The sequence below is a fragment of the Trachurus trachurus genome (genome assembly GCF_905171665.1).
Source record: "Trachurus trachurus genome assembly, chromosome: 13".
NCBI lineage: Eukaryota > Metazoa > Chordata > Actinopteri > Carangiformes > Carangidae > Trachurus > Trachurus trachurus.
Genome location: NC_139892.1, coordinates 3,333,818 through 3,405,906, shown reverse-complemented (window position 1 = coordinate 3,405,906; position 72,089 = coordinate 3,333,818). Strand labels below are relative to the sequence as shown.

General features: G+C 42.9%; 1 protein-coding gene across 1 annotated transcript; it reads right to left on the bottom strand.

Moving 5' to 3' along the window:
* Nucleotides 1–20,049: 20,049 nt before the first annotated feature.
* Nucleotides 20,050–23,896, bottom strand: LOC310995865 (uncharacterized protein). The gene is made up of 5 exons (XM_083985035.1): nucleotides 23,766–23,896; nucleotides 23,530–23,623; nucleotides 22,840–22,921; nucleotides 21,385–21,552; nucleotides 20,050–20,136 (listed from the first exon to the last, which is right to left on the bottom strand). The coding sequence occupies exons 1-4, from the start codon at nucleotides 23,791–23,793 to the stop codon at nucleotides 21,394–21,396; spliced, it is 363 nt and encodes a 120-aa protein (XP_083841161.1). The 5' UTR covers nucleotides 23,794–23,896; the 3' UTR covers nucleotides 20,050–20,136; nucleotides 21,385–21,393.
* Between the last annotated feature and the right edge of the window lie 48,193 nt (nucleotides 23,897–72,089).

Below are 72,089 nucleotides of genomic sequence, written 5' to 3'. Positions count from 1 at the left end.
TCCGCGGGGAGAAGCTGTGACACGGCACGGTGCGTCTGTGTTATTGTTGTTTAGTGGCGCCCCCCCCCCGCCCCCGATGGTGGTTTTGTGAATAGAACAACAATTGTTGTATATATTTATCTTATACGAGCCCTTTGATCCAGAAATGCGAGTGTGAGAAGAGCGACAGACACAAACAGCGCACCTTTCATAAAAGACGCTCTATCTCCTTTTCTAGAAAAAAAGGAGGGATTTTGGTGAAACCCAGCCATGTTTAGCTTGACTTTTCTCAGGAACGGAGGCACGTAGAAACAAACGGTTTGTGGCCACTTGAAGCATTAAGTTAAACCTTTCAATTGAGCCACAGTATGTGTTGGTGGCAATAATATAGAATACACTGTGGCTCTACAAAAATCGTCAAAAATGGTCTAAATTGCCGGTACACTTGACTAAAACTTTGGAAAGGAGCGCGGCACTCAATGAGTTAAGATGTTTGCAGTTGCAGGTATTCAGTGCATGCCTTCGACCAGGGAATTAGCATTATCATTGCTCAATCTTTTGTTTGCCCTAATGGGCCACCTATTGGTCACCCATTGTCACACAAATCGCACAGAGCCTGCAATGGAGCTGGCTGTTCAACTTTGAAGGAGGACCGGGGGAGGTTATGTTGGAAGGCTAGCTGGACCAGACTCTCTCCTGAGCAACAACACACTCCAAACCCCTGAACATTCACACCTGCTCCAGAGCATTACCATCTCCAAGCATCCCCCACTGCTTTGACTATGAATTGATTAGAAAATGAGCAGGTATTTCCTTAGAAGGTCCTGCTTTAAACATTTTCACAACTTCACAAAGTTGAAGACACCTGCTGCACCTAGTCTAATCTTATTCTGCATAAGACCCTGACTAATACTCATAGTAATGCTGCATTAGCATCAAAACAAAGAAGGCTAAATAAAAAACGATCATACATATGTAGTCTAAGAAAAAAAGTGGAAAAGTCAGGGTCAGCCCACTTTAGTATTCTTTCAGGGGCCCCTGATTATCTGACTAACTTGCTTATTTCAAGTGGACCGGCGGATCAGCTGGTGTGCAGTGCGCGCTGTATAGCCTTCTCTCTCTCTCTCTCTCTCTCTCTCTCTCCATCGCGCTGTACGTCTTCACAAGACACAGGTCGACGTGTGTGGGGTGAGATGGAAATAAGAGCAGAGCGCACCTTCGCTCTCATGTTGAGTTCCATATTAAGACAGGTGCGTCAGTGCCAGTAGATCATCGCGGAATCGCGCGTCAGGCATTTGGCTCTCCTAATGGGAATGGCTGGTTTGACGTGACTTTTGACGTGACTTAAAGTAAAAAAAAAAAAAAAAAAAGAGAGAGAGAGAGAGAGCTGTCAACCACTCTAGACGCGTCAGGTCAGCATAGCGCAGGGGGAGGGATATTAGTATTCTGTGGTGAAAAATAGACTCATTCATGACATTTTCTTGAGAATTTTACAGAGGTGCACAGCGCATGTTGACGGTGTCCGGCGACTCTGACCGCGGGGTCATTCCTATGTTCCCACAGCCCCATGTTCCCTCAGCCCTATGTTCCCTCATTTCTAACTTTTGTTGTCACTGAAAATTAGGCCCTATGTTCCCTCAGCCCTTTGGTCCCACCATTGGTTGGGTTTAGGCAATGAAGAAAGGAGTTGGTTAAGTTTAGTAAAACGACCAGGTAGAGGCTAGACAGGCCAGATAGATAGAGTCCAGATAGGTAGAGAGAGGCCCAATTCCGATTCAATTTTTTCATCCCTACCCCTACCCCTAGCCCTTAACCCTTGCCCTTGAAACGGAGCTACAAGGAGTACGGTTGAAAGTCAACCCCTACGAATTGGGACACCACTTCAACAATCACATACGTCATCAGTAGTCTCTGCTGGCTTTCACATAAGCAGACGTGACGAGCTTTTGCCACAAATCCTCTATTCAGAACCACGTTAACTTAATAAAATAAAATAAAATTTAATGAAGAATGATCGGTTCATTGTAAAACATTTATTTATTGATGTAAATGTGGTGATTTCTGTATAGGCTACAGAGCCCCCAGGCATTTCTGCTCCTGTGTCCAAAACACATGAAGCTTCACTTTTAATTCAAACAAATTAATGCGACAATTGTTACATTTCATCAATGAGACCAGCATTTATCTCCTTAATAGAATGCAACTACGCGGCGGTAAACCTTTAAAACCCTGCGGGTAAGTTAATTAGCGTCCGTCTTTTCTACCGGGACGAGGTCGGGAGGTTGGCCGGCTGACAAGCTCTCCGGACGGGGTGGTGTCTCCGTGACGAGCCGTTGATCTGCTCCACAGGTGGAGGCTCCAACGTGGAGCTTCACTTCTCCGAAAAACATCGGAGCAAACGTCTAAACAGCCTCATGTGGATAAACCGACCGCACATTGGGGATCTAAACAGCTACTTTCTCGCATGAAAAAATATTAAAACTTAACAAAATGACGTAATAACAGCGCTACAGTGAGAAATAAAACAGCTGCCGGTTGCCGCAAGATGCATTCTGGGAAACTTGCCATAGCCCTCGGTCCGTAGTGTGCCCCTGAAAAATCTCCGTTTGGAGGGCGAGATAGCCCTACCACTTCCCCCAAACCCTCGTCTGAACCAGAATTGGGACACCCCTACCACTTCACGTGAACGCGCAAAACGAAGGGTTAGGGCCAAGGGGTAGGGCTAAGGGGAGAATCGGAATTCGAGTCCAGAGGGAACATAGGGCTGAGGGAACATAGGCACGCTCCCCTGACCGCTACACCGCAGCAGCCAGCAACAGACTTTTACAAAATAAAAGCATGTGAGCAACATGCATTAATGCGCAGTAAAATAAATGTCGGCGTTAATAGTTTAATGAGTTGCCATAACGCAACTTGCACAGCCCTAATAAATACACAAATGTAGCCCGTGTTTCTGAGACGTGACGCGCTGTGGTCACTAGAAATTTATTTATTTATTTGCGGATCGGGAGTGAATGAGCAAGCAAGAGATGCACAGCAGATTTCATGGTTGCCGACTGGCAAAAACTGAAAGAGGGGCTTGTAAATAACTGTTTACATTACAGGTTTCACACAAACAAACAAAAAACATCCAGTAGCCTATGTTAAGTCTCAGCTGTGCCATGGCGAGGGCGCACGACGCACATGTGGTTTTAATTTATGAACCTCATAATTATTTCTCTTTCCTCTTGTTTGAATATAAGGGCGGTCACTTAGGACCACACTTTCATTTTACACATACAGTCTCATGCGTGTATATTCACGGACACGTTGGCATGTTGATTATTTATTGGTTAGGGTTTATTTGCGCACCGTAGGCTATGCTTCAGTGTTAACATTAAAACCACCACAAGGCAAACATTTACTAGAATGCAAAATCTGTAGACAGGTAAACTGCGAGTGACATACATTTTTATTTGTGCTCTGTCAGTGTTTATTTATCTTTGAAGCTACTTATAGATCGCCTGTTTTGGAGGCAATTATAGCAATTCATCTGAGGGAAAAAAGAAAGGAGGAGGAAAAGTGACAGATTAACTCGGGTCAGAATCACTGCTCCTCCCCGTGGACAAATGAGACACTGTAGCTGATTTTCACACGGGCTGCAGAGGGGCGTTAACAGTCGTGGCTGCGTTCACTACTGTGGTGGCAAAAAATGTTGTTCCTTCACCAAAATATTAAAAAAGGATGAGTGGACACGTCAGCTGTCTTTCTTGAGTTTTAATAAAAGGCATTCATGAATGGAGTCACACACAAACAACCGAACAGGAGTACAGTCAGTGAGTGAGTGAGCTGAAGAGGTTTAGAGACACGTTATCTTATAGTAAAACAAAGCTTTGAACAGACAAAATATATGGCGCCCTGACAGCCATGCCTGGCTTTACCACCTGATAGTGAGAGTGGTTAATCCACACAGAACAGGCACTGTGTCAAAGAGTTTCTTCAGGTCCTGACCTCGGGCCTGCTAAGTGTGGATATTGCTTCCCCTGATAAGGCCACATAAATTGTCAGCACAGGAATGTTCACTCGAATAACATGTTTGTGCTCTAGTCTTAAAGAATACCCTGGGTTATATCAAAATTTGCCATTACATTCCACCCTTTTTAGCATTCTTATGCTAAACCATAATAATAGGAAATTTTGTAATTATCTACCCCATGTTCTCTGTTTCCCTGCCCCGCACCAGCTAAACACTAGCGCACCCAGTCTCCAACTTGGGAGTTTACCGACCCCGGGCAGAGAAACACAGTCCACAGGAACAGATGAGCCAAAATCCCCCCCCTCACTTGACAAGAGGGGGGCAAAAAGACTCATCTGTCTATCTGCACTCAATCTAAGAAAAGGGGAAAAACCTCGAATATGATGAGGAAAAAATCCCATAATCAATACTAAACTAATCTACTTCAAATAATATGCAGAAGACCCAGAATAACACAAAACAAATCAAATCAAACTGTGACACTAAAAACGTAAGGAAAAAGATTACAATCATAACACGGTGTAAGCTGATAAATCAAACATCTCCAAAAACCATGATCGTTGTTCAACTATAAGTAGAAATCACTAACATTGATTACACGAGTGTAATTAGACTAATAATAAAAGAAAGCAAAATGTAACAGTTCTTTTCACATGTCCTGGCACACACTTCTCCATGAGTTAACCCTTCGTGACAAGGCTAATGCTTGATTCCCTCTCATACATCAACAGGACATGACAGCTCCAATACAGTTCAGAACAACACGCATAAAAACATAAGTTGCACATCAGTGAGGAATGATTAAGGCAAAATACAAAGTTAAAGCAACTCATCGTCCTCCCCAGAAGGGGGGAAACCCACTCGTCATTCCAGTCCATCACTGATTTCACCAATGGTACGAATAACCAAAAACATGAAACAATCAGAGATATCAAAACTGTGTTTGTGAAATTCAGACTTTCAGTAAACACCGTCATGTCCAGCAGTAGAAACAAAATCACAAGCAATGATAAAATACTACTGTTAAAGATAAGCAAAAACATCAAACTCACACATATAGCAATGCATGAAAACCAAACATGGTGCTTTGTGATTATCTTAAACTGAAAACATAAAAAAAAACAACTTTATTGGTTACATCACTCAATGTGAAAAATTATCAACACTGAATATGGAAACTTAAAGGAGCTCATCCTGCAACTCTGTAGTTCTTGTGAGAGTGAGAGTGATCCTAAAGTCAATGTTTATGAGAATTGAAACCTGCGACCATATCAGGTCACATCTGAAGATGTCCAAGTTGTCGTCCCACATTACCTGTCGCCACCACAGGTTGTCCACGTGCTGATGTACCCAGAGACTGCTCTCTGGGTGTAACACGATCCCGAGTGAACAAACTGCGCTTCTCTGAGTAGTAGGATTTGTGGTCCTTTGGGAAAAGTGGAGTTGTTTTCAAAACAACTGTGGAAACATTCCAGGAACAAACCTTCAGCCCCTCGTAACTCACAACAGTTGCGTTGAATCCTCAGCCGTTCCTCTGTCGGGTTGTGAACTACGAGTGCAGGGCCATGTCATTCTGGGTAAAAGCAATCATTGCCCCCAGAATTTTAGGAAGAGGTGTTCAACGGCACAGAGTTACCTTTGTCATGTGACAGGGCAGCGCAAGCACGGCAGCTTGCGTTGGTCAGCACCCTTGCAGCTCTCATCACTGCCCTGCATCCGACGTTGTCCTCCAGCTCGATGTTGTGTTACTCACAGTAACAGCAGATGTCTTCACCAGAATGCAAAGCGTGTGGTGTAGATTTGTGGCCTGGGTGAGGTGAAACTGTCATGACGTTGTTGCTCGTCCTGCGGTTGTAGATGTCCTTCAGTAACAGCACCGACAGCCACGCGGTGATGGAGATAACCAGCAGGAAACTGGTCGCCACCCTTAGGCCGCACCCGAGCTGCTTACAGGGATGTCATGGTCGTTCACCACGATGTAGTCACCTGACCTGCGGTCACACAGCTCTGTGTCTGCTGGCCCTGTAGGGCAACCTCCACCTGTTGGTAAAATTTATACGAAAAACAAACAGCAGGAAAAAACAAACAGACAACAACGAGAATGCACAATACCACATCATTCATCCACACACTGGCCAGTGATTTCATACATACTTCAATCATTCATCCTTCCCCCTTTTTGACACATGGTTCAACCCATGTGTCAACTTCACACACTGTGGAGAAAACATAAACAAGGGAAACAGCAGAGACTGCTGTTCTCTGGTTTTCCACACGGCCCTCTCTTGCCAGAGAGGCTCATATCAACAAGTTGGCTATCTCAGCGGTAGCCACAACTGTGGGGATGGAACGGGGGTGTTAGAGAAAAACAACGGACACATACTTCGTGAGCCAAAAGTAGCCTTGAAGCTGCGACTGCAGCTGCATCTGTCCTGGTATCACCTAGAGAGAAAATGTCAATGTTGTTTACGTGAACTTTCGCACAGCAATTTGTTATGTCGGTACCAGCAGTTCAACCAAAAAGAAATATCAATTAATGCTGATCATTTAGGTTTTCCTGTTGAAGTCGTCTCCATTCACCCAAATATGTCCAACCTCCTGAAAATTAACACTCTTCAAAAAAAAATACTGAGTAGAGTATCCTTTAACTCTGGCCTGTGGGAGAAAAACATACATTATGATGGCCACATGGTCATGTGGCTTTCCGTCCTCAGCTGTTGGAAGGAGAGTAACAGGGTTAAAACAGTACATGACAGAAGTCAGAATCCCTCCTTCTCGTCAACAGTCCTGGTCAAAGGTCATGAGCAGTCAGTCAGTCCAAGTACTGGAGGTGCTTTGTAAAACTACTTTAAAGTCACTACAACACTTTGTCAGCCTCCACAGTCGTCAGTGTCAAACCTAAGTGACAGGGTCTGAGCTTTAGGCCTTGTCCATAAGCAATTGCTGCGAATGGTGCCTAAATTACTGCACAACGAGCGACCCATTGTCTGCTAGCTTCTCATGGCCAAAAATTATATCACTTTAATGAATTTACAGAATTGAAATTTATTTATTTTTTCTTATGAGGGGGATCCTCCCTCTGTTAAGATCATGTGACCCAAGATGTGACCTCTGTGGCAACAAACTACATGTTGGACAGGCTGGCCTAGTGCCCCTGTTCACCCAGATGGGTCAAAAGAGCCAGAGCAGCTTTAACGCATCTCTCTCTGGTCTCACTTGCAATCAAGATACCATCACCATTCTGCAACAAAGCACGTTTCTCTGGCAACACCAGAGGCTCCAGGCTGTCCCCCAGAGTAAAGCAATAAATCGTTGAAGATTTACACCAACCCTGACACAACCGAGCAAAACGCATACACCTTCCCACCAAACCAAAAGGCAAAACCAAAATTGACTGTCAAACTTACATGAAAGCGTTTAAAAAGATCAACAACAACAAAAAAACATTTACTATTTGTTGGAATTCTAAACAAAATCGTGTACGGATTCTGTACCATCGGCGCCCTGGCCTGCACAGCAACTTTTACAGCCTGCAGGTCTTGCACAAATCTCCACTCCGCAGGCTCGCCCTCAGGTCGAATCTTATGCACCAGAAAAAAATGGGGGTTCTCACTGGAGAACCAGCACATGGCACAATCACACCAGCTTTCAACAAAGCATCATACACAGGCCTAATGCCTTCACTTGCATCATGTCTGAGAGGATAGTAGTCACAACAGGGATAAAACAGTGTGATTTAGGCTAATCGTTATAACAACAGGCTCATAATTGTTTTTAATCAGAAACGTCATGCTTACTTTTAGCCCAGAGATGACTGAGAATATCTTTTAATTCCGAGATCTCTTCAACAGATTTAAACAGTTTCTTGTCTATGTGAAAATTGGGATAGTCAAAGAAAAATATGATCTCATCCTCAACTTCAACATCATTATTCAACAATTTGCAATTTGCCCTCAGGACTTCTTTAAAGTGCACCTGAGGATCAGCTGTAGCCTCCTAGTTTGAGGAAGCATTTAGCTTCTCTACCCAATTTTCCAAGTTTGTACATGCAGGATTTACCAATGAGATGTGTGGTTCAGATTGTTGAGGCAATACATTTAACATTACCTCAAAATAACCTATTTGCATTCAAACAATCCCCGCCTAGCATTATTTAATCAGTGATACTCCTACTGTCATAATAGGAGTGTATGTGTGCACTGCAGCACAGGCATGTGACGTCAATGTGTGTGTGTGTGCTCAGAGCTGCAGCACAACAGAGCAGGGGGAGAGTACTTTCCCCCAGCATGATTTGTGTGTCGGGGTGGTGGAAAAGCATTGATAGTTTTCTACCCTTATTTCACTCAACCCCGTCTAGTGTACAAATCAAAGATAAACCTAACAAACAAATAAATCATTTTTCATCAATTTAAAACTGGACTTCTGTCATGAGCAATGAATGTTTGAAATGTTTCCCAAATTAGGATCAAATGCATTTTAGTGGAGCTAAAAAACTTCCCTCCCACACCAACTGTCTACTGATACGTGGTGCTGAGTTTAAGCTATTTATTATCAAATTCACAGCTGCTTAACTAGAATCAGTGGCCCCGGATTCGACCCGATCCAGATATTTCAACATGTCTATCATCATTGTGTACCTAGGTTCTAGCTGCATGTGTTGTAGTTCTGCTTCGAGGCTCTGAACTGTTTCTAGCATGAGCTCAGTGTCAGTATCAGTGTTACGGCGTGCAGCATGTGTCTGTGTATCAGTGTGTGTATAGGTGTTCTCACGTGTTTCCAATGCGCTCCCAGCTGCCGGCCCAGTGTCTCCACCAGACTCGTCCCGGCTCCCATCTCCACCAGATAGTCTGTCCCAATTCACCCTCTCTCTCCTCTCATTGGGGCAGTACCGTGCCCAGTGTCCTATCTTGCCACACCGAAAGCATCGGCCCCCCCTTTCGTTGCCGCGACCTGCTGCTCCGCGTCCGCAGCCGGCATGGTCCCGGCCTCGGTTCTGAGACCTGCGTCGCGGGTGGAGTTGGCGGTCGCGGCCACAGCTGCCCCCTCTGTCACCACTGTCCATGTTCTTTATCAGTTCTGCAGTCAAGACTGACATGCGTCTGGCTCGTTCTTCCTTCTCCATCTTTTCCTTTTGGATGGTGCGTTCAATGGCATAAGCCTTGACTTCGTCCAGGCTTACACAGTATACCAGTGGCGACTGTGCACAGACAGCATGTTTATCAGCCACTGTCCATGGCATGGACACGGGCTGCTCACATTGTTCTTTTTCCCCGGGCTTGGGGAGCGCCAGGCAGGGTGGGAGCTGCTGCTGATGATGATGATGATGAGGAGAAACACCCTGAAGTGACGATGAAGGTGGGGGTGGAGGTGGATGGCACGGTGCAGTCGAGTCCAGGTCTGGATCCCGCTTCAGACACTGGGGCACGGTCCTGTTGGAGCCCTGCCTACACTCTGCTTCACACATCCACATGTCAAAAGCTTTCCAATTTATCCTAATTCCCTTCTTGCTTTTATTATTCCGACGCAGCAGTCTCGCATTTAAAGCCTCCAACTCTTCAACGCTCAGGCTGCCCATTTTTGGAAATTTAAATTCTCTGACCCACAGATCTAATTGGGCTATGGCTTCCTCTCCATAGTTATCTGTCATGTACTTTATATTTGGGGCTTCGTAATCTGGTCCCTCGGATAGATTACATCCAGAGGGTTTGCTTTGTTTCGTTCCCATGATTGTATTCTCTCAGACGTTTGCAAGTTTAATTTTCACAAAAGAAAAAAACAGTAGGCCACTCAGATTTAGATTATTTTACTTACTCACCGTTCAAATTTGAATCTTTAAAATCTTTAAGCACAGTAAATTTAGATTTAATTTTAGAATAACCGCAATTTAGACTATTTTCTGTTTTAAGGAAAAAAGAAGAGTAGCACTGCTAAATTTTAATTTTAAATTTACTCTTTAACTTTAACCGGATTCCGACTTTAATTATTTTCTCAAAATTAAATTGTAGTTCTCCAGACAGTCAAAATTGTTTCTTCTCCTTACTCCACCTGTCTTAGTGTTGTAGCCCCTAAGTGCTCTCAGACCCCGGGTCTGGCTTACTGCAGGTTCCTAGAACCTGAAGCCCCAAGTCCTCGACTTGAGGGAAGTCTACCGCTCCCTGACACTTGGCCTCCCCCGAATAGGAAGCCGAGTTGTCCGGCACGTCTGCCGCCACTACTGCGAACTCAGTAGGTAGAGACGGGACTTTGGCCCTTTCTTTTCTCAAAACTCACCAGAAAAAGACAGCGAGGTGTTTTCTGTAGCCACCGAGTTCGTTGGACCCCGAACGGTGAGGGGACTCTCAGTCCTCTGGACGTCAGGCCCTCTTCTCAACCTTCCTTGACGGGGGAGTCCGAGGTGTGCGCTTTAATCACCTTCGGTCCAGAAACGAAAAATCCGCTCACAGATGGGGTCCCTTCGTGGTCGCCAAATTGTGGTGGCAAAAAATGTTGTTCCTTCACCAAAATATTAAAAAAGGATGAGTGGACACGTCAGCTGTCTTTCTTGAGTTTTAATAAAAGGCATTCATGAATGGAGTCACACACAAACAACCGAACAGGAGTACAGTCAGTGAGTGAGTGAGCTGAAGAGGTTTAGAGACACGTTATCTTATAGTAAAACAAAGCTTTGAACAGACAAAATATATGGCGCCCTGACAGCCATGCCTGGCTTTACCACCTGATAGTGAGAGTGGTTAATCCACACAGAACAGGCACTGTGTCAAAGAGTTTCTTCAGGTCCTGACCTCGGGCCTGCTAAGTGTGGATATTGCTTCCCCTGATAAGGCCACATAAATTGTCAGCACAGGAATGTTCACTCGAATAACATGTTTGTGCTCTAGTCTTAAAGAATACCCTGGGTTATATCAAAATTTGCCATTACACTACGTCATCGCGGGGGATTAAATTATCGCCACGGGCCAAGCGGGAGCCCGTCACGGACCCGCCACGGACCCATCACGGTCCCGCAGAGGTCCCGACAGGGACCAGGGGGAACTTCTAGGTGGCTACATCTGTATGACTTTTCTCTTTTCAACTATTCATACTTTTTGCAATATTCAACTATTTCTGATTTTTTTTTGGCCCATAGAGAATGCATTGGAACAGTCTTGAAACTCTTCAAATCTTCTTACTTCTTTCTGCCTTTAAAGCGTCCACATACTTTCAGCTAGAGACTTCATTCAAATTCTAAGCTGTAGACAAACTTTTTAAGTATTCCTCTATGACTCAGTTTATTGATATCTTCAACAGTTTCTGATATTTGGCCGCTTTAAAATCATTAAGTTTTTACAAAATCCAGCTTTATAATGGGTGTGTGTTGCGTCTAACGAGCAGGGCTTAGAGTGAGTGAGAGAGAGAGAGTTCCGGAATTCTGTGAGTAAGAGGAAAAAGATATGAGCTCCTGAAATTTTTCACTTTTTATCGCGTTTTCACTTTGAAATATCTGATCTACAAAGCAAATTTACAAACATAAAGTGGTTGGAAGGCACACTCAACCACTTGAAGAAGAAAACCAGACTTTTCTACGATTTTTACATAGTTTTTTTTTCTACCAAAAGAAGTTGCTACCTGGCTAGCTGGAGGAAAAGAACTCTGTTGCTGTGCATCTGACAGTTGGCTAGCAACAACAACAACAACAAAGGTCTGAAGAAAATCTACATCGAGGAAAACCTCAAAAGAAAGAAGATTTTCCTATCACAACTGGACTGGCAACGTTTTGAGAACATCACCAGGACCAGGTCTGGGAAATAAGGTATCTCTGTCAAGATAACTGCTGAGAAAACAGTGAACCAACTGTCAGTTGAAACCCTCCATGATAATGGAACACTGTGAAGAAACAGCTGAGCAACAGCAACTGATGAACTTATCTACAGACACATCTACTGTAGCAACACAGAGACAACCGGGACAGATCACTGGCGGTGAAATACAATACCCCGCAAAAGTCACTACAGCACAGCAGAAGAAAGACTTCAAAATGAATATGCTACGTGCCAATCCAGAAACACTGGTAGCAGACTTCAGCAAGAAGAACAACCACAAGGTAAAATGCAACCTATTGTTCTTCACTCACCATCCTGAAAATTGGCACACAGCAATATGTGAGCAGTTTACTCACATCAAGAAGAATGGGATAAGTAAAGGCAGACAGATTACTGCCTACGAAGATGCAGACCGCTCAAGTCCCATCTTAACTGTGAACATATACCACAATGGAACAGTTATGATCCAGGGATCTGAGAACAGTTTAGACAACTTTGAGAACAGCTTCCCAACACTGAAAACTGTGGCAACATCAAAAATCTCTCCCCCTCCTCCACAAGAGCTTCAGACCAGGTCGCCCATCTTCAGCAGACATCCACCTACACCATACTCTGAATCACCCAAACTCTCCAGCAATCTCAGAGTCCTGAAGGAAGGTATCTCAATACTTGAGAGAGAGTTCATAGAATTCAGAGAGAAGACACTGAGCGATCTTCAGAGGTCTGATGACAGCCATTTAGGAGTGAAGGAGATGTACTCCACAGTTCAACAACAGAGACACCAGATAGATGAACTCCAGCAAGCTGTTCGAGAACTGGAAGAAGACAACCGTTCACTGAGAGAAACACTCAAAAGAGTGATAGAGGAGCTAGCATCGACCCACCACTCCAGTGCAACACGGTTGGATCAGGAGATCCAGCAGCCCCTGCAACAGGAGACCCGGCAGCCCCTGGATCAGGAGATCCAGCAGCCCCTGGATCAGGAGATCCGGCAGCCCCTGGATCAGGAGATCCGGCAGCCCCTGCAACAGGAGACCCGGCAGCCCCTGGATCAGGAGATCCAGCAGCCCCTGCAACAGGAGACCCGGCAGCCCCTGGATCAGGAGATCCAGCAGCCCCTGGATCAGGAGACCCGGCAGCCCCTGGATCAGGAGATCCAGCAGCCCCTACACCAGGAGACTGGGTCTGCCACCCAGACATCTTCAGCCTCTAGCCCCCAAATGCCCCCTCCCCTCTTCCCTCTGGGCACCACAGACCAGGGGTCCCAGAGAAGGAGACCAGAACCTGCTTCACAAAACCACACAGAAATAATATTTCTGTGTGATTCCAATGGAAAGTACATCAATATGAAACGTCTCTTCCCAGGCAGAAGATCCAAGATGATTTGGAGTCCCACCACCTCAGAGGCTATGAAGAAGCTGGCTACTACAGACCTCCAGGGTGTGAAACACATTCTGGCCGTTTCTCAATACCAAGAATGCAAAGAACGGACTTGTGTTCTTGAGGAGAATGTTCTTGCTAGTCGTTCTCCGAAGAATGAACTCCGGAGATCACAAGAATACAGAATGCTCGTTTTCAGTTTTGAGACGATGCGTTCTTGTGGTGCCACAGGCAGCCTGCACTGATTAAACAGCTGATCAAACAGCTGATCAAACAGCTGGGCGTTAACATCCAAAACAAATGCTCTCTCTCTCTCTCGTGTGTACGTGACATGTAAATAAATAAATAAATATAGGCTACCTATCTCGTGTGTATGTGACATGTAGGCTAAATAAATAAATAAATATACCTATCTCGTGTGTACGTGACATGTAAATAAATAAATAAATATACACGTAAATAAAGCAGCAACAACAACCCTCATTCTCTTTCAATGGTCTTTTTATTGATGACAAAGTATGTATGAGACAATCATTGTACAGGTAAAAAACGTTTTAAAAGTTTTTACAACATCCATGTACAACATCCACCCACACAACACAACCCCCTGTCCAAACATTCGAACATGGACACACGTATACAGCCACTGACATACAGTAAACTTGAAAAAAGATGTAATAGAAATAAAAAATGACGACCATGCTTAGAAAGAAATAAAATAAATATATTATAGAAAAGTAAAATATATATATATATATATATACAAAAAATTAAATTAAATTAAATTTAAAAAAAATAAAATAAAAAGGGGGGGGGGGGGGGGGGGCTACTCAGAAATTATTGTTGAAGGTTCCTCATAGAATACCAAAAAGGGGCGCCATATCTTGTAGAATTTGTTCTCTGATCCCCGAATAGTGTATCTAATCTTCTCTAGATTCATGCAGGATATCATGTCTCTGAGCCAGTGTGAATAGGAAGGAGGAGCTGGGTCCTTCCACTTGAGTGAAATAGATCGTCGGGCTAGTAAAGAGGCAAAAGCCAGAAAGTTGAGCATAACTTTAGGTAAATTCAAATCTGGGGCAATGCCAAAAATGCCAGTCAAGGGATTGGGTTCAATTCGATGAGGAAGGATTTCTGATAAAGCATGGAAGATCGATGTCCAAAAGTTATCTAAAGAAGGACACGTCCAGTACATGTGGTAGAGTGAGGCAGGTGCGCCTTTACATTTATCACATGTAGGGTCAACATCAGGATACATACGCGCTAATTTTGTCTTTGATATGTGAATGCGATGCACTACTTTAAATTGCAAAAGTGCATGTCGGGAACACATGGAAGAGGAGTGTATCCGATCAAGCACAGAGTCCCATATGTCCTCTGTAAAGGTATAATTAAGGTCCTGTTCCCAAGCAGTTCTTATAGCTGCCATTGAAGAGCAGTGCAATTTGGAAATAAGGTTATATAGATTGGACATGATACCTTTAGAAGTGGGGTCAACAGAGAGAAATGTATCAACAGGGTTGGCTAGGGGTTTATAAGGAAATTGGGCCGTTAAGCGCTGTACAAAATTCCTGATTTGCAAAAATCTAAAAAAGTGGGATTTGGCAATACCAAAAATTTCTGTTAATTGAGAAAAGCTAGCAAAACAATTACCAATATATAGATCTTCAAAGCACCTCAAACCTTTTCTGTGCCAAATCTTAAAAGCGCCATCAGCCATTGAAGGAGCAAATAAATGGTTAGCAGCAATTGGGCTTTTAAGTGAAAAATGCTGTAGACCAAAACTTTTCCTAAATTGGCCCCAGATTAGCAAGGAATGCTTAACTACTGGGTTGCTCTTGGGAATATCCGACGCAAGTGGAAGTGCGGTGCCTAAGAGGGCAGGTAAGGAAACAGGTTTGCTATCGAAGACCTCCATTTTCACCCAAGCCGGAGACGAGAGTTCGAGATGGAAATGTCTCCAAAATAAGAAACACCTAATGTTTGCTGCCCAGTAGTAATATTGGAAATTAGGCAAAGCCATTCCACCTGCCTGCTTGGGTCTTTGGAGAAATGCTTTCCGCAGGCGAGGGTGTTTACCGTTCCAAATATAAGATGATATTAACGAGTCAAGGGCTTTAAAAAAAGATTTGGGGATGAGAATAGGAAGACACTGAAATAAGTAGAGGAACTTTGGAAGCAATGTCATTTTAATTGAGTTTATTCTTCCAATAAGGGTCAGAGACAAGGGAGACCACTTTGATAAAATCTGTTTTGCCTGATCAAATAAAGTGAGAAAATTTGATTTAAATAAGTTTTTGAAATCTCTAGTGACACAAATTCCGAGATAATTAAAGTGATCTTTCACCACCTTTAATGGGAGATCGTTATAGTTAAGTTTAAGAGCTTCTTTATTAATTGGGAATAGTTCACTTTTATTTAAGTTGAGTTTATATCCAGAAAATTGACTGAAATGGTCTAAGATAGTGAGGGCTTCCGGTAGGGAAGTGGTTGGTTTTGAAACAAACAGAAGTAAATCGTCGGCATACAACGAGACTTTATGTTCGACTCCTCCCCTCCATATTCCCTGTACCCGCCCGTTGCTACGCAAGGCAACTGCAAGAGGCTCAATGGCCATTGCAAAAAGGAGAGGGCTTAGTGGGCAACCCTGCCGGGTCCCACGGTGTAAATCAAAGAATTCTGAGTAATGACTATTGGTGAGAACAGAAGCAGAAGGACATTTATACAATGTTTTGATCCAAGATAGAAAGACAGGACCGAAACCAAATTTTTCGAGTGTAAAAAAGAGATAGTTCCACTCTACTCTATCAAATGCCTTCTCAGCATCCATAGAGGCAAGACACTCTGAATCCACATGTTTGGGGAAGTATAGGATGTTAAATAACCGACGAATATTGTAAAACGAATGACGTCTTTTAATAAATCCAGTTTGATCTGGCGATATTACAGAAGGAAGGATATCCTCTAGTCTGTGGGCTAAAACTTTGGCGAGAATCTTTACATCCGTGTTTAGTAATGAAATCGGTCTGTATGAAGCACAATCGAGTGGGTCTTTGCCTTTTTTCAGCAACAGGGAGATACAGGCTTGATTAAACGAGGGAGGGAGTGCACCATCATTTAAGGAATCAGAGAACACTAAGCACAATACAGGGGTTAGATCAGCAGAGAACTTTTTAAAAAAATCTGATGGAAGCCCATCAGGACCAGGGGATTTACCTGATTGCATAGATGATATAGCTGCTGAAATTTCCTCCTGGGTGATGGGCGCATCAAGGTTATTTCTCAGGTCTTGAGAAAGGGACGGTAAATCAAGATTATTAAAGAAGTTTTCCATAATATTTAGGTCTGCTGTACAATCTGAAGAGTATAAATTGGAATAGAAGGTTTTAAACTTGTCATTAATCTCTTTCTGGTCAGACGTTACACACCCATTATCAGTCCGTACTCCAGCAATAAGTTGTTTAGCTCTCAACCCACGCAGCTGAGTGGCCAGGAGTTTGCCAGTTTTTCCACCGTGCTCATAATAGTTACTTTTACTCCGAAGTAAATTACTTTCAACTTCATGAGAGGAAAGGAGGTTAAATTCAGCCTGAAGTTTCAAGCGCTCTTTGTACAGTTCAGGTGAAGGTGAATTTGCATACTGTTTATCTATGTTTAAAATCTGATTAGCAATGTCAGTCTGTTTCTGCTTTGAGCACTTATTTTTATATGCTGCGAATGATATAATTTCTCCTCTTAAGTACGCTTTCATAGCTTCCCAAATCGTTTTATTAGACATATCAGGTGTCCTATTGATGCTTAAAAAAGTTTTAATATGTGTAGAAATGTGTGAGAGAAAGCTCTCATCAGAGAGTAACAATGGATCTAGTCTCCAGTGTCTCCTTGTATAGTCAGCATCTGGGAAAGCTAGTACCAGAACCAGGGGGGCGTGATCAGAAATAATAATACCTTCGTATTTACATGACTTAAGGTTTGAAATGAATTTATTGTCTATAAAAAAATAATCAATTCGAGTAAAAGTGTGGTGGACATGGGAGAAGAAGGAATATTCTCTTCCTGTAGGATACAAGAACCTCCAGGGATCAGAAAGGCTAAAATCGTCAAGAAATGCTTTAATGTAACTGGCGGACTTGCTGAGAGTGGTAGGTTTAGGGGAGGAGCGGTCTAATACTGCATCTAAATAACAATTGAAATCACCCCCGAGAATTAAAGAATGAGAATTAAGATCAGGAAGTTCAGAGAAAAATCTATTGAAAAACTGCACGTCATCGACATTAGGCGCATACACATTGGCCAAGACCACTGACTTATTGTAAAGTTTGCCTGAAACAATGATAAAACGTCCAAATTTATCTGCTGTAATGTTGGAGGGCTCAAAAAGAATGTTTCTGTCGACCAGGATAGCCGCACCCCTGGCTTTCCCTTTAAAATTAGAATGAAAAAACTGTCCTGCCCAACATTTACCTAAACGCCAATGGTCAGAATCGTGCAAGTGGGTTTCCTGGAGAAAGGCTACCCCAGCCCTGAGCTTTTTTAGGTGTGAAAAAACTTTGTTTCTTTTCACTGGGTGATTTAACCCCTTAACATTCCAGCTAATGAAGTTAAGATTGCCCTTCATCTAGAACGCTGGCTGGCAGAAAGAATAAAGTGAGTAGCTCCAAAGGAAGAAGAAAAAAAAAAAAAGAGAGAGAGAGAAAAAAAAAAAAAAAAAAAAACACACGACCAACCCTGAACCCCAAACTCACACAGTGCTCTGCTGAGCAAACTTAGAAAGGCCTCCTCAGGCCTCGTTCTATACATCCCTAGAATATACTTCCTACTTTACTAGCTCCAACATAGGTTTTTAACAGTTAACCCTATGACAAAAGCTTACAAATTTGAACGACTAACACTAAATACACCGTAAGGCTTAAGCAACTATGAGCAATATCAGAGAATCACAGGTTATCATGCATCTTCCCCCTGCACGCTGCACAATTGTAGTAATCTCCCCAAGCCAGAACTACTACAGGTGAGAAAAAAAAAATATATATATATATATAGTATTGAAAAGACACGGATGAAATGGCCAACATAAATGTCAGAAAGCTGTTCATGAATTTGCTTTAGCTCGTAATACTCACGAATAAAATGAAATATATGTAATGATCAACAAAATTGTCATATAGCTGTTCATGGATTTGTCTTAGCTTATGATACTCAGAAAAAAAGGGGGGGCGTAAACCTAAAGGCAAGCCCAGCTGGATAACTCAGCAAAGAAAACGTAAATCAAATCAAAGAACCAGGGGGAAAAGCCTTTAACTAGTCCACAGTTATTTACTCACAGTCATATCAGATTGTAGCTACATTACGGCAGATCCATCCCACGAAGTCATCGTCGAGTATCAGGGCGAAGCGGGCGCATTCTCTCCCAGGTTATGGATGAATTTAGTGGCTTCTGTAACAGAAGTCAGCCACTTCTTCTCGCCGCTCTGGAGAGTGATGCGCAGCTTCGCCGGGAAAAGTAGAGATGGTCGGAGTCCTCTTTTATAAAGTTCAGCCATAACTTCTTTGTATTCAGCTCGCTGCTTCAGAACATCCGCGCTGTAATCTTCGTAGAATCGGATCTTGTGGCCCCGGTAGTCCAGCTCACCTTGTTTACGTGCCTCTCGCATCACCAAGTCCTTCATCTGGTACCGGTGGAAGCGTATGATGACGGGACGCGGTCGGTCTCGTGGGCCAGGTTTGGGCGCAAGGCTGCGGTGGGCTCTGTCCAGCTCCGGGGGGGAAGGGAGTATTTGCTGACCCAGGACATCAACGAGGAGCTGAGAAAAAAAAGCAGTCGGGCGTGGGCCCTCCACGGACTCAGGCAGACCCACAATGCGAATATTCTGTCTTCTGCTGCGCCCCTCTAAATCAGAGAGTTTGGATTTCAGCCACTTGTTGTCTTCCTGCAACGCGGAGCATGTAGCATCAAGCTGCTGCAAATGTTGGCTAACCTCCTCCGCATTAGACTCAAGATCAGATATGCGCCGTCCTTGCCCCGCGACCACAACTTGAACCTTGTCCAGTTTGGATTCCAGACTCGCGAACGATGACTTGAAGTCAGCGGCTAATGAAGCCCGGTGTTTCTCGAGCAGATCCGAGATGTTTTCCACGGCTATGCTAGCAGCACTGCTAGCATAAACTGCGGAGTCCTCTGCTGCAGTGTCTTTCTTAGTTTGTTTCCCAGATCTTGACATAATAACTGCCGTATTATCGATGTTAATCTTAATTGGACTGAGTCGCTCGACGTTATGACGAGAAAAGTAGGGTTCAAAATGGCAAACGAAAAAGTTAGCAGCGGGAGCCAGAGAGCCGCACGCCTACTCCATGCTCAGCAAACCGGAAGTCCAACAACCCTCATTCTCAAGTGCTTCTGAAGCTCACGAGCCATGAATCTGCCTACGTGACGAGACAACAGCGGGAAAAACAAACCCCGCGAAAAGGCTGTTGTGTGTAGAGGATCGCCATTGTGGGTTTGCGTTCGTAGATTGTGAGTAGTAGTAGTTTAGTATCATCAGAGACGTTCGGTATTACCACCGTCAATATGTACCGGCAAGTGTTGCTCGCTGTCGCGGTCGGTATTCTTTACCGGGAGGCAGAGGAGGAAGCTGCCGAGCTGAGGGGGCGTCTTCAGCGGAGGAGAGCCAGGATGAGGAGGAGGAGTCTGGAGAGACGTCGCGCTATCCTAGCCTTTGCTGGATTTGTAAGTTATCTTTTCTTCACGATCACTTGGTTTTTCATTCATATTAAAGTTAACAAAACAACTATGGTACGGTTTAGAAATATTAACACCGGTGTATTATAAATATTAATGTATGAAACAAGATTAACAAGGTCCGTCCCAAACTGTGTAGTAATAGTAACGGTAGACCCGCCCCTTTCATTCATAAATTTCCTACTACTCATTCATACAATTTGACATCTGATACCTAGCACCACCTACTGGTGAAATCGTGGGGGGACCCAACAATTACAGGTGAAATAGCGGAGCATATTACGTTGTACAATTTATTTATTTCTGATATCTGATACAAGTCTTATAAGTCTTGTGTAATAAATCAAGTGAAGCTCATTTGTATAGAACACAAAACATACATTAAGTTTAATGAGAACTGAGCAAAGAACTATAAATACATTTTCAAGCAAGTAATTAATAAATAAATAAATAAATAAATTCATTCAAATATTATTTCATTGTTTTACTAATTACATTTTTTTTTTTTTTTCATTACAGGATCATTCTCCTCGAAGGTATGCCCAGGTCAACAACACTGTGCCCATCCTCTGCACCTTCTTCTCCGAGGAGGCTGACCTGAAACCAGCCTTCAGGCTGTCAAGGGAGACGATCCATCTGTTGGTCCAGATGTTGCCCCGGCTAAAGCCACATGGCTGGAGCCATGAAATAGAGGTGGCCGTCTGTCTCTACTGGCTGGCATGTGGCATGTCCTACAGGGTCACGGCAGACATATTTGCCATACCAAGAGCCACAGTTGCCAGGGTCGTCCACACTTCTGTTGAGGCCATGATGGGCATCATTCATAGGGCTATCCATTTCCCCAAGCCTGAGGAGATGGAGGAGGTGGGAGCAGGTTTCGCTCGGCTGGCTGGGCATGAGGCTTTCCATCGTGCCGTTGGAGCCATAGATGGATGCCACGTCCGTCTTGTGCCACCTGCGGAGCAGAAGAAGAGCTACATTAACAGAAAGCTGTTCCCCTCTGTGGTTCTTCAGGGTGTGTGTGACAGCAACGGTGCATTTCTTGACATTTACATCGGCAACACGGGGTCAGTGCACGATGCCCTTGTCCTCCGGAGGTCTCCGATGTATAAGGAGTCCCTCTACCCACCGGCTGGCTTCCTCCTCCTGGGAGACGGGGGGTACCCCTGCCTGCAGCATCCGGTGGCCCTCATCACTCCCTACCGTCAACCTATAGCAGGTAAGAGAATACATTATTTATTACAGTTGTTACTTTGAATTTGAATTCCTGGATGTGTTCTACATTACCTGTATTTTAATCAACAGGCCAAGTTGAGGCCCGTTTCAATAGGCATCACGCCAAGGCCCGAAACATCATTGAGCGGACCTTCGGGTTGCTCAAAACCCACTGGAGAGCCATCTTCCTCCGGGCTTTGGAGATCCGGGCTCTCTTTGCCCCCAAGGTTGTCGCAGCATGCTGCATACTGCACAACCTCTGCCTGTTAGCCGGTGACCTGCAGGAAGAGGAGGAGGCAGAGGAGGATGACGGGGAGGATGAGGAAGCTGGGGGAAACGCTGCGGAAGACCAGGAGCTGTCGGGAGCCAATCTCAGAGGCCGACTTGCTGCCCAGGTGTCTGCCCCTCAAGAGCTCCCGGCTTGTCTGAGGGAGCACGATTATTAAGGGAAACCCCCAAATTATAATCAGTTCAGTAGTTGTAATGTTAATTAATGTTAATTGTAAATATTGTTTTGTTGATTTAAAATGATTGTATAAATAGTGCATCAATGATTGTGTTAGTTAATCTTAATTAAAAATTATTATGTATATAGTTTATCTTGATGGAAAATTATTGTATATATAGTTTATCTTAATTAAAAATGATTGTGTGTATATATTTCATCTTAATTAAAAATGATTTTATAGTTTATCTCAATAAAAAATGATTATATTATGTATATAGTTAAACATATAACACCTGTAAGTAAAGTCAACCTCCCATCAGATTTCAGTTTCAGAAGCATTCTTTGTTGTGACCACCGTTACAAGCCTTGGTGCCTCAAAGTCTAAATAACCCAACACCTTACCTGCATATTACCACTTCATTCGGCCTGTGCATATTCTCATTTGTCCAGGTCATAGTTATCTCAAAGAAATTTAAATCGAAAGGCAACTGGACTTGGTTATTTGTCTAGGAAGACGTTTCACCTCTCATCCAAGAGGCTTCATCAGTTCATGTAGCATCTGACCAGGCTGGGACAAAGTCCGAGGACCAGTCCCAGCCTGGTCAGATGCGAACATTAACTGGCAAATAACTGACAAATAACCAAGTCCAGTTGCGTTTCAAATTTCTTTGAGACCACTTCATTCACAACTGATAAAATACTGTACAGGCTGACACTCAATATTCACAATTTAATTCACACAAAACAATAAAACATCAATTAAGAACTACATAAAAAAAATAACTATAACTACTTAACTATTTACATTTTATCAACAAGTCTCTCAAAGAGAGACAAAAACTTTTCTGCCCTCTGAGATGCTGCCCTCTCCCTCTCCTCTTCCCTCGCCTCTGCCCTCTTCTCCCTGTCTTCATCTTTCTCTGCCTGCTCTTTTAGGTAGTCCAGCAGCTGCCCACTGGCCCTGGCCCTCTTGGGAGCTGGTGGTGTTTCCCCTTCTCTGGGAGGGGCAGAGGACGGGGGGGTGACAACGCCACCTGTAGTGGGGGTCAGATTAGCCGCAACTACCAGGGGTGGACTAATGGAGTGCTGCCCCCGGAGTGCGGCATCCATCTGACCATACCATGGCCAGGTGGCAGCTGTCACCCCTCCCGCCTCCACCCCTTTCCCTGTTGGTGGGTCCCTAAGCTCCTAAAAAATAACAATTCACTGAATGAATGTTGCCATGTCCAACTTATTTACTGAAAAGTGGATAGAATGGTGGTACCTTGTACTTTTCTTTCAGGTTGTTCCACTTTTTCTGTGCCTGTTTGGGGGTGACAGGCACGCCACTGTCTCTCACAAAGACTCTAGATAAACCACACACATTCACACAAAGAAGGGGAAGTTAGACATATTATTACACATTGAGAACACATGTTAACAAATATATTACAGACACACAAGCTGACAGAGACTACTGAATGTGATGTAGTTAGGATGATTGCACTTACATGCATGCAAGGAAGAGAATAGTGATATTATATAGTAAATGTCTGTGTAAATTCTCATTAGTCCAGGTCAAAGTCATCTCTAGGCAATTGAATCAAGTCAACTGGACTTCGTTTTGTCTTTGAAGACGTTTCCACCCTTATCCAAGTGGCTTCATCAATAGTTATATTGATAATATATAGTTAATATTGTTAGTACATCTAGTATATCACTTAGGTTGATAACTGCACCTGTACTATTACTGTTGCCCTTCACTTGTACTTTGTGGGACTTTAAGTCATTTTTGTTCACCATGCAGGTTACAATTCACACAACTTAGTATTATAACATTTAGTTTAGCGTTACACTATATTTTTCATTTGTTTATTTAGGTTCCATCAAACCATTTTAAGAGGCTGTGAAATCTGGCACAAACAAACACACTCCCACTGCTCCTCGTATAAAAACACATAAAAAGCTTACTCACTCCCATCCGGTCTTGGAGGAGTTCCTCCGGCCGGTAAAGAGGGCTTCATTTGCGGCTCTCCAGGTGATGAGAGCCGCGGTTTCGTCAGTTGTCCCTTGATTGAAGTCAAAACAATACAAAATCAACCAAAATACAGGTCGTTAAACATTTGGTTAGGCTAAGTATACCGGTAATCTCTTGAACTAACGTTAGTTCACATTTATATTTACTCTGGTATTAATTTAAAATACTCTTACAGTTGTGGGTTGCCGTCTCCTCCGCCATTGTGTTCTCGTTTTCTGTAACAGAGGGAAAACAATACGGGTCTGTGAGCAGTAGACTAGCCGCTTAGAGAGCAACTACCCCCGCATACGCTGCCTGCCTGCCGCCCCCGTTCATGGAGCTTCTCAACTCCGAAAATAGTCGAGCAAAAGTTCGATTTGCCACAAATCTTCGTGCTCATGCTGATATTTGAAATCTAAACAGTTGATTTATCACATCAAAATTAACTTTATTGATGAAATAGCATACGAAAACTGTAAAAGAAAGACCGCTTACCACTTCTCTGTTGTCGTCTTCCCGCTGCTGGTTTGACTGCCGAAAGGCATGCTGGGATATCTGAGCTGACAAGTTAGCACAAGTCAGCTACCGATGCATCCTCGGTAAAATGGGCGTGGCGAGAACACTTCCGGGAATTTTGACCGTTCTCGGCGAAATGCGAACTTGTGTATTGGGACAGTACTTGGGCTGCGACTGATGACGTTTCAGTAGAACACAAGAACACAAGAACGGACAAGAACGTATATTGAGAAAGGGCCTCTGATTCACACTGGGACTAATGACCTCACACACAAAAAGGACATAAGTCACTCACTGCAACAGGTGGCAGAGAAAGCAACCTCAGCAGCCCCCACAGCCAGGATAACCATATCCACCCTGTTACCCAGAAGAGATGTCCCTCAGCATGAGATCAACAAAATTAATGCTGAAATATCCAAAGCCTGCATGGTAATACCAAATGTTCATATGGCACATCATGCAGAGATCCTCCACCAGCACCTGTATGATAGCCTGCATCTAAACCAGAGCGGCGTGCGGCTGTTCATCAAAGACATTAAGGACACAGCTCTCAACCGCACCAGATCAACATCTCACATCACCAACAAGAGCACACCCAACCACCAGAACCTCCACAGAAGGTCCCAGCACACTAGAGACACCACCAACAATGGCCAGAGCTCTTCACGGAGATTCAGACCTGCCTCAACCCCACCTCTTCAGAAACCCAGCACCACCCCGCCACTGTACACCTCAGCCCCACCTGTTCAGGACCACCATCCCACAGTACCACACTACTTCCCCCCTCTACCCCCACCTCTTCATGGACCCAGCGCCACCCCACTGCTGTACACCTCAACCCCACCAGCTCAAGACCACCACCCAACTGCACCACACTACTTCCCCCCTCTACCCCCACCTCTTCATGGACCCAGCACCGCCCCACTGCTATACACCTCAGCCCCACCCCCTCAAGACCACCACCCAACTGCACCACACTACCCCAGTTGGCAGCAGCAGCAGCAGCAGCAGCGGCGGCAGCAGCAGCAGCAGCGGAAGCAGCAGCAGCAGCGGCGGCAGCAGCAACAGCAGCAGTGGAAGCAGCAGCCAGCCCAGACTCAGATCCAGCCTCCAGCTCAGAGAGACAGTTACGATGCTGCAGCCGCCAGACTCAACACCTCACCCACTGAACTGAGTCTAAAACAGATAAGAGACATTGCAGCACTACTCTATACTAAATTACTGAGCTAATAGAATATACAACACTGAATAATTCATAATCACTTAACATTTAACATATTTAATTTTTTATTTAATTTAATTTTTTATTTATTTTATTTTATTTTATTTTATCTTTTTTTTTTTTATCACATTACATTTGTTTTTGCTTGTAGATCGGATATTTTTTCAAGTGGTACACGATTCTGTTAAGATAAAGAAAATAGCATCTTTTTCAATAAGTAGCTGGAACATTCAGGGCATATGCTCTTCAGTTTTTGGTTTGAAACCAACAAACCCTGACTTTCTGAAAAATATTAGAAATGTAGATTTAATGATACTGAATGAAACTTGGAATCAAAACCAAAATCAATCTAACTGTCCAAACGATTATATAGAACTTATTATACCCTCTGTAAAACACAAACATATTAAGAATGGTAGAGATTCAGGTGGTTTACTCATATGGTACAAAGGGGAATATAAAGATTACATCTCACCAGTTAAAAAAGGTACAAATCACATTTGGATCAAAATTCACTCAAATATTCTAGAAAACAACAGAGATGTCTATCTATGCGCAATATATATCCCACCCTCAAACTCCCCCTATTATGCAGAGGAGGTTTTTGAGGAACTCCAGAAGGAAATTTCCTTCTACCAAAGTTTAGGATCAATCTTAATATGTGGTGATCTTAATGCCAGAACTGGTAGAGAGCCAGACTTCATTAACTACGAAGGAAACAAACATATTTTCAAATACCCCCCTTTGTACCAGACCTGCATAAATACACAAAGACAAAGCTATGATAACACGGTTAACAAAACTGGCAAACAGATACTACAAGTGTGTAAAGGTTTGGGTCTGTACATTGTTAATGGCAGAATCAGAGGAGACTCTCTGGGCAGACTCACACAATGCTCTGTGTTAGGTAGCAGTGTGGTAGATTATGCCATTACTGACATTGAACCACAATATATTAGTGTTGTCACGATACCAACATTTTGGTACCGGTATCGGTACCAACATGTTTTTCGATACTTTTCGATACTTTTCGGTACTTTTCCACATAAAAAGAGAACACAAAAAATGTCATTATTGGCTTTATTTTAATAGAAAAATTTTGGACCATAAAACAGGAAATCAGTTAACAGTTACTGCTGCTGCAGGATTAACATTCCATCTATATTAATCTGAACTCTTCCTAAATTAAAAAATGTCTGTTTAAAAATGAACATCAACTTGTTTTCTTTGCATTGTTTGAGGTCTGAAAACACTGCATCTTTTTTTGTTATTTTGACCAGTTGTAATTTTTGGGAAAAATTGTTATCAGTAGTTTATAGAATGAAACACAAATGTTCATGTTACTCAAACATACACCTATTGTTTCCCATATGTAGACCAAATTGATTCTGTTCCCCCCACCCCCATCAACGCAATATCGTTCCGTTAATTCATCTCTGCGTAGCGCTGCTTCGCCGTGCTCACTCACTCACAGAGAGAGAGAGAGAGAGACAGTGAGAGAGACAGAGAGAACATGCAGCCAGTGGTGATCCGCGGTAAAAACAAAACTTATTAACGAGGCTGTGGCGGCCGTCTCTCTCTCGCGCGTGGCGCACACACACAGACACACGCACACAAACACAGGCACATGGACAGGTGGCGCTGTAACGGTAATGATAAAAAGCACCTTGCTTCGTTTGTGACTCGCTCTCTCGCTCCTCGCGGCTCAAATTACAATGCGGCGACTTCACGCGGCGACGTCACCGCTGCTGGCGGCGCAGAATGAAAGTACCGGTCCCATCTAAGCGCAGTATGGTACCGTTTTAAATGCATTAGTACCCCGGTACCAATCTAGTACCGGTATACCGTGCAACCCTACAATATATAAATGCATTCACTGTATCACCACAACAGCCCTTTTCGGACCATAGCCAGATAACCTTATTTCTGAAAAAGTCATTGTCAACCACCGTAAATCCAAATCCTGAGCCAAGGCTGTTTCCTTTACCAAGGAGATACAAGTGGACAGAAGAGAGCACTGCTGCCTATACCGCTGCGCTAGACTCTGCTCAAATTCAGAACATGCTGGATACTTTTCTCAACACCCAGTATCAGCCTGAAAGAGAAAACATAAATCTGGCCACACATCACTTAAACACAATATTTATTCATTTGGCAAAAGAATCTAAATTAAAAATCTCACAAACTAAAAAATCCAGCATGAAAGAAAAAGAGCGTTGGTTTGATAAAGAATGTGCTGTATCCAGACAAAACCTGAGGAAACTGTCAAACAGAAAACACAGGAACCCAAATGACCTACCAGGACGACTTGAATATGTTCAAGCCCTGAAAGAATACAAAAAACTCCTTAGTGTGAAAAAAATGCATTATATGGAGGGAGAACTCAACAAAATTGAAAAAGCCATAAATGACAACACCTTTTGGAAAATATGGAAAAACATCAACAGAAACCCACGTACAGACACCAACCCAATTCAAAATGGCAAAATCTGGAAAGATTACTTTGATGACCTCTATAGAAATCCAGAGTGTCACGGTCTGAATCATAACCAAATTTTATCAGTAGACAAACTGAAAGAACTAGAAAGGACAGTGAAGGACAACCAATGTGCCCTTGACTACCCCATCACCATTAAAGAAATACAGCACAAAATCAAAACCCTTAAAAATGGAAAAGCTTGCGGTATAGACAGCATTTAGGGGCCGTGTCCACCAGACGCGTTTTCAGCGCTCTGGGTGTCTATTTTACATTCAAACCCTATTGAGTTGGGCGCTCACAGCTCTCAGCGCCCTCGGCGGTAAAACGCCCTGGGCGCTTGCTTCTTTTTGTCGCGGCGCTCAGAGCGCTTCGAGTTGAAATCTGTTCAACTTTTAGAACAGCGCTGCGCTCGTCAATGTCACTTTTCCCCGCACTGACCAATCAGAATCAAGAAGGGGCGGGACATACGTTACCGACAGCAACACAACCGGAGACGTGGCTCGGTTTATATCATGACCCACACTTGTATTGAAGGTAGGCCGACCTCAGGGTCCATGTCAAAAGCTGCCGCTAATGCTATTGTGTAGCTATTTCTGACACTCGTTGTAGTGTTTACATTAAACAAGGCAGGAACACGGAAGTGTCAGAGGACTCGTTTTGTAACCTAGCAACAGCGGCATTCTGACGAGGGAGAGAGAGAGCGCTAAGCGCTGGGAAAGCAGCGCTGAGAGCGCTGTCAGAGCTGAAAGCGCGTCTGGTGGACACAGCCCCTAACTCAGAGATGCTGAAACACAGTAACTTAGAACTCCAACTTGCCATGCAAAAACACTTCAACCTGGTGTTGGCCACTGGATATTACCCCAGTGTTTGGAATAAAGGTCTCCCCTTACGAAAATGTACTGTAGGAATACTATAAAAAATTACCATAGAAATACCAATAAAAAACTTATAGTATTACTATAAGTATTACTATAGTGATTATATGGTTTTTTGGGACGCACTATAGAAAATTACTATAGAATTAGCTATGGTTATCCTACAGTGAAATTTTTGTTTTACTATAGTATTTTCATAGTATTATTCTAGTTTTTCTATAGTATTTTGGGCACTATAGGAGATTACTATATAGTTTGTTTTCTATAATATTTCTATGGTTTCTGGTACTGTAGGAAAACTATAATAATACTTTAGAATTGACTACTGATTCAATAGTTAAATGTTAGTGTTCATAAAGTATGGCTATAGTAGTTCCTTAAGTATTACTATATAGTTTTAATGGTAACACCATAGAGTCTAACTGTAAGAGGACTACCGTAGTTACAGTAGGAAACACCATCTTATGACAACAATTTTACCATAAATTCAGCATAATTAACTTTACAGTGTTATTATATGTTTCTATACCAGGTTTTGGAAAAAACAAAAAAGACCATAGAAATAATACAAAAAACACAGCAGTATGTTTTTTTTAAATCTGTATATGTTCTCTGAAACACATTGCAATGATACAAGCAATAGTATACAATTAGAAATGCTGATGCCAAAGTGAATTAGCTTTAATATTTGTAGTCATTCCAATATCCTACTTAAAAACAAATGCTGGCGGGACAGTGTTTGGCTCAGTTGGTGGAGCAGTCACCCCATGTGTTGGGACTGCGGTCCTCACAGCGGGCAGCCCCGGTTCGGGTCCTGCATTGGACGGCCCTGTCCTGCATGGCGTTCCCCCTCTCTCTGACTCCCCATTTCCTGTCTTTCTCTCGACTGTGCTTTCCACTGAAGGCAAAAAAAGTCCCAAAAATATAAAAATGCTGGCTATGCCGCGACGAGCATGGAAAACTTCACAGCACAGCCCTCCAGGCTCCTGTTGCCAGGGACGACCAGGTGTGGGCCGGACACTCCAGTGCTTCACGCAGACTGTGTAAAAATAAAAATAATTTAATTTAAATGTAAATATAAATATTATTCAAGCTGCAAAACAGAGTTATGTTGGATTTTTATGCACAATGACAAATTAACATTCTATTCTGAATCCCAACTATCACAAAGGCCCCATGCTGTGCACTTTTCTCTGGGTTTATTTCCCTGCTGATATCCCTAACAAGATGTATCATTGGTTTTGAGTACCTGTGATCTGCTTAATATTGTTTCTACTGCCCCTTTCTGTTGCCTCTTTCTGGAGCTCTAGCAGGCACAGGTCATTTGGCCAATCAGAAGAGAGAATGAGAACCTCTCCTCTGATTGGCTGACTGTTTTTAAGTGGCATGTGGTCGGGCCAATCACAGGCAAGTAACTGAAACCTAAGCTGCATTCATACAAATTGAAAAAAAACAACTGGTCACGGTGGGCGGAGTTACCTTGTGTGTGACATCACAGAAAGGAGGAAGTGCTATCTGCTCGTCTTAAAGAGAATGGCTGTTTTCGAAACCGCATACTACCGTACTGCCTACTACATACTGCGTTATATGTACTGTATACTGCATACTGAATGTGGGATTCAGTATGCTGCTTCAGCAGACCGACACCGTTATCATCGCAGTATGCAGTATACGAGTTTCCCAGAATGCATTTCACGGCAACCGGTAGCAGCAGCTGTAAAACAGGCTAAAAGCTGTTTTATTTCTCGCTCTAGCGCTGTAATTATGTAACTTTTTTAAGTTTTAATATTTTTTCATGCGAGAAAGTAACTGTTAAGACCCCAAATATACGGCCAGTTTATCCAAATCACGGCTGTTTAAAAGTTTGATCCGATGTTTTTCGGAGAAGTGAAGCTCCGCAGCGACCGGGACATCACAGAGGCAGCAGCCCGGCTCCTGACGTGCTCGGCCGGCCAGCACTACGACGTCATTCCGGAGGAGAAAACGGTCGCTAATTAACTTACCCGCAGGTTTTTAAAGGTTTACCACCGGCTGGTTAAATTATTTTTAGGAGAAAAATGTTGGTCTCATTGATGAAATCTCAATTGTGGCAGTAGCATTAGTTTGTTTGAATGTAAAGTGAAGCTTCTTGTGTGTGAGCAGCGCTGCCTCGGGGCTCTGGAGCCTAACGTTACGTACAGAAATCACCACATTTACAAAAAATAAATAAATATTTTACAATGAACCGATCAGTCTGCATTAAGTTTTATTTTATTAAACTATAGTTACGGTACACGGCTACACTACTGTCTTTGGTTACGCTCTGGTTACGTTAGGACGTCAGGGGAGCATTGCATTGTGGGATACAGTAGGCGATGTAGACTGGTCAGATGCATACTGGAAATATTTCCCGAATCAGTACGACATCCGGGAACTTTTCGCATACTGCAGATTTTGCTTTTGTTCGCATACTGCATACTACATACTACATTTTGGCCAAATCAGTACGTACTAGCAGTATAGTATGCGGTTTCGAATACAGCCAATGTTCCTACAAATGGGCGGTGTCTGTTTCTCCGTTTATGACCAGTTTGATGCATGGGGCAGTAGATACGTGGCCCAGAGACCTCCCCAAGCACGAAAAAATAACCACAATCACATTTTTCATGCCATGGGGCCTTTAAGATACGTTTTCACTTACCACAGTTGGTGTCCTTGGTGTCTGGGTGCATCTTCTGGTACTGGCTATGCTGGACCTTCACGTGAGCCTCGATGGAGGATGGGTTCTCACCATGAACGATTGATGCCATCTGAGAGTTTTGAGAGGGAGAGAGAGAGGGCGGGGGGTTGCTTACAAATATATCTGACTTTAAACAGTAATCATTATGTCCAAATTATAGCTAACAACCAAGTTAACTGTGTCCTTGACTTGGATTGAGTTGCGTTCTTTTTTATCAAGATGGGTTGGGTGACCTAAGACATGTTTTTCCAGCTGGTTCTTGCAGTTTCTACCTTTTGACAAGCTTCGTTACAGACATATAAACATAACTAAGGAAAGCTCTGAAAGCATCATGCACACACTCACCTTGAAGTGACTGGCCCCTTGAGATTGTTGATGAATTAACTGAATTTGATCTGCTTTTTCAACGACCCTTGAAATGGGCACCATGGTGTCTGCAAGGCCTCACTCAACTGTTACACCATCCACATCATTATCTGAAAAAAGTAAACAGAGGGAGATGAAATAGCTGCACACTTGACAGGAAAGTAGTCAAGATCAACTCAGCTAATTTAACTAGGGAGATATTACTAGCTTGTCCCTAACCAAAGCATGCCTTAGCTGTGATAAATTAAATTCAACAACATTCAGTATTTCCTCTATCATATTTTATCCAGATCAACAGTTTGAGAACCCACAGCCCACGTTTTGTTAATTTTTCAAAACAACACTATAATTTGATTAGTGTATTAAATAAATGCCTATGTATCCACTTCAACCTTTATACAAATCATAAAACAGGCGACGTTGTGAATGGAGAACTTTGTCCTCCTGAAGCTGTCATTCATCTGACAGGCCACTGTCCACCACAGGAAACACTTGAGGACATAGTTTATAACTAGTCTGACAGCTAGTCACTGTCACTGACACAGTCAAACCAAGAGTTTAAACTTTATCGCTCCTGGTGGGAGCGGCACGGCTCTTCACACACGCAGGCAGGCAGGCGCACACACACACACACACACACACGTACACGCACACGCACATGCACACGCACACACACACACACACACGATCCAAAAAGCTGTCACATGCGCCGCCAGACTTTTTTTTCAGAGCTCTGAAGCTGCATTTTACATTAGCTGACGGCTAACGTTAGCGCGAATTGACATAACTTAATGTTACTGAGAGGAGGAAAATCTTTTGCAAGCAAGCAACACACTGCCCCACTTTGAAAACCAAGTTAGGTTACGTTATCTTTAACTTAACAACGTTAACGGGCGAGCTACAGGCCCGTTTTGTGTTGCCAGGCAATAATGTTAAGCTAATGCTAACGCTAAGTCGCTAACGTTTTGTCAACGGACATGACACTCCAGTTAAATTTAATTAACTTAAATTTAGTTACCTCTGAATCTCTGCGCCTCCTCTCCGGTCATATCCACGCCAGTTTCACGCATCCTTTTCCATGTTTCCTCTGTCAAAGGGACAGCGAGTGCCATTGCTGATGTTTCTTCTCTGCCAGCTGCTGAAATGCGAAAATCCTCGGCGACCGTTTAGTTGGTCGTTGGTCAACTGCCAAGTCCAACAGCCGAAAGTAGAGCTGGTTACCCCGGCAACAGAGAGCAGCCCCTCCCCCCGGAACGTTTGTTGGACGTTGCCTAGGAGATCTGTGGCAAATCTCGCGAGAGTGTGTTGTTGAGCCAGAGGCAGGCCTGTGACAAACATGGATCATTTTCTCCTGATGTGTCCGTCTGAAAATTGCCATTTTAGTGTCAAAATGTTCAGAAGTGATGTCCTTTCTTGTGTTGTTTTTAATTTTCTTACAGTCAGTATTATATCAAAATTACAGAATTGACTGGATAATTTTATCAACATTGCTTCATATCTGCTCCAAAAAAATATTTCTATTATTTCAAGGCTAATTCAACTGTAGCTCAGAAGTTAAAGCAAAATTAATATTTTATTAACATGTTAATACTTACTTAAAAAAATAAAATAAAAATAAAAACCTTCTGTGGTAACTAAACATAAGAAACAGTAAATGTTCCTTTACTGCTTGGGAACATACCATTTTGGTCCTCAAAAAGCCTACATCCTAGTTACCTTGAGGTCCAATAATGAGTCCTATGGAGTAAATTAATGTAGATTGTTGTACCTGAGGGGACAGAAATGGACTCGTACCGTAGCTATTGCTCAGAGTGTACATTTTGTGGTCTGTTAAAAAAAACTACAGAAAGAGTATAATATGCTACAGTTATACTATTTAAAATTATTTTAAAAATACTATGAAAACAAACAGAAAACACTACAGTGATACTTTAACAAACATCATAGTAATACTACACATCTAATATAATAACACTATAGGATTACTTAAGTAATGTTCTATAGTGTGCTTGAAAAACAATTACAGGAACACTATAGAATGTACTATAGCCATACTATTTAATATACTACAGGAATACTAAAAAGAAAAGTTACTATTGGAATATTTCAAAACTACCATAGCAAACAAAATAGCACTATAGAATAAACTATAATAATACCAATGCTGGCAACACGTACCATAGAACACTATAACCTCACTATAGGACACTTTACAATTATTATAGTGAACTATAGTAACTCTTAAGTACATTTTCGTAAGGGTCATTTCTCCTATATTTAAAAATGGAGACAGGTATAACCCCAACAACTACAGAGGCATCTGTGTTAACAGCAACCTGAGTAAACTCTTCTGTAGCATCCTTAACTCTAGATTAATCACTTATCTTACTGAACATAATATTCTGTCTAAAAGCCAGATTGGCTTTTTACCCAAACACCAAACATCTGACCACATATACACTCTTCATACACTCATCCAACACCATGTTCACAGAAAACACAAAGGAAAGATATTTGCATGCTTTGTAGATCTAAAAAAGGCTTTTGACTCAATTTGGCACAACGGGTTATTTTTACAACTTCTCCAATATGGAATTGGGGGTAAAATATATGATCTAATCAAATCCAAATATTCTGACAACCAGTGCTGTGTTAATATTGGAAACAACAGAACAGAGTTCTTCAAACAAGGAAAAGGAGTGCATCAGGGATGCAACCTGTCTCCTACTCTGTTCAATATTTATATCAATAAATTGGCCACTCTTCTTGAACAGTCCCCAAGCCCAGGATTAGATCTACAAGGCAAAGAAATCAAATTCCTCATGTATGCAGATGGCCTGGTTCTACTATCCCCAACAGAACATGGTCTACAGCAGAACCTCTCTCTGCTGGAGACGTTCTGTCAAAACTGGGCTGTAGATATCAACCTTGACAAAACCAAAGTCATGGTATTCCAAAAAAAGGCCAGGCTGCAGGAATCCAAACATGTTTTCAGGGTAAGAGGGACCACACTTCAGCATACAATGGAATATAATTATCTCGGCATCATTATCAATGCATCCGGTAGCTTTAACAAAGCAATAAATTCCCTCACAGATAAGGCACGCAGAGCCTACTATAGCATCAAAAGCTCACTATACAAATTCAATCCTCCAATTACAATTTGGCTAAAATTATTTAACAGTATAATAAAACCCATACTTATGTATGGAAGTGAAGTGTGGGGCCCTCTAATGACACAGAGGCACACCTCGTGGGACACAACACCCACAGAGAAATTTAATCTTCAGTTCTGCAAAGAAATCCTCAAGGTCCATAGAAACTGTCCAAATCATGCATGTAGAGCAGAGCTGGGACACTTCCCTCTCTCTCTACACATGATTAAAAGGTCAATTAAGTTTCAGGTGCACTTAGCACAAGCTGATCCTGACTCCTATAACCACAGAGCCTTTCTCTGTAACAGCCTCTGCCCAGAGACAGACCCCCTGAGTAACACCAGAGAAACCTACCACCTCAAAATCGAAGACCTCCAAAATCTCTCCAAAACTCACCTAATATCAATCGACAAAGAGAACAAAATAAATTATATTAACAATTGGAAAAATGAAATTAAAACCATCAACAAATTGGAATGTTATCGCTCACTGGATAGAGAATACTCTCCAGCACAATATCTAATAAGCGTACAAAATCCCAAACAAAAACACACATTGGCAATGTACAGGCTCTCTGACCATCAACTAGAGGTGGAAAAAGGTCGGCATAAGAAAGAGTGGAAGCCCAGAGAACTAAGAACATATAAACACTGTTCTTCAGGAGAAACAGAAACTGAGGCCCATTTTCTCCTCTCCTGCCCTCTGTACCAAAGTGAGAGAGAGGTGTTCATACAAAAGATAACTGCAGCAGATCCATCATACCAAGGGAAAACAGGTGACGATCTGTTAAAAGTATTTCTGGGAGAAGATCCACAATTTGCTAAATTAGCTGCACAATATGTAACATTCTGCCACGATACTAGAAAAGTACACGAATGCTGATCAGAACCACTATTGATGTCATTTAATATTGTTGTTGCTTTTTATTATCATTTGTTACTATCAGAACCATTATTGATGTCACGTAATATTGTTATCATTTTTTTTTTTTTTTTTTATTATTATCATTTGTTACTCTCATCACTTAAGAACAATATGTGTATGTTTTATATAGTATATAACAACTTGCAACAGTCTAATGATGCCCAATCTTACCACACATATTTATTTTTTGTTTCATGTGATGTAGACTATGTATAAGAGAGAGAGAGAACTTGATCAGCACACACATGCATGCTCTCACACACGCATAGGGTAAATCATTTTATGTATATTTTTTATTTATTTGTATATTGTTGTATATATTCATGAGTTGTACTGTGTCATTGATTACTAATGCTTTGGCAACATAGTTCTTTTAACTGTCATGCCAATAAAGCGAATTTGAATTTGAATTGAATTGAATTGAATTGAATTGAATTGAATTGAGTGACATCATCGTTAGAGTGAGAGGGATCGGAAAAACATTCAGGATTTTTTCTGGATATATTGCCAGCACGGCCACAAATTAGACTCTAGACACATGATTTCCTCACTGTTTGTAGCCACACTTGTCGTGTCTCATATGATGTGCTCAAAACAGCAGACAGACTTACAGAATTGTCTCAGTGAGCCTAATTGTGCAGCTAGACCCGCTCCAGTGGCTCATCCACTTCAATAGAAAAGTAGGAGCTGATTTTTTTTAGAAAAACAGAAATGCCCCCCTTTTCTACCTTGCGACCCTGAGAAAAGTATTTGTCCTACAAACATTTAATGCACATCAGAATGCTCAGGAAGGTCTCTTTGCCCAGATAGTCTCTACCACATTCTGATAAGAGGTACGGTTCTCTGTTTTTTGGCTGTCATTAGGAGAGCTGCGCCGAGCTCAAAACTGACTGTTCTGCTCCTGCTCTGTTGTGCAGGTGGCCATCAAGTCTGTCACACGCGCGCGCACACACACACACACACACACACACACACACACACACACACACACACACACACACACACACACACACACACACACACACACACACACACACACACACACACACACACACAGTTAACCTACCCACAGTGCCACCCAGTAAAAGGTAAGCAGTTAGTCACCATGGTGCAGGCTGCCACACAGGTGTATTCAATCAGATCATTAGCACATGGAGGGATTTTGTGGTGATCAACTATTGTACTTGTATTATTGTGCTGGCTATGTGCTAGTCCATAGAGTCAGGGGAGGAGGCCAGAGGAACATCAACATATTTTTTAGAAAGAGTAACTGGTTGAATTAAACCATTACCACATAATTTCATGTCTCCACCAAGTTCACTTTCCTCCTCCTCCTCTTCTTCTTCTCCCTCCTTCCTCCCTCCTCCTCTCCCTCCTCTTCTTCTCCATCCTTCTGCCTTCTTTCTCTCCCTCTTCCTCCTCCTCTCCCTCCTCCTCCTCTTCTTCTCCCTCCTTCCGCCTTCTTTCTCTCCCTCTCCCTCCTCTTCTTCTCCCTCCTCCTCTCCCTATCCCTCCTCCTCTTCTTCTCCCTCCTTCCTCCCTCTTCGTCCTTCTTTCTCTCCCTCTCCCTCCTCTTCATCTTTTTCTCCTTGGGGTGGTTTGTGTATGAATGTGTGTTTTTTTGGTGTGGATTTACAAATACATAACATACAGTATCTGTGGTTGGAAACGTGAATAACTGATACTGTCCAGGATTTTGTGAATTTAGTGTGGTTGTAAAAATCAAAACAATCTCCTTCCTTCTTCCCTTCTTTCTCTCCCTCCTCCTCCTCCTCTTCTCCCTCCTTTCCTGTGTAGCTCATGACTGTCACCAACATGTCTCCAACTGACATAGGATGCAGCTTTTAACTTGTGTTAGTTATCAATCGATAAATCAATCTATCTCTCAGATACGTATCTATCTATCTCTCTCTCTCTCTCTCTCTCTCTCTCTCTCTCTATCTAGCTCTCTATCTCTTATTTTACTCAAAATTCCATGCCCAACACTGTAGCAGATCTCAATAACTCTGTAGATTCTGTGACAAAGATGTATATTCTATTTATTTTGTTTCCAGTTCCCAAAATGATCTCATCTATCAATCTGTAATTATACTGTATGTATTGCATTTACAGTAAAACCTGTGTCTATGTTGAGTGTCAGTGATCACATAATATAAAGACCCACTGAAATAGATCACATATTTCAATCATTTATTTCAACAGTAACTTAACTCAATCCTGCACACTGCAGTCAGGTTATACAATATAGTGGCAACAAAGAATAGCTAACTGTCTTTGTCTCACTGCCCTGAAATATTTTCTTTTAATTCTGAAATTATTTGTTTGTAGCTTCTTTTTAAATGTTAAATATTAAATCAAATCAATCAAATCAATCAATTAATATAATTTCACACAAACTAAAAAAGCCATAATGCTACATCACTAAAACCCTATTTCCCCTCACCACGTGCATTCCTTAGGTCAATGTTGCAATTTTCACCACCCTCTTTCCTTCCTTCACCACATTTGCTGTGATTTTGTCCTTCTCCAGAAGGTTGTCGAAGGGCCTCCATAACTCTTCTGACACAATCAGCTGTTGATTATCTTCGAGCAGGAGATTCAGCATGGTCTTGTCTCCGGTCTCAAGTACACCAATTATTGTCACGAGTGAGGGATCTGTGTCCCTCACCTTCTGTTGAGAGAAAGTAAACACATGTTTGATATTTATCTCACTAACAAATCTCTCACTCTCTCAGTGGTGGGAATTGTGGAATCAACAAGTCATCTTCATGCCATTTATTTGTTCTGCTCATGCACTGAACCAGCTGAGTCTTAACAGCACAGCTTTTCAGCCAGGAGGACGAGCTAATGGGCTTTTGCAGAGCTACACTACTTCCTGAATGTAAAGCTGCTCCTTTATTTCCTCTTACATTATTGACAAACTGATTAATCCAGGTGTGTTTGACCATTGTGACTACTCAGACACACTTGGATCAGTTTCTACAATAATATAAGACAGGAAATAAAGGAGCAGCCAGGAAGTAGTGAAGCTCTGCAAAGTGCCCATTAGTGAATGCACCTGCTTCAGTGACCGGCCAGAACAAATACATGGCATGGAGATGACTTGTTGACTCCACAATTCCCACCACTGCACAACAAATAAATCTTAAAATGATAAATATGAAAAATATGGCTTCTATTATAGTGTACTGCAAATTCACCTTCACTTTGGTCCACCGTGTGGAGTGCATTTGTAGGCCATAAGCCGTTTTGTTTGGCTTCATGTGTGAAGCACTTATGAAGTCGCCGATTTGGACGTCTACCCCAACTGCCGCCTCACGCCACATGGTCACCTGACCCACCCTCGTGTCCTGTTAGAGAAGAACATTGTTCTGTGTATAATATCAACAGTTGTTACCTTTGAACTTTTACGCTCTAGAACAATCACTTTAGCTAAAGTTTAGCTTACTTGTTTGATGCTCATTGTCCGTATTGGGACTTTGTCTTTTCCGACAGTCACTCCTTTGACCGCTGCAACCTACAGAAGGAAGTTGGTGTTAACTATACTCTTTACTAGAGTTGAGCCGGATACTCGGCTGAAACGAGTATCCGGTACGGATAAAGCACTTTTGCCGAGTACGAGTATTAAACGAGTAATACGAGTCAATATCTGTGCTCGGAAAAGAAAAAAAAAGATTGAATGAAAATCCTCATTGGATAGCTGACTGTGTCTGCGTTCTGTGATAGGCTACAGCCCCTCCCCTACACACATGCAGGTGTGTTGCTGTGTCCCTCTGATCACTCACACACAGAACAGCTGACAGCTGCCTGTCTCTCTCTGTCTCTCCCTCAGTCACTCAGGTTCGCCGGTCTTTTCCCTTAACGTTTAGGGTTTCTTCAGCTTCAGGTTTGTTTTTACTTCAGTTACTTACTTATGAACCAGAAGAGTTCTGGTAAACGTGGGTTCGTTCAGACGTGGTGCCGACTTGCGTTGCGTCTCTGCCTGTCGGAGATTTTTTTTTTTCACGCGCTCTCTCGCTCCCTCTCTCTCTCTCTCTGCCGGTCGTCGGAGTTTGTTTTTTTTAACCGTCAGCTGGCTCTAACCAACTTCACGCACTGAGTGTCTGACACTTTCTTGCTGTATTTCATTAAGCTACTCTCTCTCCCCTCTCTCTCTCATGATCAGTGATACAGAATAATGAGTGATACACAGAGAGTAGCTGACACTCTGTCTCTCTCTTACTCACTCACACACACACACACCTGGTGTGGAAATAAAATTAAAAAAAAATAAAAATCACACTGATCATTAAAAAAAAAATTAAGTTAAAAAAAAAGTTGTTGAGTATGAAAACTATTGTTCATTTTCCTTCATAATTGCAACCGCATGTGTTGTATTCATTGTTGCAAAACTTGTTCTGTAGGTAGTTTGTTTGCTATCATGATCAAAACCGTTGATCTGAAGCTCAATGCTGATGCTGTCCTGTAAATAGTTTTCTAATTAGCAATAACTATAACAATTTCTGATCAACCCATATCAATTGCATGCTTACAGTAAAATATCATACCGGTTAAAGCCTCGCCCATTTCAAGACAACCCAACCCACTTCTGAGTTAAATCCCGCCCACTTCCGGTTTAGGCCCCGCCCACTCCGAGTACAGATACAGATACAGATAATTCATATGGTTAACAGATACAGATACAGATAATGCTGTACTCGCTCATCCCTACTCTTTACACTATTTAAATAAATATGTTACACAAAAAACAAAGCTGGAACAGGGTGACATCCTCCACACTTGCTCCATTCTCAATAAAAGAAGGTAATCTCCTTAAGAATTTCCTCTCCACACAGAAGTATCCATCAGTAGTCGACAAAAAGGACAGAAACATACAAAAATACAACAAAAATAAAGTCAAGGCTGGGGCGGTGTTTAGCTCACTCAGTAGAGCTGCTGCCCCATGTTGAGGCTCTGTCCTCCTGTGTTGGCCAGCCCTTTACTGTGTATCATTCCTCTCTCTCTGCCTCCCCATTTCCTGTCTCTCTCTCGCGCTCTCTCTGTCAACTGTCTCTCTCTGTCAACTATCAATTAAAAGGCAATAAAACTCCAAATATATACTAATAAAAAAATAATAAATAAACTTACCTCCACCACTTCTCCCTCTATCGACACAAGGCCTGTGGCGTCTCTCCATTCATTGATGGCCATCAGTGGCGCAACAGGGTGGAGGAGGGCCTTTGCCTCCACCTCCAGTGCCTCTGTCACCTCCACAATTGACCCTTTAAAGAAACGGGTGTCTTTTGTGATATTCAAATAAAATGGGGGGGGGAGTGCCCTCTCAAGGTATAGCCTGTCAAGGCAAAACAACGCCCTTTGTTGAGGTTGCCACCATAGCCTTCATAGATGGTGACCTTCGTCACAGAGTGACCATCGGAAAGTATGGCCACTTGATTGGTTTTTGTTGTCACCGCTTTTACCCCATCACTAAAGTCCCAAGACACCACTTTGGGATCCTCCTCTAATTCAAGCACTTTTACATGCAGTATCGGCAGTTTTTCATATGGGCATGGAGCCTTCTCGTAGAGGACCTTTCTCAGAGCCATTCTGTAAAAAGAAGTGATTGGTGTTATACTTTTTGATGCATAAACATGTGTCCACACATGACAATAACATATTGTTTCTTCTCGTAGACAAAGAGTAAACCAGTCTGAATCTTCGCTTTGGTTGGTAAGTTTGACCGTGCTGTGACTGAAATTGATAGACTATCAATAGGTGTTTCATCCATATTCACTGATTATTCATATCTTTTGTGTGGGTGACATGGGTGACATTGCGGTGATTCAACAGTAATTTCACATGGTGGGAACACTGGAACCATAGACCTGTAAAACAAACCCACATTAGATTAATTAGTCTATCTCTATTAATTGTGGTGTCTATTCTTGCAAAAAGACAGGCACATCTCAATAAACATTTAGTTTTCGAGCACACAGGCTCTTCCAGTGTTCCACTGTTCTGTTGGCGGTGCGGGCTGCCCTGCCAGCACGAACCCCCGCCCCCCTTGAAAAACAGGAAATCTAGGAGGCAATTGTGATCAGAGCGGACCTGTTGGTCTGATGAACCTGTTAGACCGATCCACCTGAAGCACCCAAGCTGCCCAAGCTACTAAACAGCGCTATTCTCTCTCTCTCTGCCATTTGATTTTTAAATACCAGCGCTCATGCCGGGTACACACCGGACGAGGAAGCGCTGCAAATGTGTTGAGTGTAAAGCCAGCCTCTCCTGTACTGCGAAGGTGGCTGTCTTTTAACGAGGCTAGATCACCATGGTAACTTATGCTTAGCTCATAACCTGGTCCCGACCAGGTTATGTTCAGAGTTTAATCATAAAACCGGCTATAAAAGCGCCGCTGTTTCACTATTTTAACTCATTTACAGCTGGCGGCACCTTTACTTTGAAAGTCCAGTGGAGCTGGATCAGAACGGAGCGTTTGTACGGAGGGAGAGATCAGCTGATCCGCTGCTGCTGACTTTCTCTCTGAGCGTCTCCGCGAGTCTCCGCCTCCTCACCCGTTGAGCCGAGTGCCAGGAGCTCATTATATATTAGACTATAGCCTATATTTTACTTTTATAGGCTATACAGTCAGTCACCACTGATAGAAGTTGTTCGCTCGCAGCAGGACAGATAATCAGATGGATAATCGGTAAAGTTAATAATTTTACTTAATGTGGCCGTGAATAAATTAATTCCGATGTGTCGCCTGTTATATTTCAGTGTTGCCCAAACGCAAATCTTGAATAAGTCTCCGCTGTTTTCACATTTAAAAAGGTCTTTGTTTATGAGATTTGCTTGTAGCTACAGCACCTAAAAAAAAACCTCACTGTAACCTATCCAGCCTCGCTTCCAATAAAACACACACTCGCGTTACAATTGCGATCAGTGAAATATATAACAATATAAAACACAATTTAAAATGACAGTTGATGTTGCTCTAGTTTATATGGATAAAGCTTCATATTTAAAAGTAGCGCAAGAGCTGTCAGAAAAATTAAAAGCAGCCTCCTCTCGTCATATTTGCAGCAACACTGTTGCTTCAGGCTGTGATCGTGCTTTTTTTAAATATCGCTCATACTCTCTCCATTAAAACAATTGCACTCGTCTTGGCCAAGTGGCAACCCTCCGTGACGTCACCCATTGGTTTGTGAAGGGCCGTTTGTGAAGCCCGGAGATTGGCTTTCAGGGCGCCGCCATTTTTGATTTTTGGAGCCAGAAGAAACCATATTTGGACGAGGGGGCGGGGCTAAGGAGGTCGAGGGGCGGGTCGGACCCGTGTCTGCGAGGCTGCTAATTTACCCAGCAACACCGGCTAACTGCCGAGCGGCTACGCTGCTAACACCGTTAGCATCTACAACTCGAGGTAAACTTCATATTTAACGGTGAAAGTAATCTCAGAAGCTTATTAAATACATGTCCATGTTTGAACTACATATACATAGATCCCATGAGGAGTAATGTGTCACATTATTGTAGCCGATGTTAGCATTAATAAGCTAATGTAAAGCTGTGAAACATATTTTGATATTGTTTTAAATTGTTTTACAGAAACGGGAGACTAGTTTCTGTCTCAAACTGTAAAGCTGCAACACATTAAACTGTCATGGACTGAGACTGGTGGGTTACGGCTCCTGGACTTGATGTTACCTCACCTGCATCACCGATGATCGGCTGCTGCAGCTCCGACCTGTCGACCACGTTAACTTACACTGCATTCACCCAGCTATTAGCTATTATTTTACATTCCTATTATATATATATGTATATATATATATATATATATATATATATATATATATATATATATATATATATATATATATGCACATCTTTTTTGCAGGTTACATGATGATGTACTGGAAATTCAGCTAATACAATACAAGCTTGTCTTTTGACAGTATGGCTCACTTTTACATCATCCACAGCTTATAAAACGTTTTCAATGCTGTGAAATGCTGAAATTACTAGTGCAGTTTAAACATGAAATTAATTTATTTACTAAGATTTGCTTTACTGATTTTTAATGGGCCTTTACAGTAACATGAACACCACACTGCTGTAATCAATAATAAATTCAGGAAAAACTTTCCAGGACTATTTCTATGTATGCTGTCACTACACACAAGAAAAATACAAATGTTTAATCTTGTTACCCTCCTTGAAATGATAATAAAGCATCCAGAGATGAATATCAGAGCTTGTGCTTTCCTGATGTGTCTTGTCAACTAATCTATGATACTGAAAACAAAATTCACCAAAGTGTCACATTACATTGACCATGAGGTTATGGTAAATGTAAAAGAAATACTACAATTTAATCACAGTAACTTTCTTTATTATTACATTTTCAATGATAATAATCATTGACTGAATAAAGCATTTGTATTAACTGGACTATGAAAATAGCTGCTTCCAAATCTTCACTGTCAATTTTAAGTTCACCCTAAAAAGTGTGAGGTCAAATGTGGACATAGAATAATAAACAAACAGTTGGTCTGTTCCCTCATCAGAGGTTTTCTGGTTTCATCATCATCACAGCTCCATAACTTCACATGATGTCCTCCTTCTGTTGGCACCGGTCACTCAGTTCTCACAGTGGCTCCTTAGAATCACAGTAAAACACAAGAACTTAAATTAAAACATGGCATGTGCATGACTGTCTGCTTCAATTAAAGACATTTGTGTGTGAATGTACAGCAGTAAATGACAAACCCCCACCTCTATATCGAGGGCTTAGAACCAAAAGGGCGTAAGTGACATTTGACAAACTTTACAGGAGAGGCAAAACAAAATTTTGACCAGACTTCAATCAACTGTATTCATTAACCTTAAACCACAACATTGCAACTACAGACATGCTTATATGAATGAGTATTTATGTAATAAACTTATGACATATTAACACAATGAACATATTCTTAAACATTTTAAAATCAAAAAAATATGTCAAAAACGTCACATACGCCCTTTTGGCACCAAACATTTCCAAGTCTTCTAGGACATATTGGGCGTATCTGCTGAACAATGCATTGAACTGATTGAATAATTAACACTTGAATAAGTAATTAATTGTCATGTAACTCATTCATTCATTATTTTAAAAGGGTCCTATGTTCCCCGCTGTTGCTGGTCGATGGACTCTCTCTACTTATCTGGACTCTATCCATCTATCTGGCCTGTCTAGCCTCTACCTGGTCTTTTTACTGTACTAAACTTAACCAACTCCTTTGTTCATTGCCTAAACCCAACCAATTGTACAATTACACTTCTCACTCAAAGTCACAACTCAACTTCTCACTCAAAAATAGGCAAAAATCTGCAAAGTCACAACTCCACTGCAGGTATGGGACAAAAAATGGCATGTTGCCCTGGTCTTTTTGGGGAAAAGCGGGGAACATAGGACCCTTTTTCTATGAAAGGGTTATATGTTGCCCAGTCACACACATAACAGCTACATAGGAGCCGGGGAACATAGGGATGACCCCAGTAAGGCTCTCAAGGCATGATTCTGTCTTACTGTAATCACCCTTGTGAGGGCATACATTCAAAAACAACTCTGACTCATCTTTAACTTCTTTAATATAGGATTCATCAGTTTGTTTCATAATATTCATCAAAATCTTTTCTGCCTCAGCCAGTTCCATGTCTGCAGTTTTCTCAGCCATTTTCAATGCTGTTTAAGGGCAATAACTACACTTACGCCCTTCTGGCTCTGAACCAACATGTGGGTCCTACATGTATTTACATGTATTTTTCAGGGCCAAAAGGGCGTAAGTGCACTTACGCCCTTTTGGCACTAACTGGTTTAGTTATATGACAGTTAAGTCTTTTGGTTTTTGATCAATAACTCTAAATTGATTAGGAATTCATGTGTGTTATTTTTTGCAGCAGAAAGAGCTGATCAAGAGCTTTAATTTGATATATATATCTCCATTTCGCCAAAAATGTCACTTACGCCCTTTTGGTTCTCACCCCTCGATATATTGTATTTATCAGTACAGTATGACACCAGCAAGATAGCAAGTTGATGGATAAACCTGGGGGCTTTGCAGCTTGTAGAGCGATCCTACCGATCACTGTTCTGCTAAACATGACGCCGTGGTCGTTAAATGTTAAACCGTATTTATCCCGGTCCGGTAAAAGTCGGAGACGAGCTACGGTTAGCATGGCTAACACGGAGCTAACACGGAGCTAACGTTAGCCGTGTGACTCGATTATTCACATTAGCTATAAATTAACTTGTCTTGGGCGGTGACAGTCTCATGTTCTCCGGTCAGAACACACAGGAGAACACACGGGAAAGTAATCAGTGGTCTTCTGGAATATACAACAAATTAAATATAATTTTTACACATTCAGAAAAAGAAAAAAAATACTCACCGAACCGTGATATCAGCTCCCTCCGGGTCTGTTAGCACCGTCGGACAAGGTGAAACGAAAACTGGCTGAAATTAATTAACTGCCAGCACTGCACCTGTGCTATCTATCATCCACACATATCGACAAAATATCAGAAATTAAATTAAAACTGACTGAACACAATACGCAAACGACGGGAGGTCCCCTCCGGTGTTAATCCTCGGTGTCTGATCCACTGTGTCTGACCTGTGACGTCTCAGTCATCAGGCTGTCAATCATATTCCGTGCTGGAAGGTGATTGGTCAGTTATACCAACCAGGAAGGACTAATATCTAAATAATTATAGATTTTTTTTCAGAAGGACCACCAGGTCATATTTAAGGATGATGAACTTTAGCTGTTTAGACCGTTATCAGTTGAGAAAAAAAATTATTGAGCGAGTATTTCATGATTGAAAATGAATGGGAGTGGATTGGAACCAGGGCTTTCTGCAGCCACCCCCTACAGGATGCGGCTGGGATTGCACGTAAAGTCACTTCCGCATAGGCTTCACTTTTCAGACCGGAAGTCTACGTCCATTTTTTTTTACAGTCTATGGTCTTGGCTGAAATCAGCCCGTTGTGTATCAATTTCGTGCGGAAGTAGAATAATATGACGTCAAACGCCCCCTTTTATGTGAACGCGCGCAGAGCACAAAGCTGAGAACCGGACTTGACTAATTAAGTTGATAACCACCGTCACAGTACCGTTTAGCTCTGATTGCGGACTTGAGGGTTTGTTGAGCTGCATCTTGAGCACAAAGCCTAGGTATGTTGAGCCTCCTTCGCAGTACAGGCCTAAGGTCTCATGCTCAAAAACTCCGGTGGCAGAAGCAGAGGGAGTGTCATGATGCAGAAACAAGTTTCCATGCTGACAGTCCAGGTCGACATAGCAGTGAGTCTGAGCCCGTTCCCATGCCATCTGTGCAACAGAGAGGTCAACAGAAGTCCCCTGTATCGAGGGTTTCCTTGGATGTGGTGAAAGGGAGATGTCCCACTGATCCCCTGTGTGTAGAAGAACATGCTGATGCTAACATCGCTAAACCCAGTGGTCAACATAGTGGTTCAGCTGCACCAAACATTTCTTATGCAGATGTGGTAAAGGGTAAACGTCCCATTGATACACCATTTGAAGCAGCGTGTTCTCGTATTAACCAGGTAAAGTCTCGCAGACATGATGTACCAGGTCCAGCACAGGTTTCAAATACTGACGTTTTAAAGAGAGGACAACAAACTGATAATCCATGTGTAGCTGCAGCTTCTCATGCTAATAATGCTAACGTGATCAACCGGCCCCCTGAGATAAGAGTGCGTGCATCGTACAGCCAGAATCATTATAAATACGGTGAATACCGTAACAGGCAATGTACATGTAACTCTCTCATGTTTTTAGCGTATCTTTATGAGGATGAACACATCCAGACAGCTGACCTCAACTGCGTTTTGGACAAAGGTAATGCTCTGTACAGTGAAGCCATGGAAAGGTATCCTAACTCAGTCCACTTGGCCACAGATGAGATATCTGACATCTTGACTGCACGCAGAAATGTGTATTATGCAAACATGACTCTGCTGTCCCGTTACGGCACATTAGGACAACCCGGTCCTGAATATGTTGATTCCTTTCGTGACCTAGAAGCTGGACTGAGCTGTCTTCTGTCAGAAGTGCAGTATGCTTTGCTATTGATGAGAAGTACATGTTTTGCAGTGTTTAGAACCAGATCTGGCAGGTATGGCTTCTTTGACCCACACTCCAGAGGAAAGACTGGTTTACCAGATCCTTTTTGTGGTCGTGCCATCATGGTGACATTTCCACGTCTCTGTGACGTCATCAACAGAATCAAACTGTGTCACAAGCACGCTGAGTCCTTCTGCAACTATGAGCTGAAACCTGTGCAGTTTTTCAGTTTGAACGACCACAATGAAGTCAGCCTTGACGCACCAATTACAGTGAATACTGATGTAACACCCCCTGTTTCAGATGATGCTGTTCACAGTGAGCCAAGTTTAAATCCCGTCACTGATGTCTGTGATGAAATAGTATTTGATGAAGCATCCACTGATACTGAAATTGAACTACAATCACCGATCCTGTCCAATATCAGTTTTCTTACAGCTCATGATGAATCTCACCAAGAATCCACCATGGCTGCTTCAAAGGAAAATGATGCTGCTGATCAGTCTAAGGACATGTTTCATCAAGGTTTGTCCAGTGACATCACTTCTACTGTGACACAACAGGATCACATTAGGTTGCCTGATATTCAAACTGAAGCACGTCCACCCATCTCATCTGACATCTTGAAAAAAGTGTCTAAACTACCTAAAAACAGGAGAACATTTCTCCGGAAACGGCTCTCAACCCGTCCCGTACAAAAGGAGAAAAACATGAAAGAAAGAGAAAAATATTCTTTAAATGACACATTCAGAGAAAAGAAGAAACTTTATGAAAAGAGAAAGTGCTCTGATGATTTACACAGAAAAGTAAAACATCAATACAGTGCCAAACGCTATCGAGACAGACAAGCAGAAATCAAACTAAAGTACAAAGACTATATGAAGAACTGTTACGTTACAAACCGTCAAGTCAGACGACAGAAACAAATGTATATTACACAAAGGTACAAGTATGATGCAACTTTTAGAAACAAGCAGAAGCTTAATGTTACACAACGCTACATGAATGATCCAGCTTTTAAAGAGAGGCAAAAGTTGTATTATACACAAAGCACAAAGCGCAACAACTCTGAATTTAACCCTCAGATCCTGTTGGCACATTTTTTGTACCATCTGATTTTTCATTTGGCTGTCATTTTGGCTGTGATCATGCTAGAATGTTCGTAGGTTGCAGAGAGGTGGCTTTTGCAACGTACACCATGCTCCTAAAAGATCTCCTGTCTGCACCTTATAGTTCTCTGTTTATCGCGTTGGCACCTCTTCTCCTGATATGGACAAAAAATGTCCCCATAGAGATCCATTGAAAATCGCAAAAACCCACACGTTTTCACCTGGGGGTTATGTTGTCCTAGAAATATATTTTTTATATTTTCATGGTTTAATTCACATCAGGGGAAGTCAAAGTATAGGTTTATGGGTGATTTTTGAAATATCACTTCATATTACCGCGAGGACGCGGCTCCGAAGTCCGGGGCATTCTCTCCGGCCGGCCCCGCCATATGAGTCTGCTGCCGGGGTACAGCTACTCGCGCTGCCCCGGGGGACTCACCGCCCCCCCAGCTGCAGCTGGTCCGTGCTGGGGGGGATCGAGCTGAGGGATTACATCCGCCTGATGATGCAGGAAGTGATTTGGTCTCTGATTTTCACCAGATTTAACTTTTTATCAAAATTTGCCCAGCTGATCCATTTTTTTCTCATTTTCTTAGTCCAAAGTTTGCGCTGCAATAATCGAATACGTGGACGCGCGTGCCCGATGATGCGCGTGCATTCGTGTGTGGGGGGGTCCGTGTGGGTGTCCTGGTGCAGTGGGACTTGACTGGAGTTGAAATATTATCATCATCTGCAAGCAGCAGCTGTAAAACCAGAACCAGTCCCAGAAGCTCCAGGCCCGGAGAACCAGAGAGGGGGCCCTGCCAGAGCGCTCCCCAGGAATGGTGCATCGCTGCCCGGGTAAAATACGTGAGGGAGAGGGCTGGATGATTTGACGCTTTTTTCAAAACTCCGATCTAAAATATCAGATTATACCACTTTCCCTTGGTCGATTGAGGTCCAGTAAAAAGTATGATGGTCTTTTAACTCTCCTCTAGCCATGTGTGTATTATGATGTCGTGTTTTTTACACAGAAAGTCACGTGATCATGCCTTTTTGCCGACATGTCACAAAACAGTAAAACGGTAAAATGAAAAAAAAGCTCCAGCAAACTTTAAGCAAACAAATCAATGTTGGCCATGTACAAAGGCAGACATATGACTGTTCTCATAATAGTTGGAGTAAATGAAATTATTTTTAAAATATTTATTTTATTGCAGTTTTTCAACATTTTTATGACGAATATTAGCGGTCCCTCACTAAAACAGGCCATGAAAGGGTTAAATTATAAAAAATATTGATGAAATTACACATCATTCATTAGAAGACAACTAACCCTAAGCAACAACAAAAAAAAAAAATTGTAATACCTATTTTTACTTTGACGTGGTGTGTGTTTGAAAAATGGTACATTTTTTGTACCATCAGGACAACGTTAGTGATTTTTAACAGGATCTGAGGGTTAAAGAACAGAAGTGTCTTTATAGTAGAAGGCTGTACAACAACAACCAGACATACAGGCAACGACACAGAGCACTAATGAAACAGAGAATGCGAGAGAGATATCAAAACAATCTTTCTTTTGAAACTGTGCACAACATGAGATGTGCAATGAAAATCAAGCAGAAATACAGACGGATGAATAGACAACCAGAAGAGAGAGACAACAGTGTCATTGCAGAGGCCATATCTGTGTTCAGATCACAAATTAAAGCTGGTCCCACCTTCGTATGCACCGTGTGTTTAAAAGCCTCATTTCCAAACCAGGTGAAAGAGTGTAAGAGGTCAAACTATGTGAGAAATCCAAATGTTGCATCATGTCTAACTGGTAAATATGTTCATGTTTGTGATGACGTCTGCAGAAATGAACGACAGTGCACGATGCCAGATGAGAGGAGAAAAGAGTGGATCTGTCACACCTGTCATGATCACCTGAAACGTGGAGCCATGCCGTCTCTAGCTGCAGCCAACAACATGGAGCTCGCTGATATTCCACCTGAACTGTGTGACCTCAACATTCTGGAGAGACATCTCATCGCCAAGTGCATCCCGTTTGCCAAGATAATTCCTCTTCCCAAAGGTAGACAAAATTTAATAAGAGGTAATGTAGTGTGTGTCCCCTCTGAAGTACAGGAAACTGTTGAAGCTTTGCCCAGAGTGAGAAGTGAGTCTCAGGTGTTAAGAGTGAAACTGAAGAGACGACTGTGTTACAGAGGTCATCAGCTCTTCCAGACTGTCACCTGGTCTAAACTGGTTCAGGCTCTGCATAAACTGAAAGAGATTCACCCACAGTATAAGGATGTAAGTATCAGAGATGATGCTGAGCTGTGTGACCCCACACTTCCTGATGTGGATGAGGCAGAGGATGACATGATGAACGATGATGATTACAATGAGGATGATCTGCTGGAAATTGATATGTTTGACAATGAAGCAATCCATGAGGTAGAACCTGACGATGAGCAGGATGTTGACATGTTGTCATGTGATGGTGAACAAACAAATGCTGAGCAGCCAACTGAGCAGACAGCTGATGATGAGGAAGAAGGTGACTTACCTAATGGAGGATTCGCTCTTGACTCTTGTCTTCAGCCGACTGATGTTTCAAAGGACATATTGAGTTTCAGTGAGGGAATCTACTCTGTGGCGCCTGCAGAAAGAAATTCCCCTGTTGGTTTCTTTAAAACTCCCAATCTCGAATCTAAAGCTTTCCCCGTGCAGTTTCCTACAGGTCAGAACACACTGGATGAAGCTAGACTTGTTAAGCTGTCACCCAGCGGTTATTTCAAAGCTAGACTTTTCTGTGTTGATGATCGTTTCGAAAGAACTACTTGTTCTTTGCTCAGTTTGTAACTGAAATTCACTTGGCCACTAACAGCATGAGCATTCAGTTAAGAAAAGCAAAACCTATGACCAGAGACGGACGCAGAATAACATCAGACATGTTACTGGATAAACATGAGGTGGAAAGACTGGTGAGAAATAAAGATGCAGTGAGGTTCATGCAGCCACTCAGAGGAACTCCAGCCTACTGGCAGAGAACAACCAGAGATCTGTTTGCCATGATCAGACAGTTGGGAACTCCTACCTTCTTCTGTACATTCTCTCTCTCTGAAATGCGTTGGCCTGAGGTGATTGAAGCAATAAAAAGACAACAGGGTGAGGATGTCAATTTTGACGAGCTGGACTGGTCTGCAAAGTGTGACATACTGAGAAGCAATCCTGTGACAGCCATGCGTATGTTTGATAAACGAGTAGAGGCTTTATTCAGAGACCAGCTTTTGTCACAAGCAGAGCCCCTTGGGAAAGTGCTCGATTTTTTCTACAGAGTAGAGTTTCAGCACAGAGGAAGCCCACACATTCACTGCCTGTTACGGATAGAAGGTGCACCTGTGTTTGAGGAGGACAGTGATCAAACAGTGTGTGACTTTGTGTCGAAGTACGTCACAGCTCAGCTCCCTGACCCACGTAGACAACCTGAACTGCACAGAAAGGTGACAGAGTTACAGATGCACAGCAGAAACCACTCTCTCACATGTTTCAGAAGCTTTGGCTCTGCCTGCAGATTTGGATTTCCCAAACAACCCTGCAAAGAGACAATGATCACCAGACCTTTTGAAAGTGACACTGACATTTCCGAAGCAGTGGAAAAGGCCAAAAAGAAACTCCAACCACTGAACGTGCTCCTGAACGAACCTGAGATTGCCGACCTGACTTTAGAGCAGCTCCTGGCTCGCTATGAACTGACAGTCAGAGAATATGAGGAATGCATGAGCTTGATTGCCACTTCCTGCTCAGTGACACTGAAACGTGACCCCAAAGACTGCTGGGTAAATGGGTATAATCCGTACCTTCTCAAAGCTTGGGACGCAAATCTTGACGTCTCTTACGTTTTAAATTGTTATTCTTGCATCATGTATCTGACCAGCTACATAACAAAGCAAGAATCCAAAATGTCAGACTATCTGAAAACAGTGATTGAAAACTCAAATAAAGAACATGTCAATGAATGTGATGAAATGAGAGAGGTGATGCAGGCGTATTCAAAAAAGAGAGAAATCTCAGCACAGGAAGCTGTGGCAAGAGCATGTGGTCTCAAACTAAAGAAATGTTCACGAGGTGTTGTATTCCTATCCACAGATGATGACGCATTGAGAATGAGTAAGCCCATGTCAGCCCTGGAGAACGCAAGACCAGAAAGTTCAAGCATATGGATGACATCACTGACGGACAAGTACAAAAACAGACCTGAGACACCAGAGTTTGAGGAGATGTGTTTTGCTGATTTTGCAGCTACATGCAGGATTCTCTATGGCAGTCAGGCAAGAGGTAAAGATGCCCTTCGCTTGCTAAATAACATGGGATTTGTTCAGATGCGGAAAAGTGACAAGCCTGCTGTGATCAGATTCTTCCGTCCATCAAAAGAGAAAAGTCCAGAACAGCACTATGGATCACTGCTGAAGCTGTACGTTCCCTACAGATCAGATGCAGAACTGAAAAGGCCATATTTACCCACGTACCAGTCCTTTTACGAAAGTGGCATTGTACATCTGCCTAAACAGCCACTAAACAACAATAACACAGACGCACCGCGCCGTGTCACAGCCTCTCACCGCGGAACGCGAGGGTCTGTCGGCCACCGCGGCTCGGGAACATCGGTCCCGCCGGTGGTCGCGATCCTTCTGTGGTTCGGGTCGGTGCCGGCGGTCTGCTTTGGTCCAGAGACCATCAGATTTTACCGCGGGGGGACTTTGGGGAGGACACGGTGTTGCTCCAGATGAAGACCGGGCGGACTGTCGGCTGAGAGCTTCCTGTTTCAGCTCCGAGCTGCTGCAGCCTCGCGGGTGAGAGCAGAGCAGCTGCGCTGCATCTGCGCTGCATCTGCATGCAGAACTCCGTTTGCAAAAGCCGAGTTATGATAAAAACTTCCAGATCATGAGCTGTCATGTGACTTTGATCGTCATCTATTTCAGTTCTCCTCGTCGTAGAGTCCCCAAATTTACATATAATGTGTATTGAAGTGTCTATTTTCATAATAAAAAAAAAAAGCAAAAAACGAAAAATCTCGTTTTTGGCACTCAACGCATGGGAACGAAAAACGAGAAATTACGTGGTTGGCACTCAATGAGTTAACTGTCAATCAGTAGCAGAGCTGGACCTGCTGGACCACACAGATACTCCTTCTACTTCATGCAAGTTTCAGTCATTCTTAACTCATTGAGTGCCGCGCTCCTTTCCAAAGTTTTAGTCAAGTGTACCGGCAATTTAGACCATTTTTGACCTTTTATGTAGAGCCATAGTGTATTCTATATTATTGCCACCAACACATACTGTAGCTCAATTGAAAGGTTTAACTTTATGCTTCAAATGACCACAAACCGTTTGTTTCTACGTGCCTCCGTTCCTGAGAAAAGTCAAGCTAAACATGGCTGGGTTTCACCAAAATCCCTCCTTTTTTTCTAGAAAAGGAGATAGAGCGTCTTTTATGAAAGGTGCTCTGTTTGTGCCTGTCGCTCTTCTGACACTCGCATTTCTGGATCAAAGGGCTCGTATAAGATAAATATATACAACAATTGTTGTTCTATTCACAAAACCACCATCGGGGGTGGGGGGGGGGGCGCCACTAAACAACAATAACACAGACGCACCGTGCCGTGTCACAGCCTCTAGCCGCGGAACGTGAGGGTCTGTCGGCCACAGCGCCTCGGGAAGACCGGTCCCGCCGGTGGTCGCGGTCCGTCTGTGGTACGAGTCGGTGATGCCGGTCTGCTTTGGTCCAGAGACCATCAGATTTTACCGCGGGGGGACTTTGGGGAGGACACGGTGTTGCTCCAGATGAAGACCGGGCGGGACAGTCGGCTGAGAGCTTCCTGTTTCTGCTCCGAGCTGCTGCAGCCTCGCGGGTGAGAGCAGAGCAGCTGCGCTGCATCTGCATGCAGAACTCCGTTTGCAAAAGCCGAGTTATGATAAAAACTTCCAGATCATGAGCTGTCATGTGACTTTGATCGTCATCTATTTCAGTTCTCCTCGTTGTAGAGTCCCCAAATTTACATATAATGTGTATTAAAGTGTCTATTTTCATAATTAAAAAAAAAAGCAAAAAACGAAAAATCTCGTTTTTGGCACTCAACGCATGGGAACGAAAAACGAGAAATTACGTGGTTGGCACTCAAGCGTACCTATGTTCCCCGGGTTCCATGTTCCCCGGGTCCTATGTTCCCCCGATCGCGGAACATAGGACCTTTTGTTTTAAAAAAGGTCCTATGTTCCCCGTTTTTTCCAAAAAAGCTCCTATGTGTATGGAACCGGGGAACATAGGACCCTTTATTTAAAAAGAAGGTCCTATGTTCCCCGCTGTTGCCGGTTGACACGGTTTTAAGACATGCGTACAGATGTGATACAGTCAGTGGAAGCTTAATAAATAAACACAAAGTCTCCCCCCCGTGTGCAGGTGTGTGTGTGTGTGTGTTGGCGCGTGGTGAGGGCGAGTGAGGGAGAGTTTGTTGGTCTGTCCACACGAGAGACGCCGAGGTGACCACGCCAATCCTCTCCCTCGTCCCGCTTGGCTGCAGACGGACCCGGCCGTGCTGCGTCCAGACGGGCCTTTACAGGGTAACAACACACCATAAATAATCCACTATGATGCTTTGGAATCGCCCCCACACCAGCCGTCCAAACGGCGACTGCCACGGTCCCATTAATGCACCTGTGCGCATTACGCACACAACTTACGGCAAAAAAACAAACAAAACATTCATTCATTCATTCATTACAGGTCCGCACATCCCCGTGCGCAAACGCCAAGGATAATTGATCATGAAAAAAACCTGGGGAGCAAAGCTGCAAATCAACGAGCCCATAGCTCCAACAGACTATAGGCAAAACCCAGTGGATCACTACAAGTTGTTGCAACTTTGGGGAATTTCCTCCGGATAAAAAAGGTTTACAAACAGGGACCAGGACAGCTTTATAATATGCACAAAGATCCAAAGGAAACGAAAGGTAAAGAAAAAACAAACAAACAAACAAAAAAAGCAACAGCACGAAGTAGTTAAAATGTGTGTTTTATGCATGCCTCTGTGCGTCTGCCTGTTCAGCTCCACCTACACGTAAAATGACATTTGGCTCAGCCAAGACGTCCGTTGTCTATGCTCACAACCATTACAACAAACGAAATTATTCCAAGCAAATCATTTGGTGATTTGAAAGCCTAACAAATTGACATTTTCATTCTTTAAGATGAAGAAACTTTGTCTTGAGCAAAACTTCTTTCCTGCCACTTCTTTCTGTCATTTTACTGCACGTTTGTTACCAGTTTCCATCATATTTGTATCACAATAAATCCTGAGAAAATGTTTATTATAGCAGCAAAAGGAAATGTGCAATAGTAAATCATATGCATTAGGTTCTCAAATCAGCTGTTAATCTGCAGGGAGGGCAGGAGTCATAAACTGAAAAACAAATGTGTAGACGAACAGGAGAGCTGGTAGGAAGAAAGAAAAGAAAGAGTCAGAGCGCAGCGCATCCTGTGGATAAAGATGCATCCGCCGCGATCTCCGTCTCTCTCTCTCTCTCTCTCTCTCAGTGACGCGCTGTCATTCATTTCAGCACTGAGACAGCGGACAGCGCGCTTGGTCACAGTTCAGCACTAGACAAAAGATATCAGTAGTTCACTCTGTGGCAAATACATCCATGGCACTGTCCATAAGGCAGAAAGAGAACTCAACACTGTCTTCTCCACAAGTAGAAAAATATAATAATAAAATAATAATATAACGTGAGGGTGAGGAAGACAGAGTCCTGTCTGTCTGTGTGTGCCTGTAGGTGTGTGAGTGGGGAGGAGCAGAAGAAGTTATAAAACATGAACGATTTTTTTTGTGTGTGTGAATTATATTTATTGTATTTGCTGCCCAACATCATTTTAGGAAAAGTCACAGAGTGAGAGCGCCGTTTGTCAAGCTGGATAGACCAGATCGTACCAGACAGGAGGTCGGGCACCGAGGCGAGAGAATCCGGTCGATTTTCAAAATAAAATAAATTAAATTATGATTAATTTATTTGTTGCTTGTCCATCTGTAGCCTAAATATTTGTCAGGTTCGTCTGCACACGACACACACACACACACACACACACACACACACACACACACACACACACACACACACACACACACACACACACACACACACACACCAGCTGATCCATTTCTTTCCTCATGTTCTTAGTCCAAAGTTTGCACTGCGATGATGCGCGTGCATTTGTGCGTGTGTGTGTGTGTGGGGGGGGGGGGGGGGGGGGGGGTTCGTGTGGGTGTCATAGTGCAGTGGTACTTGACTGGAGTTGAAATATTATCATCAGAAGCTGTAAAACCAGAACCATTCCCAGAAGCTCCAGGCCCGGAGACCCAGAGAGGGGACCCTCCCAAAGCGCTCCCCGAGAATGGTGCATTGCCGCCCGCGTAAAATACGTGAGGGAGAGGGCTGGAAGATTTGACGCTTTTTTCAAAACTCCGATCTAAAATATCAGATTATACCACTTTTCCTTGGTCGATTGAGTCCAGTAAAAAGTATGAGAGAGAGAGAGAGAGAGAGAGAGATTCTCCGCGTCCGTCAACCGGCAACGGTGGGGAACATAGGACCCTTTATTTAAAAAAGGGTCCTATGTTTCCCGGGTCTTTGGGTGAACAGTGGGGAACATAGGACCCTTTTTTTATGTTCCATACAAAGCGGGGAACATAGGACCTTTTTATAAAAGAATGGTCCTATGTTCCCCGGTTCCATACAAAGCGGGGAACATAGGACCCGGGGAACATAGGGATGATCCCGGCACTCAATGAGTTAAAAGCAGAGGATGAGTGGACTTCAGCCAACCTTTGCTTCACCTTCAGTCTGACTGTGACACGCTGGATCAGCTGACAACAAACACATCATCATGATGCCATAGATGATACAACACAACAGCATCCTAGAGCTCCGTCAATCAACAGTGGACCCTGACCAGAGGTGGCAAAAGTACTCATATTCTGTAGTAGAAGTACAGACACATGTGTAAAAAAATACTCTGGTAAAAGTAGAAGTACTGATTCAACTCCTTTACTCAAGTAAAAGTAATAAAGTACAGGCTCTGAAATATAAAAAGTAAAAATGAATTTTTGCCGTTAATGAAACCTACATCATTTGATCATTTTGTTAAACAAAAAAAGTTCAGATAGAATAATCAAGATTGAACTGACCAGAGGCGGTGGTTCCCAACGTTTGGGCCGCCACAGACCTCACAAAATAATAATAATAATAATACAAATTTTAAACAGCGTTTCACCACCTCTCATCTCTGCCAGTCAGTCCACCTGCCGTCTGTCTCACGTGCGGTCGCACCGCACGTACACACACATGTACGTACGCACGCGCACACACGGGCACATGGACAGGTTGCGCTTTGCCGCTCGTAAACGGTAAATGCGCTATATCGCGCTGATTGTACAGTGTTCAAACCCCCACCCTCGTCGGATAGTCCGTCCGACCACCATCGCTTCCTTCCACCATGCAAGCTGCCTCCATGTCACTGCTACAGTACAAGTTGGTAACTCGGTTCTCTCTCTACCCCGCCCCCTCTCCCTCCTTCCTCTTCTCCCTCTTTCCCTCTCTAGTTCGTCACGTCTTTTACCGGTGCTTTTACGTCGTGTCAAAAAAAAAAAGGTAACAAGCCTGTTTTTACAATGTAAGGAGTAGAAAGTACATATTTTTGCGTATAAATGTAGGGAGTAGGGGTGTAATGGTACAGAAAAGTCACGGTTCGGTACGTACCTCGGTTCAGGGGTCACGGTTCGGTACGGTTTCGGTACAACAGACACTATTGAATGTAAAACTAAAATTTGTCTTGTGTTATAAAAGTAAAAAAAAAAAAAAAAAATTGAATATAAAATTGCATTAGGAGTGTTATCATGCCATTCATTAATTCTAGAGGAAAAAAAACTTGCACTTGACAACTGGCAACTATTATAAAAAAACAAAACAAGAAACTAACATCAATGTTGGTTTACACAGTTAATTTAGACTAGGTGCCAGCTGCTTTGGTGATGTTTCTGGTCCTGTCTGTGTTCATGTCAAGAGGCAGCGGGATGAGTTGTTGCACACAACTTGTCTTTTTCCTTGCACCAGTGATTGACATGTGGGGGGGGGGGGGGGGGGGGGGGGGTGAACATGCGCTACGTGTTTCATGCGTTTCTAGCGACGCAGCGCGCATCCGTGAAACATCGCCGACGGACTTCTTTGTCCGGTCGACCAGTCGCGAGCTGCTTTCTATGGTCGCGAGCCGTCGCCGTTGTGTTTCATTGAGAAGCCACACAGTGACATAAATGAAGCAGGCAGCTCCTCTAACCAACTTCACACTCTCATCACTTCTCTTCTTCGTCTGTTATGACGGTTGTAGCAGCTTTGAGGCTCATTACTGCCACCTAGATTGACGTGAGGACTCGACTTTTTTTTATTTATATATTCATTCAGACGTATTCGTCGTGTGACTGTGTGCACCGAACCGTGACCCCCGTACCGTGACGGCACGGGACGAATACATATACCGTTACACCCCTAGTAGGGAGTAAAAGTAAAAAGTCGTCAGAAAAATAAATACTCAAGTAAAGTACACATACCTGAAAAATCTACTTAAGTACAGTAACGAAGTATTTGTACTTTGTTACTTGCCACCTCTGCCCTATGCACAATAGATAACAAAATGATCAATTTACTCCCTTGGTCTCCTTGAAGTCTTGTAAGGGGGGGCGACCGCCATTCCGAAGGACCGCCATTCCGACGGTCTGCCAGTCCGAAAATTCCCGAAGGTCCGTCATTTCGAACTTCCCGAGGGGCCGCCGTTCCGAATGTGTTTTATTTTGAAAATTGACCGGATTCTCTCGTGGTTTGACTTCCTGCCCGGCTTGACACGACGCGCCGCGGGGACAGCGCCCGACCGGCCCCTCCCCCTCCGCCTTTTCACCCAGGTGCGAGTCTGATGCATTACATCCATTGTCTGATGCAGCCGCGGCACTCCTGCTGAAAATAAATGTCCTTGCTCTGTGCTTTGGTTAGGTTTAGGCAATGTAGAAAGGAGTTGGTTAAGTTTAGTAAAAAGGTTAGGTAGAGGCCAATAAAATCGCAGTTAACCTGTTCACGCAGGCCCCCTAGTGGTTGGGACGCCGGCGTCCCAAATCAATAACACACGAACGGCGTCCTTAATATAACGAAAAGTAGGCATGCTGTAATGAAAACTCCACCACAGACCTTTTAAGGACACTTTCAGCAACAGGTAGAAAAAAAAATGAAGTTTCTAAGTGCTACGGTTTTTTCACAGTCACTGAAAATGTCTCAAACAATATCAGACTACGGCAGCCCACAAGCGACGTCACGTCAACAACGAAGGTGATTTTAACATATATGTACCATCTGTACACCTCTTCTTTCACCACCAAAAAATCGTTTTCTGTCATATAAACAAAAGCAAAGCACAAAAATGCAGTTTTTACCCCATTAAAGGTTTAAACAAGCCTGCTCACTCAAAACAAACAAACCCGGAAGTCATTTTCGAGTGCCGAAAAAGACGGACATAAACAGTCACAGACCCACTAAAACACTGAATAAAATTACAAGCTTACCCTCTTTTTCAAGCTGAAGATGTGCTCGAAAATAATCCATTGATTGATTTTATCCATCGTGACCAGATATTCCACGGCGTGTTACGTAACCCCGCAGTGCTAATGCTATGAGCTATTATCCGTCAGACTGCGCACCCGCTTTGCGCACCTCTCGTCGCCTGTCAATCAAAGTCACGGGGGTGAAAACTTTTTGGTCCAATAGCAGAGACTCTAAGGTGGGACCTGATATATAATGATCCCTGATTGGGCAAAGCTTAAGCCTGCACCCAGCTGGTTCATGTGGTTCCCTCTCCCCCTAGTGTCAACATGTAAGCAGTACAAGTCGACACAAAAAGTGTGTTTTTACTGCCCCAAGTTTAATTAAAAATAATAATAAAAGACAAAATGAACTATTTCAAATGTCCTTGTTAATTTAAGCCATCACTGATGGTTGTGGGATGTTTACTTCTGGAGTTTTAAAGGAAAATAACAATATAATACAGGCGAAAATAGGTAAATTCATGTTTGGATGGGTTTTGGACACTAAATATTCATCCCCAGAAATAAAATTTTCAAATGGCATTTTACTTATGTAACTGGTGTTCCTAAAACCCATCAAGTGTGTGATTGGCCCCAATAGGTTATCTGTTGGAAAAAAAAAAAATCTCACTAAAATCTTGCAGTGTGCATTTTAGCCAAATTGGACAATTTTGGACACTGTACATCGCCAAGGGACACTGTTTGGAAAAACTCTATAGTGCCTCAGTAGTTTTACATATCAACCTAAAATTTGGTACACATGTGGACAGGGAGTGTGTGAACCATATATGTAAAATTCAACCTGTTTTATAATTAGGATTTTGATATATCACATTTTCACCAAAAATTTCAAACTCGTTTTTTTTTTTTTCAAAAAAAAAAAGCAATTCCAGAAGCCCATTTTTTTATGGAATGACTCAATTCAATATTTTATACATATAGATGTAAAGGGACAAAGGTTGTCTTTAATTTAAGCCATAAACCATAGTTGTGGGATTAGTACTTCTGTGGCTATTAAGCTTTAATTGCAGTGATACAAAAACAGGCGGAAATTGCCAAAAATGGCCTCTGCATGAAGAGGTTAATATGTATCTCCCCCGGGAGTCGAACCCTGATCCACCGCGTCAAAAGCAGATGCTCTGACCACTACGCTACCACCGCAATTGGACTTGCTTACTCCGTGCCGTAAACGATTCAAGATTTTTTCAGGTTCGGAATGGCACCCTTTCTTTCAGGTTCGTAATGGCACCCTTTTCCCATAAATAATTAAGGGTCGGCATTCCGACAAATTAAAGTAAACGTTCGGAGTGGCAGCCCTTCGGAATGGCACCCTGGAACCCTTGTAAGTGAGGCCCTTGACCCAGCTGTGCTTTTATGTAGGCCTACTATGCACTGAGTTTTGCTGTGTGTTGCCCCGCATCAGTTCCAGTATGCTCATGTTTTTTAATCCCCTTTTACTTTCAGGTGTGTTCACAGTTCTCTTCAGAGGGACTCCAGGACACTGCTTGGTACGGTGCGGTCGGTGGATGTGTCAGAAAAAGCTGGTGGACAGTACCATTACTTTGGGGTGCTTAATGCAATCAAGGGAATACTGAATGCCAACAAAGCCCAGCTTCAACAACACGTGTGTGCATTTGCAAACCAGTATTGATGGCCTACCACTTTTTAAAGAGCTGGACAACACAACTATGGCCCATCCTTGGACACGTGCAGAATTTCCAGCGTGATCCAGTTGTTCCAGGGCTGTTCTGTGGCGCCACAAAACCCAAGTCCATCCATGATTTTTTCCAGGACTTTATCAACAAAATCATACAGGTGGAGGTTTTGTTTTTGAGGGCCTGAGACCTACACTGAAGATCTCTTTGATGGTGTGCAATGCACGAGCTTGTGCATTTATAAAAATATTAAAGGTCACACTGGTTATTACGGCGTTGGCAAATGTGCACAAGAGAGGGTGTACACTGACAACAGGGTATGTTATCCCGAGATCGACGCCCCTCTGAGGACTGATGAGGACTTCGATCAGATGGTTGATGGAGAACATCATCTTGGCCCATCTACAATAAACATCCCTGGGAATGGTGTCAGGATTTCCTCTGGACTATATGCACTTGATCTGCCTAGGTGTAATGTGAAAACTATTCATGTTGTGGCTGAAAGGTCCTCTCACCTGCCGACTTTACTCCCAAAACATAGCAAAACTTTCCCAAATACTGACAGATGCTAGAAGCCACGTCCATCTCAAGATTTCTCAGAGACCTAGGGCACTGCGAGAACTGGATCGCTGGAAGGCAACTGAGTTCAGACAGTTTCTCTTCTACACAGGACCTGTTTTTTTGAAAGGCATTTTAAACAATGATATTTACCACAACTTCTTGTTGCTTTTTGTGGGGATGCACATTCTTACCAACTCCAGACTCACAGAAGACTGTACAAAGTCTGTGAGCCAACCGACAGGAGTCTGTCAGGTCAGAAATGTATTCCCTAGTTGAGTTTTTAAAAGAGAAATCTACTGGTCCAGTTGCCAAGGAGTGGCTAGATGGTTGCTCTGCATGGTGGCGTCCCACTGTACAACAATAAAGCTGCACTTCTCAGGAGCATCAAGGCCAGGGAGGTCCCACAGCCAGAAAAAGGATGGATACGACATGAAATTTGAGGCTTATATGAATCAGGTAATCTTGAAAACAAAATATACAGTTTGTAGAACACATAAAATCTAAATCTATACGCATAATTTATTAAATTAAAAGGTAGGTTGTCATTCTTACGTAGAGTGAGAATTAAGTACCAGGGAAGCTTGCAGTCCACAACAGGATAGTTCTGTTTGACATTAATAGCCCTCCAAGTTGTAGCTTTGTTCTCAGTACCACCAAATTCCATAGTCATAGGTCACACATTCAAACACAAATACAGGGATGTATAATCACTAGTTAAAGTAGTAAGTAGTCACTGGACTAACTAATCTGTAAAACTCGTAACGTAACGCAGTGGTTTTATGGTTTTATTTAGTCTTGAGTAGGGATGAGCGAGTACAGCATTATCTGTATCTGTATCTGTATCTGTATCTGTTAACCATATGAATTATCTGTATCTGTATCTGTACTCGGAGTGGGCGGGGCCTAAACCGGAAGTGGGCGGGGTTTAAGCCAGAAGTGGGTCGGGTTGTCTTGAAATGGGCGAGGCTTTAACCGGTATGTTATTTTAAGCATGCAATTGATATGGGTCGATCAGAAATTGTTATAGTTATTGCTAATTAGAAAACTATTTCCAGGACAGCATCAGCATTGAGCTTCAGATCAATGGTTTTGATCACGATAGCAAACAAACTATTTACAGAACAAGTTTTGCAACAATGAATACAACACATGTGGTTGCAATTATGAAGGAAAATGTAATGAACAAGAGTTTTCATACTCAACAACTTTTTTTTTTAACTTTTAATTTTTTTTTAATGATCAGTGTGATTTTTCTTTTTTTTTTTTTTTCCACACCAGGTGTGTGTGTGTGTGTGAGTAAGAGAGAGACAGAGACAGAGACAGCTGAGTGTCAGCTACTCTCTGTGTATCACTCATTATTCTGTATCACTGATCATGAGAGAGAGAGAGGGGAGGGGGGAGAGAGTGTAGCTTAATTTGTAATTTATACCACTACTATTTTTTTTATGAAATACAGCAGGAAAGTGTCAGACACTCAGTGCGTGAAGTTAAAACAACTGGTTAGAGCCAGCTGACGGTTCAAAAAAAAAAAAAAAACTCCGACGACCGGCAGAGAGAGAGAGAGAGCGTGTGTGAAAAAAATAAAAAAAAATCTCCGACAGGCAGTCGAGACGCAATGCGAGTCGGCACCACGTCTGAACGAACCCACGTTTACCAGAACTCTACTGGTTAATAAGTAAGTAACTGAAGTAATAACAAACCTGAAGCTGAAGAAACGCTAAACGTTAAGGGAAAAGACCGGCGAACCTGAGTGACTGAGGGAGAGACAGAGAGAGACAGACAGCTGTCAGCTGTTCTGTGTGTGAGTGATCAGAGGGACACAGCAACACACCTGCATGTGTGTAGGGGAGGGGCTGTAGCCTATCACAGAACGCTGACACAGTCAGGTATCCAATGAGGATTTTCATTCAATCTTTTTTTTTTTTTTTTTTTTTTCCGAGCACAGATATTGACTCGTATTACTCGTTTAATACTCGTACTCGGCAAAAGTGCTTTATCCGTACCGGATACTCGTTTCAGCCGAGTATCCGGCTCAACTCTAGTCTTGAGTCTTGATGTATTACATTGCAATTAAAACGTACCTAAAAATCCTTACATTCCCAGCATCAGCACTGCGCAACGGGACCCATCATTGCTCTGAGGCAGAGGTCGACAAGATCTTCCAGGAGTGGCTCCGCCTGGCAAATGACAGGCTGCACCCAAGAAGGCATTTATTTTTAATTTTTTAAGGATGACAAATAAATCCATCCATCTATCTATGTGTATTTGTCAGTTATTTACATATGTATGCAAAAAAGGCACTCTTGCGCTTAGTATGGTCTAGTTTTTGTGTTTAAAATATCGTTTGACTTCCAAGTGCGAAACCTTTGCACATGCGCATATCACCTCTGCTCCGGTGGATATAAGTTGAAACTGCCATTCCGACAGCCCACCAGTCCGATATAGGGCTTTAATTGTCTAAATGGCAACACTTAATTTTCTTAATTTCTTGATTTTTGCCTCCTATGGTCAGAATGACGGTATTTGCACTCACACAACTGAACTGGGGCACTGCCACAGGCAGAGCAGTGAACTGAGACACTGGGAGCTTCCGCTACAAACAAGCTTAAAATATAGACTATAGACTACCCCTGTAACTCCAAAAAGGCACGGATGACTCTGAAACTTCTCCCAACCCTAAGTCGACATGAGGGCGAGTAGAAAATGAGTGAAATTCGAATTTTGGGTAAACTATCCCTTTAAAACATGCTACCGTAAAACACCAAATAAGGGCCCGGGCGTTTATTTGCTTAAATCGCTCAAATCAACAGGCGTTTATTAGGGACCTGCGTTTATTTGGGACCTGCGTTTATTAATAGTGTTCAACCTGGACCTCCTTCTGGGTAAAGAGGCTTCACTCTGTGGCGGCAGGCGGCGGTGGAATGATACGTGCGTTTCTCAAGGCATTACCTACTGTAAATACGGCCAGGGCGGACTCGTTCTCGGTCTCGCTGACCTCCGCCGTCCTGGCCCGCACAGGCAGGTACCAGGAGACTGGGACCCCATGTCGGTCCTCCACCCTTCTTGATCCGCCGCAAGTTGCAAAAACCCTGCGGACGCCCAGTCTCTCCACTCCTCTCCCTCACTTCAGCACCTGTGTTGGCTCGCACCACCGTCCTTTTTTTTAAAATTATTATTTAAAACGAGGAGCGAGCCGAGCCGACACGGTGCAGCCCAGGACAGGTGCGGAAGTGCGGCTGAGAGGAGTGGACAGACCGGGCAGGAGCAACCAGCCCAGAGGCGTCCTGTCAGTCCTCGGCCGCATTTAACGTCTAGAGACACCCGCTATATTTGCATAGAATATTTTTTGACAACCAGAAAAACAATGTTTGACCCGGCGTTTATTTGGGATGGGCGTTTAATAAAAAAAATATTTTGCTACACCCGGCGGTTAATTGGGACCGGCGGCAATTTGGGACTCGGCCCTTATTTGAAGTTTTACGGTAATTGAGAATACCCACATGGTCGTGCGTAATTACGCAGCAGAGCGCAGAACACAATCTGTTAACATAGGCACCGGAAAGAAACTGGCTCTGCTTCTCAGTGCTTTGCGACTAATAGCGGTTCTTCTGCGTGCAGTGTTTTATAGAAAATACAAGTTCACCCTTTCATGATCCTTTTTTTCTTTTTTGCCAACTTGCAACAAACATCACATCAACATCACAAATCGTATATAGAAGACTGCTTATATGGTATGCATATAATAAAAGATGCGTATTAATCCACACAATCTCACCGCCCGTGAATGTTTAGTATTTGAAAATCTGTGTGGAAAGTGGCAGTGTGAAAGATCCATGCGTAATGATTGGGAGCATGGACAACAGTTACATACTGTCATTACGAAATCCCATTATTCCAACATCCCACAATTTAGACATACCGCTATTCCGACATGCGAACGTCCCACCATTCCGACAAGGCTATCTATACAAGGAAATGTGTGTTACTCAACAGGTGTCTCCCTTCTTTAAGACATGCTGATAAAGGAATACACACATGGTTGTGCGTAATTACGCAGCAGAGTGCAGACAGGGACTAGTCTGCCTGTCTAGTCTCTACCTGCTCTTTTTACTAAACTTAACCAACTCCTTTCTTCATTGCCTAAACCCAACCAGAGCAAACTCTTTTGGGGAAAACAAATACGCTATTAAAGGAATTGTCGGAAAAGCAGGATGTTAAAAAAATAAAAATACAGTCATTCCGACCATAGGAATCAAAAATTGTTGGAATGACAGGATGATCTAATTGCTTTTATAGAGCCTCCTTAGATCAGCAGGGGCGTCAGAGATTGTTACACCCCGCCTTTCCGACAATAGACTTCCATTCATCGTAATAGCGGGGTTTTCTATTTTTTTCTGAAGACCCCGCTATTCCGAAAAGGCTATTAGGGGAAACCCCCAGTGCGCAGTGCGCATTGATCCTTTTTTCCTTTTTGGGGTCGAAACGGATCACGTGCATAATTAACTGCAAAACAAGCAAATACTTCATATTAATGACATAATGTTCATTATGCTTCTAGCCTGTCTAGCCTCTACCTGGTCTTTTTACTAAACTTAACCAACTCCTTTCTTCATTGCCTAAACCCAACCAAAGCATCTCCCTCAGTCAGCTGTCAGCACGAGCGGTGGCTGCTGCAGCCTCGCGCCCCTGTGAACTCAAGCCGGGTTCAGCCGCGCTCGAGCGGAGCAGGGGGGGAGAAAAAAAGTGTATTTCTTTTACTCTGTGGAGATCTCCAACAACGGAGTCGGGGAGAAAGCAAGTGGGACAGATCTGCCCAGTCTCTGAGCAGCACGTTTCACAGACAAGCCACAACACAGAGTGTAAACAACGTCACGCGGTTCAGCACCTTGGACACTGGACAGCTGCGGGGGGGACTGTGTCGGAACAGCGGTGTTTCGAAGTGGGGGTATTTCGGAACAGCGGTCAGTGTTTCCTCTAGGATTTTTTTAAGGAGTGGCGCTCAGACCCCCAGACCCCCCCCCCCCCCCCCCCCCCCTCCCGCGCACCTGTAAAGCCGGGTTTCCACCGAATCAACATCTCTTTTTTTTTTTCATGACAACTTCATGTCATGATGTATTTTTGCTATTCAAACAAACTACCACAGGTCATATTTCTCTTAGTTTGATAACCTGGGCCTTCTTCAGGAGACTTTTGGTTAAGTAACCGCACGGACAGCTCCTACACAGGATCGTTCTGCCGTCTCGTCGTTGTCGGTGTCGCTGCCGTCATCGCCGTTACCCCTCCTCCCACTCGCACCAGCGGACGGCCGCGGAGAGGAGGGGGAGTTTATGCACGTTTATGTTACAGCGCAGTAGAGGATATGTCCTGTTAAACTTACTGTATGCGCTACAATAACATCATCATAAGCCCGACGGACTGACACACACTTTTTAGTTTTTTTTTCTTTTCCACCAGCACTGAGCGCGACGTCCGACACGAGAATCAAACCCGCTAATTAAAAAAAAAAAAAAAACACCGGCAACAGCGACCACTGATCTGTCCTGAGTCTGTTGTCATTCTGTCACCTGAGTTCAATGATTCTGCGGAAAAACAGGCTGTGGTCTGTCATCGAGGTGCAGAGGGGGTGCAAAGGGTAGATACTGAGCAAGATAGTTATCTGTAGTTTACCTTAGTAGCTACTCGCGAGGTGCAGTGCAGGACTCTGCTGTGAAGGTGGAGGCATGTGGCGGTGGTGGATTAGCGACAATTTAAAAAAAAAAAGAAAAAAAAAGAAAGAAATTTGAAGCAGCGGCGGCTAGGATTTAGCTGTGGCGGTGCGCCACTGCTAAATGAATGTAGAGGAAACACTGGCGGTGTGTCGAAGTGGAGGTGTGTCGGAATGGAGAGCTGTCCCCGTCAGAGATGACCATAAGCTGATGGTAGTAGAGAGAAGAAAAGAGAAAATAACTTCTGCACACTGCCTTGTACACTACCTATTTATATAATATATAATAAATAACCTGTTGAAGATCTGTGAACTGAGATGTTCCTCTCAGTACATATTTTTTAACTGCTAGTAGAGAAGACAGTGTGCAGGAGTTCTTAACTCTATTTTACAGACCAAATTTGAAGGTATAGTTTTTCTTTTTTCTATTTTGATAAACTGTGCAGGGTTCTCAAGATCATGAAATTCCTTTAAACTGTATGTAATTAGAAAAACAAAGGTATGGAACAGTTTTGAAAATTCATTGGTAAAAAAAAAGAAAGAAAAGTGTGGGAACCCTGGTAGTGTTGTCCAATATAGCTTAATGATTATCAATAAAGGGAAAAAATGAACTATTTACATAGATTATTTATTATATGTTATTATTAATTATTTACATTATATGATTCTGTTAAATATAATCATGATCAGGTGCATAACGCAGCATTGCCATCCTGTGTCTGTCAGATGGCACCTGGAGGTGCTGGGTCTGGATGGTCCCTGCTGCTCCCTCCACATCAGCATCATCTGGCTCCAGTACGTCCCTGTTGCTGAGGCAGATGTTGTGAAGTATAATGCAGCAGGCGATGACCTCTGGGACATAGAGGACGTCCACCTCCAGGGCCTTCAGGAAGACGGACCTCCACCTCGTCTTCAGGATGCCAAAGGCTCTCTCCACAACACATCTGGCTTTGGACAGGTGACCGTTGTAGCGTACCTGGAATTGAATTGAATTGAATTGAATTAACTTTATTAATCCCGAAGGAGGGAAATTTGTTTGTCCCAGCAGCACACAACAATAAAAACAACTAGAAAATTTCCTCTCTGGAAATTTTGAATGGGCCACGGGGCTACTGCCGGTTGTGCCATCTCTGTCAACATGGGAATCAAACCCACGATCTTAAGGTCAAGACAGAGCTGATCAGACAGACACATGATCATCTTTCTATAAGCACTGATATGGAAGAGCTGTAATCACATTAGGTTAACTGTCTGTGTGTGTGTGTGTGTGTGTGTGTGTGTGTGTGTGTGTGTGTGTGTGTGTGTGTGTGTGTGTGTGTGTGTGTGTGTGTGTGTTTATCTTGTGTAATAGGGCCAGGACTCAATTAAAACAATTAATCTAATTAATTAGAGGCTTTGTAATTAATTAATCGCAATTAATTGCATTTTACTCGCATATAAATATTTGACCTGAGAACAGTGAGAAGCATTTTTTTCACATGGATTTTAGTATAGAGGGTATGCGTTTACGTCACGTTGCCCTCGGCAACGCCCCGCTCGATCGGACTGAGTGGCAAAACAAGCGTCCCTCAACATGCTGGCGGATAGCGGTGGACTCATAAACTGGATAAAATATCTTATATACATAAACATCATAACTATGACACCTGAAACTGTAAACACAGCTGATCGATCGAAAAAAATGACCGCTCCAGTGAATTTACTTTCCGTCATTGAGAACAGGTTCTTGAATGTAACTCGGTCAAAGTGAGACGTATCCTCAAGATTTTTAGCAGCTCTGTTAGGTCATGCATGCTTTACATGCAGGCAAAGCTAGACATGTCAGACTTGTGTGGGCTCGGAGAAAATCGCTTCGTTACTTGCTCGTTTTTAAACTTTGGCGGCTCTGCCACTCGTCTTTTTGCCACTCAGTGGACGTTCCACAGCGACTTCAGAGTACCGTGACGTCATGTGCATACCCTCTATACCATTGAATGACTGAATAGCTTAAGCAACAAAACATTGTTTTTTTTTTCAAGGTGGTACTTAACCAAGACCAACATGCAAATGATCGATTAATTCATTAATCGATATTTGATACAGATTTAAATGGTCTTTCCTGCCAATACACTATGATGATTACTGTAGTATTTAACTAGGCTACATAAATCACAGTAGCATAAACTGATTTGTTGAACGGACCAGGTGATGGGCTGACTGGTCCTGTCTAACTTCTGTGTACTGGGTGCCATTGTGCAGGGTGTTAAGGCAGCCTTCCTCCACTGCAGACCCTATGGTCCTGGACCCTCTGGCTGGTGGGGTGGGCTGCTTTCAGCTGGGGGGGACTCTATCAGCTGCTCCCACGAGAGGCATTTGACACCAACAAGGTTTAACTTTAAAACCAGATTAAATCATGGTTTAAGTTTAAATTCTGTTGCACGTTAACTGTGTTTTAATCACATGAAGGTGTGTGTGTGTTTGTGTGTGTGTGTGTGTGTGACTTTAATAGCATGAAGCTGGCTCTAGAGTCTCTGTGTGTGTGTGTGTGACTGACTTGACACATAGTTAGTTAGTAGCTGCATCCTGTGTCAGTCTGATTTAGCTGTGTCGGTGTTTATAAACATTTAAACGAGCGCCAGGTGGATTGTTTATGAAGTTAACGAGCTCTGGCCTGAGGATCACAGAGGTTACCACGGCGATAGGGGCCCCCGCAGGCTGAGACAGACAGAAACGTGGAGAAAAAGAGCCATTTTCTGCCTCTGCACCGGTCTCACATTTAGGCTTAGCATGACAAAACGGTAACTCCTATCAGAACAAAACACAGATCAACGTTGCTCTAAGGACTTACTGAAAATGTTGGTACGATTTGGTGTTTCTACAGTAAATATTTTGGCGACGCTGGCAGTTTTAAAACATCAGGCCGTTCTGCTTCTCTCAGAAAATATTTGTATTGGACTCAATGAGGAGCAGAGACAGACGTGGCCGCACTTAGAGGCTCCGAGTTTAAATTCTGTAAGTCTCTCTGATATTTTGAGCAGATGATGAGATCGAGGATGAGCTCGTCTACAAACGTGGCGGAAATTATGTGTGTAGAGCAGAGGTTGCGCTAGACTTTTTCGTCGCCGGTCATTTTGACTGACGGGGTCATAAAAATTCCGTCATAACCTATTTTTACCGGTCACTTAAATTTTTTTAAAATGATAATAATGCCATATTCAATAGCATTCAATTTTAATTCATGTTTAATTCATATCAAGTCCAAACAAATTAAACAGTCGGCGTCACAGCACATCTAACCGTGGGTCAGTCAGTGAATGCGGGGTCACTTTCTGCCACTCAACAACTAAATACAATGTTAGATGACATCAGTTTTCTGTCAACAATCAACATGCTAACCCATGTGTTAAACCAAAACATCCAAAGGAGCACGTTTTACATAGGCACCGCATAGTGCACTGGCGTTAGCTCTCTCTCTCTCTCTCTCTCTCTGTGCCTCTC

What these genes read in the sequence shown, in the direction of transcription:
- LOC310995865 (XM_083985035.1), bottom strand. Translation starts at nt 23,793, where the DNA reads ATGGCGGAGGAGACGGCAACCCACAACT. An exon ending in TCCTCCAAGACCGGATGGGA is followed by an intron (nt 22,922 to 23,529) that starts GTGAGTAAGCTT and finishes TGGTTTATCTAG; the next exon opens with AGTCTTTGTGAGAGACAGTG. An exon ending in ACCTGAAAGAAAAGTACAAG is followed by an intron (nt 21,553 to 22,839) that starts GTACCACCATTC and finishes GTGCTCCCTCAG; the next exon opens with ACAAGCCGGGAGCTCTTGAG.